Raw genomic sequence first — 72089 nt, 5'->3', positions numbered from 1 at the left:
AGCTGACCCTTAGAGTCAATTCCATCCTGGGTTGAAGGATGCAAGTCCACTCTTCCTATGCAGCAAGAAGGGCAGGCCTCAAGCATCAGGGCAACAGGGTGTCCTTCTATAGTATCCACAGGCCCGGGAGTGCCCTGAAGAGTTGGATCTCACTGTCCAATATTTATACTTGGCGCCAGCTTTGAAGTAGAAGACGTTTCCAGAGGTTTCAATCTCCAGAAGTGTTTAGAATTTCCTGCCTCCCTGAACCCGTCAGTGAGGGTGCTGAGGCAGAGTCTTTGTTATTTGTAAATATGGTAAGTACAGCTTCTCCCTCCTAACAAGTCAGAGATGGCCAATCCTGCTGACATCAATTCCCCCTTTTCCCATTGTCTTGGAGGAATACAATAGACCACCTTCCAGCTACCCCTGGTGTTGTGATCCAGGAAACAAACCACAGGCACCAAATGGTTAGGACAAGAAAGTGGCAACTTTCTGAAAGTGGCATTTTCAGAGTTGTGACTGAAAATCTGACTTTACTATTAAAGAGAATGTTTTCAATTACAATTATTTAGACACCAAACTCAACTTCCTTACCTCTTTCCAATTGAAAGTTATCACTCATTAAATGTAGTAAGGTAACCCAATGTTATCACTTAGGAGTAGTAGGCCTCAGACTAGTAAAAAAACAAATGTAAGGGTATTTCACTTCCAGGACATGTAAACGTTCAAAGAGCATTTCCAACTTTTTAAAAGCAATGCACTGCACTGCACCCTGCCCTCCAGGCTGTGTAGGGCCTATCCTTAGTGTAATTTCCATGTATTACAAATTAAGGTTTAGGCATGTCAAGAGGTAAATTTTGCCACGTCCAAATGGCAGTTTATAACTGTAATCACTGGCTGCAATGACCGCCCTGTGACATGCGTAAAGGGCTACTTAAGTTGGTGTCTTATACAGGTGACTGGTTGACACCTGTTCGGTATAAGTCAATAAGGATGCTCAATGAAGGACCACACGCCAATTATGAATACAATTTAGCTTTACTAGAATTTCAGGTAAATGTATACATTTAGCACATCAACAATGGTAGAATAAAAATAGCAATGAAGAGCATCTATTTATATATGAGTACACTACAAAGAGCATCTATGTACATATAAGAGCAAAGAGTTCATTAACAGATATATGCTTTAATTAACTGTATACCAAAATGCATCACACTATGATGTTCAGGAAGCAAAATATAAACGAGCTGAATACTTCAGATTATAAACACAGTGCAAGCATAATAATCAATCATAACAATAATAGAGCAGAGAAACAAAGGCCTTTCATCCCTGTGTGGAACTTAAATTAGTCCACGAAATGCTGGGAAGCTCTCTACCGCCCGCTTGGACCGCTCTCCCCTCAACGTCACGGTCTTTGAACAGCAAACAGGAAGGCAGCGCTGGGCCTGGAAATTGCAGCTTTCACAACCCAATCTGCGAGCTTCAAATCCCTCACCCGCACTTCAGTGCTTAAATAACTCGAAGCTTGGATTCTTTCCCTTTCTGGCATTTTCTAGCTATGTTATCAGCACTTGTCTCTTGGCTGCTCTACCCTTCCCCAGCCATTGTTTTCATTCCATCTTCTCCCTGTACTCTCGTTCTCAAGGTTGAGACGGAGTCTCCTACACAAACAAGCTTGAAAATAACATTGTGAACTTTTCCACGTTGTTCGGGTTTCATCCGGAATCACGCTCATCTACACTGCTCAAGCTAATTAACCCTTCGCGTCACAATGTCTTCCACACGTTTCCCTATACTGATCAGTTGGTGATACCATGAGTGCTGCAGGCCCACTAGTGTATTTAAAACAAATGTAGCCAACAGTAAGACAAAACTGATCTTAGGTTCCTTATGTTCCAGTTTAGGGAAGACCTGGCCTGGCAGTGGGTCTCGACTGTTCCTATGAGGAGTAGGGTCAAAACTGATTTGCAACTGACTGGGTCCAAACTGAGGTGGCATAGTGGTAAAAAAAATGATAGAATTGGATACGGCCCAGAGCGATTGCCAGTAGCTGGCATCACATTGTTGTTTTGCAGGCCCAGTAGTAGTATTTAATTTAAAGCAATAGCTACATAAAGCACCCCTTTACTAGGGACGTAAAGTACATTAAATGTGCCACTTGTGTGTATGCCAACGTCACCATGCTTAAATGAGTGAGCACAAGCCCTTTAGCACTGGTTAGCAGTGGTAAAGTGTGCAGAGATCTAAGAGCTAATAAGAACAGATGCTGAAAACAGAAGGGTGAAGGCAACCTGAATCCTGGGGTTACCATTCAGATATTCAGATTTTCATCCATCTGAGGTTAAAAAAATGAGAGCCATTAATTATATGTTACCAGCACTAAGATGTAATTTTATAGGTGAATGTGGGCTAAATAAAGTGACTATTATGCTCATATTATGTAATGCACCTTTTAAGCACTGCACCACTGTATGAAAGCTTATTTTATTAGAAAGAAAAATATATTAACATCACTTTTATATTATTACATTTGTCCCTTGGTCCATCACTAAACAAGAGTTTACTAAAGTGCTCTTATGAAGAAGATAAAGAGAACTTTTATGCATAGGGTTTTGCACAAAGAAATTCGACGTTTCGACCACCTTGAACAGCAATTACATATTCTGTGTTAAAGTGTGCGGAAACTGAAAGAAAAAGGCATAACAAAGCACATATGTATTTTAAGCACATTTAACCAACATGACTTCCTTATATACTACTAGCTAAAGTTTAGATTTGTTGCACCAAAACGAATACATTATCTTCTAACTGTTTACTTATTCTCGCCAATATTCAATCAGACTGTGGAGTTTATGTTCCCACCTCTTTTTATTCACCTCTTGTGCTTTTGACTGTACATTTAGTTTGTGGGCGTCCTCTTCTCCTATTGACGGTTATCAGCGGGTTCAATGTTAGTTGAATGTAGATAAAATTTTTTGAGTAATACATTAAAATCATGTCACAGAATATGACCATGGCACATAAACTTCTTGTTAGACCTGTTTCTAAATTAGCTCAACGTGGAAGTGCAGTAAGGGAAATCCGAAACCCTGCGTGGCACCTTCGCTGTACAGTATTTTAGTCGAGTGACGATAGATGAATGCAATGTGTCCTTTTAGTGCATAAAAAGTGAAAACAGATGTGCCTTCAACTGACTTGCATGAGGCCCGTTACTTTAGCTATCGGGATTTTCAGATGTATATTTAGAATGAAAAAGGTAAAGCAGTCTTTTGTGCACCCCGGGAAATTCTCTGTTACAGTATGAAGACAGTAAAAACAAACTGCAGCCATGTTGCAAAAAAGATATAATATGTTGCCTGTTTTCTTGGCAAAATGAGACACTTTTGCCCTGGCAGTTCCTACCGTTTGCATTGCCCACTTGCCACTTTTGGGGAAATGGCATGCCAGAATTGTTTCCGTCTTGTTCTTCAATTACAACAAAGTGGATTGGCGTTGGGGCAGATTATGGGGTACTGAGCTCATGGGAATCAAATTCCCTTGATATGGAGGTTTATGGTTCTGCTTTCCTTGGAAGGAAAGCTATTTTGTGAAACCACAGAAAGGAAGTCGAGCTTGATAATTCATTTCAGTTTCAAAGATCTAAGGAACAGATTCTTCGATCTATCCGACCAGAAAGCATTAGCACAATTTTATGAAAGCTCATCCTTTATGATCCATGGCCCAATCCAACATGAAGCACTCAACGGTATAATAGTTCAGGTTTATAATTAAATTCATTTGTTGGGCATTTTGGAATATTTGTTTTGAGCGTACAGCTGTAAAAGTGCATATGGGGCTAAAAGGCAATGAACAAAACGGTGCTATGAGTGGGTCGGGGTCTGCCAGGGTTTACCGAGGGGCAAGGCAAAAAATTCGAACCTGAACGGGGAGTTCCATGGGAACCTCCGTATCTGTCCTTTTTCAACCGAAGAAATGAAGCATTGGCAAAACAAAAAGTTCTCACTGTGCATCATCAGCAAAAAAAGAGAGAAAAAAAGGAAAGGTGCATTATTTTGTGCATGCACATGTTTAATTGATATACTGTGCGTGCATATAGAATTATGGAAATGCCACTGAAATCAGTAAATACAAAATTACATCTTTTAGTATTAGTCACCTTGCTGCGCTGCACTGCATGACAGGGAAAGGGCAGCAATGTGCCATATTTAAGTCAATATGGAGAACTCCTGGCTTTTCTTCTGCTGTGGAGCCGTTTTGGCAGCCTATTGCGAATACAGGCAACCTTGCACCATGGTGCAAGGGTACCTCTGTTGCATGCAGGATTGTTTTTGTGCAGGAAGGGGCACTTTCCTGAACAAAACCAATATCCAGAGGTTTTCCTTCTTCTTTCTATGTGTGCTGCAAAATGCACCAAACATAAAAAGAGAAATAAAGAAGAAGAAATAAAGATATTTAGCCTTATTAGACCGCAGATGGGGAGACGTGGGTATCTAAGGGCAACCACTTCTGGTACATCTGGGATTGCGTCAAAATCCATGGATATTGCATGGGAACACACACACAACACCCATGTAAATGCCTCCCTGGCGCTGAGTAATGCAACACAGCGATTTGTGCTGCATGGCATTACTCAAGATTTATGAAGCCACTCAGAGCCTTGCAAGATGGCCCTGCTTGGATTCATAAACCTCATCCTTCTGTTGTGTTGCTCTTACACCACATTGCCTGGTGCAAGAGCGACACAAAGGGGCTCGTAAATATGCCCCTTGATATTTATTTGTTGAAGAAGAGTTATATATCTGCAATATGATGCTCCAAGTTAACCAGTCAAGCAAGCACCTTTCCCACTTGGCCACCCTCTGAGAGCAATGTAGCCACATACTCTTTGGAGGTGAGCAAGCCTTGCCGATCTATTACCTCAGAGTGCTTGTCCCAAAGCCTGAGAAATTCTGAGGTACATGACGGGTCAGCTATTCCTTGATCTTCCAATGTGTGGAGTGAGTCCTCTAACTGTACAGATCTCTCTAGAGAGACTTACGGACTACAACATGTTCACCCAAACTGTGGCCACTAACTACCACCTTGAATGGCTTTCATTCTTTGTGTACATGTGCTGTGGTGTTCCCATTGTGGAGAAAATATTCTCTTACAGTGTCTGCCAGCGATTCTCAGAAATTGGGGCTATACATCAGCTTAAGGCAAAATCACAAGTTTGGAATTGCTGCTAGTTTCATGCCCGAACCATGCACATTAAAAGGGGGTTATGATAAAGAAATGCAGGCTAAGTACTCCATATGGGTAACCATCCCTGATAACCATAGAGAGAGGGAGACCAAGGTTTATTCAAATGGACGTTAAGATTCTAAGCCACGGAATATTATGAATATTCCCTGACTACACCATTATTGTACCTCCACATAAGGTCCCAAGGAGCCAACCAGTCTCTAAAATGACGTTCTTCCCTAGGAGTTGGGGAGTCTAACAGTAGAGAGGTAGTGCGATTGAGGGGTACATCTGCAACACAATTAAATTCCCTACCAAATATTTGTGCATTAAAGGTATTGTTCCTTAAATGAGGCATTAAGGAGCCCAGAAATGTAACATTGGGGACATATATACTGCTTATAATTAATGGTGAACCATAAAGAACCCCCTTTACATGGGTGCACCTCTCCTTCTGCGTATAACTTGCGAGGAGCACACACAATGGACTCCCATTTGTACACAAAGCAATTAATACAAGGCAACGTCCCCCAAGCATATGATGAGTAGTTTGTGCAAAACACTTGTCCCTTCTACCTCTTAGGTGATCTGGCAACCTTAATTTCCACCAAATGTTTCTCCTCAGGGGTGCCACGTGCACTCCTCTACAGTTTCAGGTATGTGTAAATCTAATGCTTCTTGTTAGTGGAGTTCATACCCATCATATTGCATGTGAGGATGGTAAAGTTAGTAGTTGAGAGAGGCATTGTAAAATCTGGCAGATCCCAATGTATGGGTGTTAGACTTTTGAGTTTATGCAGGATCATCCCCAATCTTTTTGCCTCCTGCCTTTTATTTTTCTGACCTGTTTCTGTTGGCTTTTGAACTCTGAGCACTTTACCACTGCTAACCAGTGCTAAAGTGCATATGCTCTCTGTGTAATTTGTGTGGTTGATTGGCTTATCCATGGTTGGCATATTTGATTTACAAGTTAATCCCTAGTAAAGTGCACTAGAGGTGCCAGGGCCTGTAAATCAAATGCTACTAGTGGGCCTGCAGCACTGGTTGTATCACCCACATTAGTAGCTCTGTAATCATATCTCAGACCTGCCATTGCAGTGTCTGTGTGTGCAATTTTAACTGTAAAATCGACTTGGCAAGTGTACCCACTTGCCAGGACTAAACCTTCCCTTTTCTTATATGTAAGACACCCCTAAGGTAGGCCCTAGGTAGCCCCAAGGGCAGGGTGCAGTGTATGGTTAAGGTAGGACATATAGTAATGTGTTTTATATGTCCTGAGAGTGAAATATTGCTAAATTAGTTTTTCACTGTTGCAAGGCCTGACCCACTCATAGGTTAACATCGGGGCTACCTTTAAATATGATTAAAGTGCAGATTCCCTTTGGGAGAGGATAGACATGTGGAGTTTGGGGTCCCTGAGCTCACAATTCAAAAATACATCTTTTAGTAAAGTTGATTTTGAGATTGAATGTTTGAAAATGCCACTTTTAGAAAGTGAGCATTTTCCTGCCTATACCATTTCTGTGACTCTGCCTGTTTGTGGATTCCCTGGCTGGGTCAGTTTGACAGTTGGGCTGGTTGCACCCCACACTAGACAGTGATACAAAGGGAGCTGGGGTGTAGTCCGCATTTCCTGATGAGCCATCTGTGCTAGGAGGGAGGGGAGGAGTGGTCACTTACACCTGAAAGGGCTGTGCCTGCCCTCACACAATGCAGTCTCCAACTCCCTGGTGAGTGTCTGGGGCCTGGCCTGGGCAAGGCAGGATTTCACATTCAAAAGAAACTTTACTTTGAAGTAGGCCTAATTCAAAGGAGAAATTGGGTACAAGAAGGGCACCCAAAACCACAGACTTTAGAACACTTCTAGAAACCAAGAGGAACTTCTTCCTGGAGAAGAGCTGAGGAAGAAGAGCTGCCCTGCCTGTGACTGTGCTAGAGGACAAAGACTGGACTTTGTATTGCCTTCCTTCTTGCAAAGATCTCCAAGGGCTTCATTTAGTGCTTGCCTCCTGTTGTTTGAAGTCTCAGGGACAGCAAAGACTTCTCTCGGCCAGCACCTGGAGTCTCTGGAGAGACTCCTACTCTTCCCTGTGGTGCCCATCCAGTTCCTGGGACCCTGAAAGGAGAAGCTGGCAGCCTAAGAGTAAGAAATCCACGCACAGAACGCCGTGCGGGGAAAACATTGACGCAACTCCGATCTGTGGCTGAAGAAATGACGCACTGCCTACAACGCAACCGAAGATTCGACGCACGGAGCTGGAGATGCGACGTGCAGCATCGCTGACAGAGGCTGTGAGATCACAACCTGTGCTGCGTGGTTTTCGGATCATCGTGCGGCTGGATTTCTGACGCAACCACCACTCGGTGTGTAAAAACAACGCAAAGCCTGCCCGGACCCAAGAGTGCTGACAGGATCGACGCATCGATCTCCTGTGGAGAGAAAAACGATGCGCCCTGACCCGACGAAAGGAAAAACAACGCAAGGTCTCACTCATGAGTGAAATCGGTGCATCGCAAGCCCTTTTTGATGCACACTCGCCCGTGCGGGGTTATTTTTGATGCACCCAAGGAACATTTTCACGCTAACAGTGTTAGTGTGTGTTTAAAACTACATGAAGACTCTTTTTGCTTTTTAATTGATAACTTGACTTGTGTATTGTGGATTATTGTCGTTTTGGTCTTGTTTTGTTTAGATAAATATTTCCTATTTTTCTAAACCTGTGTGGTGTCATTTTGTAGTGTTTTCATTAAGTTACTGTGTGTGTTGGTACAAATACTTTACACCTAGCACTCTGAAGTTAAGCCTACTGCTCTGCCAAGCTACCAAGGGGGTAAGCAGGGGTTAGCTGAGGGTGATTCTCTTTTACCCTGACTAGAGTGAGGGTCCTTGCTTGAACAGGGGGTAACCTGACTGTCAACCAAAGACCCCATTTCTAACAATGGGCACCTATGGTGTACCTGCAGTAAGAAACATATTGCCTCGCCCATTCATCCCACACCGATTGTACAGCCACCCTTTGAAAGCCACAGACAGCTGAATGTAATGTATAAAGATAATGTCCAGTAAACTGATTTAAACAACCTCCAACTCTCTCTACCCAGTACATCCTGACAATGGTTTGGTGTCCACAACTCAGAAAACAAAGAGTGAAGTGCAAATCATGCTTATTGTCCTTGATGAACTGAGAAGCTCAAGGAGGGGGCACAGAATTACCACTGGACCAGCAGTGAAAATCTCCAATGTAAGAGCCCAAGAGCTCAAATAGCCAAGGTTGGCCATTGGCCTGATTCCATCATGACCCAGTCCTATCCTGAACATCCTAATGTCTAATCTGACACATATCCACTTAACTCCAAAAAATGACGTAAATGTGGCGCTAAAAAAGTATAAATATGGGCCTATGTTGTTGGGGCAGAGGCCCTCCGAAATTATCTCTGTGGTGTCATCTGCTCCTGTTATTATTAAGTAGTTGGGGATGAACTTTACCTCTTTAGCCAATCCCACACACTTGTGTGGTCCTTAAAAAATAGCAAGCAAACATTAAACGAAGTTTCACTCACACTGGAAATGAAATTTTGAGAACCTGGGTTGTTGGTTGACTGGGGGGTGAGCCATGGTCAAGCAGCAACTACAATTCTTGTAAGGGTAAGGCACAAGCAAATCCCAAATTAACTTGTGCTCATCCTCTGGTAGCTTGGGACAATCATTCAGGCTTAACTTGAATGCAATGTGTAAAGTATTTGGGCAGGATTTCAAATAGTAAAACAGTGGAAACACCACACAAAAAGGGTACAAGAATAACAAAGCTTGATTTAATAAATAAAACAAGACCAAAACAGCAGAAATCCAATTAATAGACCTTGGGTTATGAACTTTCAAAGAACAAACTGTAGAATAGCACCTAAAAGCATAAAGCAGCATCTGAGGATATCTGATCGCGCCAGACTGGGAAAAATCTAAAGCACAGACAGACCGAATGAGATGGAGCTCAGGCCGGCTACAGAGACCCATGTTATACAGTTCCTACTAAGTTAATAGGACTGCATATTAGGACAACAGAATTTCCGAATGTGAGGTACTAAGAGTCTGATTTAGGGTTTGGCGGAGGCATTACTCTGTCACAAATGTGACGGACATCCCATCCACCGTATTACGATCCCATTATATTTTAGGGGAATCTTAATCCATCTGCCAAACTCCAAATCAGGCTGTAAGTCTGTCTGCATCATCAGGTGCTGTAGGCCCAACTTCTGCCTAGCTCAGAGTGCCCCTCCTACATCCCTAACCCTGCTGGGCCGAATGGTGATTGAGCCACCCTAAACATGACACTCTGATTCCCAAGGAAGTTGTGGGAACAGATCTCACCTTTTTGTTGTATTACTTATGCATGCACTTAAATCCTTCTGTGCCTTACAATCCACATCCGGCTAGGTTAGTTGACAGCTCCCTTGTGCATTTCACTCAGACAACCCCAAAACACAGGATGCTCGGTCACACCTGCACACATCTGCATACTGAATGGGTCTTCCTGGGCTGGGAGGGTGGAGGGCCTGACTCTTACATTTGAAAGGACAGTGGCCTGCCCTCACACAATGGACTGCCAAACCCCCTACTGGGACCTTGGCAGACAGGATGGAACTGAAAGGAGACCTGGTGTACTTCTAAGCCACTCTTTGAAGTCTCCCCCACTTCAAAGGCACATTTGGGTATATAAACAGGGCCTCTGACCCTACCAATTCAGACACTTTTGGACATGATAACCTTGGTGAAGAAACTCTGAACCAGACCCTGCAACCTACCAAGAAGAACTGCCTGGCTGCCCAAAGGATTCACCTGACTGCTTTTCTGCAAAGGACTGCTGCCCTGCTGTTGCCCTGCTGCCTTGCAGCCCTCTGGCTCTGCTGAGAAGTGCTCTCCAAGAGCTTGGATAGAGCTTGCCTCATGTCCCTTGAAGTCTCAGGACCAAAAAGACTTCATCCTGCAAAGCACTCCTTCTGCGGCAAAAGTTCAATGCACTGCCTGCCAGAAACGACGCACAGCCTGCATCGCGGTGAGAAAGTCACTGCGTGCCAAAGCAGAATGACGCAGCCCGACTCCCCGAGAGGAGATCAGCACAGCACCAGCATTGCGACCGGAACTTTGACGCATGGCCCACTGGATCGATGCACAGCCAAGCCGGAACGACGCAGCCCAATCTTGATCGTTTTGACCTGCATCTATCCAGATAAATATTCTATATTTTTCTAAACACTGTGTGGTGTATTTTTGTAGTGTTCTACTGTGTTATTGCATGATTTATTGCACAAATACTTTACACATTGCCTTCTCAGTTAAGGCTGACTGCTCAGTGCCAAGCTACCAGAGGGTGGGCACAGGATAATTTGGATTGTGTGTGACTTACCCTGACTAGAGTGAGGGACCTTACTTGGACAGGGGGTAACCTGACTGCCAACCAAAGACCCCATTTCTAACACCAATGTTTCCATGTTTTAGGGAAGGAGCAGGGGCACTTTAGATCTGGTTGGCAGTGGTAAAGTGTACAGAATCCTAAAGCCAGCAAAATGAGGTCAGCAAAAACAGGGTGTCTGAAGAAAAAGTTAGGGAGAAACCACAACAAGGAGGCCAGGTATAAAAAAACATATATTGGAGGGCCATTTTTCTGAGTGTTTTTTAATGTCCATGAACGAGCCTCTCTTTTGTTGAACTATTGAAGTATAAAACAACTAAATAGCTACAGGGCTATTTTCCTCTTCTAGATGATTCATAGTATGTGCTTTTGTCAAGACTGCATCCCCGCCCCTATGATTCAATAGCAAAAACAACAAGGTGATGAATGGAATGCTTGGATTAACCTCAGCCACTGGGAATCGTATGGGACATATCCCAAGCCATCGTTTCTGACCCAACTTGCCACCTCACTTTGAACCCAGCCATATGCAAATCAGTCTTGACCCTGTTCCTCATGGGAACAGTCCATTCCAAACTTTCAGGCCAGGCCCTCCCTGAAAAGGAACTTAAGCAACCCAGGACCAATTTCACCCAGGTATAACCTGGTTCTAGTGACACAGTGAGCCTGGGACCCGTGTCTGGGCATACCTGGTGCACTTAGGGTGCCTCCCCCTACCCAGCACATCTCAAGCTACTGAGCTGAGAAACTGATCCTTTGATGCTCCTTCACCAGGGGCCCCAGAGCAGCCCTCAAGCTCCTTCGAGATGTCAAGGGATGCACTAGAAGTGACTGGAGAGTTTTAAAGAGAGGCCATCTTTCCATTCGGCTTGGTCACACCCACGCGTCATGTTTCATGGAACAGTTATGAGTGCATTTCTAGTAACTTCAGAGGCAAATTTCTATAAGGGGGTTAAGGGAACCTACTATTGTGTCGTTCCTATCACAGTTGTATCATCCACATTCCATTTAATATCTTCAGTATATTCACAATCTAATCCTGCTCTGGAATGACATTGACAAGAAAGTTTAGCCATTGTTGGCCTTATCAAATTTTATCCTTTATGAGCTTAAAAGTTCCCTATATGGTTAAGAAGGATTCTATTGGGTATTTAGACCACCTGATTGATACAGTGATAGCTAAGCAAAATAATTGTTCGTAAAATACTGCGGTATTTATCATATGACAGAGTGCCCCAGGAAGTACTTTGTTTAAAAACCATAGGAATTTATTTTAGCTCAGAACAAACATACATCAACCATTTTATATTTGTTGTCACATGTATGAATTCAAAATGGTCACTGTTCTTCAAGATTCTTTGAACACGTCCTTAAGTGGTGCAAACAAGATTACTGGCCATGGCGTGATTGGATTACAGAAATGTAGTCTACCCTGGATTGTGTAAGTGCTTACTCTTAAATTTGCGGTATTATTTGGTTTAAATATGTAAGCATTAGCACAAGTGGGATCTCTCATAAGTAAGCAGGCTGCACCCCCTCAATGAGGACCAACCAGTCTGACACTCTTTTGGGACCCCTTAGATGACAATGCTTGTGCTCTCATTCAGAGAGAATGTGAACTTGCAGTTTTTAATATAATATCCCTTTGGTGATACGTCTGTCTAGTTCGTCCCTGTTTATAATGACATAGACATACTAACAACAATAGATTGGAATGTGTCTAGTGTATTCATTGGTGGTTCAGATTGGATCAGGCACTTGAAACCAGAATTTTTTTAATGTTTTTTGTACCCGAGCTTTCCTAATGTGTCCACGATTGCTGTGTTACAATGATTCACCTTGCTTATGTTGCCAGATAGAGTAAAACAATCACCAGTGCCTCCGTTACCATTCAGAGGACATGTGCCTTCTCAGGGATAGAATTTCACTTTTCAGGAGGGGACAATACCAATATTCAGATAGTTAGTTTTATCTCTCATAAAACAGATAATGGAATTGAATATGTGTAATTAATAAATTAAGGGGCAGATTTATGAAAAGTGGCGCTGCACCTAGTGCAGCGCCACTTTTCTTGCACCCCTTACTGCCCCCCCAACACCATCATGTGTGCGCCGTATTTACAATACTTCAATGTAGGCACCCTTGCATCGTGGTGCAAGGGTTCCTGCCTTCCATACAGGATTGTTTTTGTGCAGGAATGTAGCACACATAGCAGAAGGAAAAAAAGAGGCGAAATAAAGATATTTCTCCTCCTTGCTCCTGCCTTTGGGAGGCACAAGATTTTGGCGGAGTTACATTGCTGTGTAACTCTGGGAATGTATCAAAACCTATGGGTGTTGCATGCGAAAAACCACCATAATGCCCGTGGAACGCCCTCCTGGTACAGTGTTTGCGATGCAGTGACTTGCGCTGTATTGCCTTATACAATATCTACGAGGCCATGAAAAGCCATGCAAAATGTCTTTGTGTGGCCCCGTAGAGATGGGTCTGCACTATGCACCGCCTGAGCATCAAAAAAAGTGACACACCAGTACTTTTGATACATTCTATATAAAAGCTAGAAGGCTTATCAAAAGCAATGCACACAGAGATGAGATCACCCCTCAGTCTACAAATGTAGGCATGTTCCAATGTCTGATATGTATGTATGTTTTTTTTTAAACATTGCTTTTGTTTACATTATGTGCTGAATCTGGTTCCAGAGATGCCACAGGTCATTGCAGCACACAATCATTTTACGGATAAAAGTTGCTGAGACCAGGAATAATATATCTTAGAATGATAGTGTGGCGTAAATTTAATATAAATAAAAAATGCAGCATGTCAAAAAGAAGGGAAAGCTAGCAACATAAAAAATGCATTTAAGGATGGTAGCTGTAGTAGAATGTTTTGGGGTAATATGAAGGACGAAAGATTATGGGTGAGTTGATATCCTTCTCAGTTTTTGCTTCAACTGTCCAAAGCCAACAGAGGATAATCGTTTGTGATTGCTTGAGTTGACTTGTGGTAAGCCAGAGTCTAAACTGAAGCAGGGACATTAGAAATTGACTTTGCTTGCGGAAGTGCAAAACAAAGGTACAACAATCATATCATTTCCATGCCTTTGTGAGGGTGGGAAGTATGGCTTGCTCTTGGCAAAATAACTGTCAAGAAATTCTGCTTTATTGTGCTAAAGCAAACACTTGTAGAAATACACAAAGGCTGTCTACATGTGTTAGAAAGAGAATCTGCCAATGCTTGCTGTCCTGAGTAAATAAGTCAGTCTAATAGTCATAGTTTTACCCAGATGTGGATCCTGGGGTTTGCTATGCAACATGGACTCAAGATGCACCCCATCAATGAAGCCCAACACTGCCAAAATGTTCCTGCTTAGCGATGCCATGATAGAGAATTTTGGAATGAACGTGCTTATGGTTGGTCACCATGTCAGTACTGTCCAAGGTCTCCAGTTCTCTTTCTATCGTATGTCAAGCAGTTCCGCACTTATGATGTCCAGTAATAATGAAACACATTCAGAGTCGCTTGTATCTCTCTTCTAATGAGACAAAGCCATTCACTTTTGGGTGGAGTATTGATTTTGGGCAGGACCAAAACTATTTGGCATAGGGTCGCCCCCTATCTATAATGACACACATGAAGTAAAATTAACTAAATGGAAGGCACCCAACGAAAGTTTAAGTGGATGACATTAATTGAAATATTTGAAACCATTGGTCATGATTAATCTTTTAAAGTCAATAATACACTATCAAAGTTGGTCATGGACACAACACAATAGATGCATAATCAGCAACGCTGGCCTCTGTGTGGAGGAAATACAATCACAATAAATCCACCTGACAGCACTGCCTTTCAGTTGAAACCATGATACAATTAAAGGTGTTACAAGCGAGGCGCAAAGCTATCTGGAACAGTATTATGGATGCTTGCAGAAACTGGCCACACAATGTCTTCCAACAAAGACGTTCCTATTAGAGAACCTACACATCATTTCCAAACAGTTGAAATCTAATGACAGAGCAACAGATCCCTGTAAACACAGGTTTCAAATATATGAAATGCCGTTTCCCCAGTCTTGAGATTGGAACTGAACTGGCATTTGGTCACGAAACCACGGGAAATGCACCAATTCAGATAATATTATTACTACGATTCCTCACTTCACTTAGAGCAACATGTAACATTAGTTAGCTGGTTTCCACCCATAGCACATATGAATTACTACAACTTTGTAAGAGTCTGAGCTTTACACCCATCCCACTACTATTTTTTTTATAATTCCCTCTGACGAATGACGATAGGATTAGAAGTATTAAACATCAACTGAATATTACTCAAACTCTGTAACACATTTACTTCTAACATGCTTGAAATAATGGGTAATGGAGTTTCTCTCTGTTAGTAAAACACTATGTCATACTACAATATTGCATAAATATGGCACCTCAGTCCCAGAACCGAATGGCAAGCTACCTTACAAGGAAGTTATTTATGAAAAACACAGATTGTGGTTTGCATGCTGGCGAGTACATGCCCTAGGCTCTATGATGGAAATCACATGAGGAAAAGGGAAAATCCTAGACTAGATCTATTGTTAAAGAAAAACTGACTTTATAGTGTAGATTCAAGCTTTCAGGACATCCTCTAGAATGACCCTATGCATGTCTTGTTTAGTGCTAATATTGCTGTAAAATATAACGAATAAGGTGGTGATAAGGTTGGAACATAGAAAATCATACGAGACCTTCTGAAGCAGGCCAACTTGGGAAACAAAACCGAGTACTGAACTGTGTTTGTCTCCATGATAAACTATTCATATTATGCTCATATTATTTTATTTGTATATATACATTTTAGGTTGATTGTACCACTGTAGCTGCAATGAGAATTGAAGCTTTTTTGCGTTCCCATTATCAGAATGCTGGAAAAAGCTCCATCTCCCGCCCAGAGTCAACAATACCATGAACATCGGTAGCTCTGTAGGACAAGGAGAAGTGGAATTACTCCTAATTCGTTTTTGGAAATATGTTGTGAGAACAGCATTTAAGATCCATGTGCCTTCTGGTTACCATGTGCAATAGCAAACTTACAAAAGAGAATTACAAAAATCACTTGAAGAAAATTTCCAATCTGTATATTTCAGAAATCAGGTTGTTGGTTGAGAGGGTGAAACTCTACTCAAGTATCAGCCACAATTCTTGTCAGAGTGAACTACAAAAGGTCACTAAATTACCCTGTGCTTAACCCTCTGGTAACTTGGGACAAAAGCAATCGGCTCAAGTTAGAGGCAATTTGCAAAATATTTATGTAGCACTTAAACAATTTTGAAGTGAAAACACAAGACAAGATAAATCCCACAATAAGCTAAAAAATAGAGCACATTTAAATAAATTATTAGACACCAAAATTTCAAAAATCTGATCAGTCGAAGTGGAGTTTTTAAATTTTAAAGGTTTTAGTAAAATCAAGCACCTAAAAAATTAAAGTGCCAACAGCGGACATTCAGGGGCATATTTATACCTGTTTTGCGCTGAATTTGCATAATTTTTTTACGCAAATTCGGTGCAAAACTAACTCCATATTTATACTTTGGCGCTAGACCCATCTAGCCCGAAAGTTACGAGTTAAAGTAATTTTTTGGACATGGAAACCTACCTTGCATCAATGAGAAGCAAGGTAGGCATTCCCGTGCAAAAAATAACTCCATGGCCTTAGCGCCATATTTATCCCACATACTAAAATCACGCATGGGGGGAGGAAGGGTCAAATAATGATGCAAAGCTTGCTTTGCACCATTAGTTAACGCCTGCGTCAGGGCAGGCGTTAGGGGACATGTGGGCCTATTTCTATGGTGGAACACCTTGAAATAAGCCCACAGTTGCCATCTCCGTGCCCCAGGAACACCCCCACCCACACCAGAGGGACAGCGGAGAATGGGGGGCCCCATCCCAGGTACGTATAGGTAAGTACAGGTAGGTATTTTTTAAAGTGCCATTGGGGGACCTGAAATGGCCCCCCTACATGGTAGTGGGTGCAATGGCCATGCCCAGGGGACTCTGGTCCCCTGTGCTGGCCATTGGGGTGGTGGGTATGACTCCTGTCAGGAGTCATGTGGTATGGATAGTTTTGCATCAGAAAATAATGCTAGGCTGGTTAGAGTCACTTTGTTTTAATCTAACCTGCCTAACGTCATTTTTTTGGTGCAAAGCCCCTTTCACCCATACCCCCACCGGCTAACGTCATTTCTTTTTTACGCTAGCCTACCCTTTGCGCCGGCTTGCACCATTACATAAATATGGTGCCCTGCTGGCACTCAGGAATGGTGCAAGCAGGTGCAAAACCTTTTGATGCAAAACTGGGTCAGTGCAGTTTTGAACCTAAAAGTAGAAATATGCCCCTTAGTCACACATGACTGGGGCAAAGTCGAAAGTGATGTCCAACTATGATGGAGCGTAGTTCGGCTACACAAAGTGGATTGGACCCGATCTCCCGTTACCTTCGAAGTTAGTAGAAGTTTAATGAAAAAACAATTCCGACAGTAAAGTTCAACATAACAAGGCAGCCGGCGATGTCTGAGGAGGAGGTTCAAGACTCTCTACACTGGGTCCAGGTGCTTGTTAAAGATGGTTGGAGCGTTTTCTGTCCCTAAGGCTCTGATCAGAAGACCAGCCACCTGGCCCTTTGGGTCACTTGGATGCCAACAGAAGTGCAGGTATCAAGCAATCAAGCAGTGGGGCAGTCCTCTGCGGACACAGTGCAGGCTTTGAGCAGCAAGACAGTTCTCTTGGTGCAGCAGGACAGTCCACTGAAGTAGCTAGAAGGACACAGGCAGCATGGCAGATCTCTAAGAGGCCTTCCACAGGAACAGAAGAGAACTGAAGAGTTGGTCTCACTGCCCTTTTTTCTTCCTGGCATTAGCATTGAAGGGGAAAAAATGTCTGGAGTACCCCCCACTCCAAGTGAAGTGTCTGGAATTTGCTGCCTCCCTGCCAGGATGTCTGGAGTCACATTAGCCAAGTTATTTGAGTGTGTGTGCTGACACAGTGTCTATGAAGTGCAAGGAGGGTTGTGCACAGCTCTCCCCCCATTCTTGTCTTAGATGGTCTATTCTGTCAACATTCAGTCCCTGTAATGTGTGGCTGTCTAGGAGACATTCACAAATGCCAACTGCATCTAGTGATGTGACTCAGGAACTGGCTAAAGACACCAAATGGTTAGAACAAGGATATGTCAACTTTCTAAAGGTATATAAGATAGAGAGCTAACAAGGGGATTATTTATGAAGTTGTTTGAACCTAAATTTTTTAGTTGGCAAAGAGAATTAATCAAAAATCAAAATTCATAAGTAAAGGAAAATGGAGAGAAAAAAGAGAAAAGAAGAAAGAACAAGTTTACAAAACAGAATATGAACAAATCATGTATTTAGTCAATGTTCAAAGATATCAAAGTTAGAGGATATAAATAGATAGGTAAACCACAGCACACATTAATCTTGTATCGCAGCACAAAACTCCTATTGGAAGTTCATAGATTAATAAATGCAATGTCCACTCTCTTGATAAAGGAGAACAGTCCTTAATCCAAATCCATCTTCTCTGGCTTCATAAATCTCTTCTTGAGTTGTGTTGCACATGAACCACATTACATGGTTGCGTCGCACATGAACCATGCTACATCATGTAAGTAGATTGCGACTGGGGTCATAAACATGCCCCAAAGTATCTCTGAGCAAACGGCAATACTGACAGAGAGAAATTTCCAATATTTGGGACGTATCATTGAAAAAGGAATGAGAAAGGTGTGGCAGGAAAAAATAGAGACAATTTTCAGAACAAACATATCCAAAACACAGTGAGAAGTCAGAATGTTCCTTGGAAAAATTGGCTACTGTAGACAGTGTCTACCAAACTTTTCCCTAGTGACTAAGGTGGTCATTACAACCATGGTGGTCGGAGTTAAAGCGGGGGTAAGACTGCCAACAAGCCAGTTCATAGATTAATAAATGCAATGTCCACTCTCTTGATAAAGGAGAACAGTCCTTAATCCAAATCCATCTTCTCTGGCTTCATAAATCTCTTCTTGAGTTGTGTTGCACATGAACCACATTATATGGTTGCGTCACACATGAACCATGCTACATCATGTAAGTAGATTGCGACTGGGGTCATAAACATGCCCCAAAGTATCTCTGAGCAAACTGCAATACTGACAGAGAGAAATTTCCAATATTTGGGACGTATCATTGAAAAAGGAATGAGAAAGGTGTGGCAGGAAAGAATAGAGACAATTTTCAGAATAAACACATCCAAAACACAGTGAGAAGTCAGAATGTTCCTGGGAAAAATTGGCTACTGTAGACAGTGTCTACCAAACTTTTCCCTAGTGACTAAGGTGGTCATTACAACCATGGTGGTCGGTGTTAAAGCGGGGGTAAGACTGCCAACAAGCCAGCGGTCACCGCGGATAAAAACAAGGCGGAAACAGGATTCCGAAGGGAAAACGCTCCCCTCTACACACCCCAAGCGAACTAGGACACCATTGACCCGGAACTTCAAATTCTCCCTGCAATAGTCTTCCTGCTCCTCTACCAGGAGCACGAACACCGGCGGGGAAGACCACAGTGAGTACTGCACCTATGACACAGGAGAGGGGGGAGGGAAAAAACAGGGACGCACACATGCAACATGCAACACCCCCACCCCCACCCTCACCCACAACACCATACACACTAATACATATTGATACATCACAGTTACACCACCCAACCCCCCGGAAGAATGCATAGACAATAGAAAATGAGTGTAACCATTGTAATACATTAAAATCAAGTACACAAAAAAAAATATATATATATACACCATTAACAAAATATACACCAAGCATAGTAGTCCAGGTAGTGCTCCAATTAAGTCCGTGGAACACTGGGCCCACACGGTATGGGCGAGGCCCACACAAGATCCCCGACCATGACAGAGAGAACACTGCAGGGGCATCAGAGAGCAAGAAAACAGGCACCTCAGGGGGAGGGAAAGGGGAGCACCTCAGTCGGTTGAGTGCACAACGCCAAATCCACGAGAGGGCCACATGCCCAATGTTCAATCCTGGGGAGTGCAAAGCCACAGTCTCTCAAGTCTCTACAGTGGGTGAGTTGCCCACTGTTCCATCCTGGGGAGTGCAAAGCCACAGTCTCTCAAGTCTCTACAGTGGGTGGGTTGCCCACTGTTCCATCCTGGGGAGTGCAAAGCCACAGTCTCTCAATTCTCTACAGTGGGTGGGTTGCCCACTGTTCCATCCTGGGGAGTGCAAAGCCAGAGTCTCTCAAGTCTCTACAGCGGGTTGGTTGCCCACTGCTGCATCCTGGGGAGTGCAAAGCCACAGTCTCTCAAGTCTCTACAGTGGGTGGGTTGCCCACTGTTCCATCCTGGGGAGTGCAAAGCCACAGTCTCTCAAGTCTCTACAGTGGGTAGGTTGCCCACTGTTACATCCTGGGGAGTGCAAAGCCACAGTTTCTCAAGTGGATAACAGTCTCCACTGGTTCTGGAGGGGGCATGGTGCCCAGAGTGTTTCATCCTGCTAAGGACAGAGGTAGTGGGTGGATCTCTCCACTGGTTCTGGAGGGGCATGGTGCCCAAAGTGCTTCATCCTGCTAAGGACAGAGGTAGTGGGTGGATCTCTCCACTGGTTCTGGAGGGGCATGGTGCCCAAAGTGATTCATTCTGCCCGTGACGTACTCAGTAGCGTCAGTGCCCTTGGCGCTCATGGGCCAGCAGTGCTTGAGATGGCGGTGCCCTGTTCAGTGGTGCTTGAGACGGCGGTGCCCTGTTTAGTGGTGCTTGAGACGGCGGTGCCCTGTTGAGCGGTGCTTGAGACGGCGGTGCTTGGAGCAGTGGGCTCCTTGGCAGTAAATCAGCTGCTGGCGGTCCTTCATGGCCCAGAGGGCGTGTGCTGGTGCTCCTCTCTAACCCAGCAGGGCTTGTGCTGGTGGTCCTCTCTGTCCCAGCTGGGCTTGTCCTGGCGGTCCTCTCTAGCCCAGCGGGGCTTGTGCTAGTGGTCCTCTCTAGCCCAGCGGGGCTTGTGCTGGCGGTCTTCTCTGTCCCCGCGGGGATGACGACTTTGGCCTCCTGGGCAGCAGGGCTGGTGCTGGCGGTGGCCTCCTGGGCAGCTGTGCTGGTGCTGGCCTCCTGGGCAGCAGGGCTGGTGCTGGCGGTGGCCTCCTGGGCAGCAGGGTTGGTGCTGGCGGTGGCCTCCTGGGCAGCAGGGCTGGTTGTGGCATCCTGGGCAGCTGGGCTGGTGCTGGCGGTGGCCTCCTGGGCAGCAGGTAGTCTCCTGGGCAGCAGGGCTGGTGCTGGCGGTGGCCTCCTGGGCAGCAGGGCTGGTGGCGGTGGCCTCCTGGGCAGTGGGGATGATGGCGGTCATCTCCGCCGTGCTGCTCTTCCCAGACTTGCTGAGTTTCTTGTGCCCCTTCCCCACCTTGGAAGGTGTTGCAGCTGACTCCACACTCCCACCTGTACCCCTGGGAGCGGCTTTGGTGACTGGAGTCTTCCCCCTCTCCCGCCGGGCACTGGCCAACTTCTGATGCTCGACAGGTAGGGGAGTGTCTGTGCTGTGGCTCCGTGCCACACTGGCTGCCCTGGTGGCCTGTGCACTCCAGATTCCGGTGACTACAGGCACCACTGGCCCCGGAGATGTTGTGGCTGAGGTGCTAGTTTGGGACCTAGGAGACGGACGAGGTGGGGAAGGTGTGGGAAAGAGGTCAAGGTTCGACAGGAAAAGTTTTTGGGAGACACTGGGACGGGTAGCTGGAGGGGGTTTGGGAGTGGAGGAAGAGGTTGTGGTTGTAGGAGGTGTTCGTCTGCTGACTTTGGGTGAAGGTGCATACGCTGAAGGCTGTTGTGAGGTGGGTGGCTGTTGGGTGGGTGTGTGCCTGCGTTTGTGTATCTTGGGAGGTGGCGTCACAGACACACTGGTAGAGGACACAGGGGACGTGTGAATGGTGGTGGGGGTGGTGACTGCACATGAGCGGGTGTGGTGGTGGGTGTGCTGGTGATGGTAGTAGTGGCTGTAGAGGTAGTGCATGCAGGTGTGAGTGTAGACGAGACTGGGAGGGAGGAGGGAGACTAGGAGGAGGGGGACACAGTGGAGGCAGAGGATGTTGGTGTGTCTGGATGGGTGTGATGCTTGTGTGAGTGCCTGTGGGATGTGTGGTGCTTCTGTTTGTCTGAGCTTCCCTTGTGTGTTGACATGTGTGCATGCTGGTCTAGAGGTGTGCTTGGGATAGGCTGGGGTACAGGGGATTGTGTCTGGGTGGAGGAAGTTGGAGGGGGGAGGCTAGAGACAGGGACAATGGCTGACATCAGTGCTGAGGCCAGAGTCTGAAAAGATCCCTGAAGGGCCGCCTGACCAGAATGAATACCCTCCAGGAATGCATTGGTTTGTTGCAACTGCCTTTCTACACCCTGGATGGCATTCAAAATGGTAGACTGCCCAACAGTGAGGGACCTGAGGAGGTCAATGGCCTCCTCACGGAGGGCAGCAGGGGTGACTAGGGCAGGGCCTGAGGTGCCTTGGGCAAAGGTGATGCCCACCTTCCCGAGTGAGCGGGCACAGGGCAAAGGCTGAGGAGCTGCTGGGAGGGCGGTGCTGGAAGGGGGGGTGGCAGCTGTACCTGTAGATGGGGGTGGCACAGATGTTGCTGCCACCACAAGGGAGCTCCCATCAGAGGATGAGTTCGTGTCACTGGTCTCAGCTCCTGTCCCCGCCGTGGAGCTCCCCTCGCCGTCCGTCGCACTGGTGAAGACCGATTCCGTAGTGAGGCCCTCCATGGCCATGTGGGATGCAGCCCCCTCGTGCTCCGGTGCCACTGCTCCTCCACCTGATGATGCTAATGCACACAAGAACAGGGAGACCACAAAAAAGGGGAGGGAAGACAGAAGAAAGACATGTTGAGTGCATGTATTAGCGCTACTGTTGGCGGACACGAGAGACACAGAAGCCCCCTGCACTACGCCGCGCTCTTGGGCTCCTATGTTCAATTCCTGGGAAATGGCCTACTAGGGTATGGACAACATCTGCACACATGGATGACACAGGGGCATGACTAGGTGTAGTTGGCACTCTACAGAGGTGCAGTGGGGTGCCACATGGCCTGCCTTATGAAGGGACCTTGCCTACGGAATTTGCCCTTGCCTCGAGAAACCCACAGCCCACCTCCCCCACCCAGACCCCTCCACTGCACGTTACATCAGCAGAATGAGAGTGTACTCACCCCCTTGTGGCTGCTGTGATGCCCTCAAGCGCCCATCCAACTCTGGGTACACCACTGCCAGGATCCTGAACATCAGGGGGGTCATGGTGCGACGGGCACCCCTCCCACGTTGGGAGGCCATCCCCGGCTGAGCCTCCGCCGTCTTCTTGTTCCAGCGGCGAATGTCCTCCCATCTTTTCCGGCAGTGGGTGCTCCGTCTGTGGTAGACCCCCAGGGTCCGGACGTACTTGGCGATGGCACGCCAAATATCTTTTTTCTAGTGGGCGCTGACCTACATAAGTTGTACATGGGGAAGAGAAACTTATTACCAACTGCACCGTCAAAGTGATTGGCCCCCATCCCTACCTTTGCCATGTGGCACATGCACTCACCGTTGTTTCATGCACACCGCACTCTCCCCCCTTCCTTCTTACATCCACCCCTCTCCACACAGGCATAGCCCATACAGCATGCTCCCAGTGTACTTACCTGTTTGTCTGGAGGACCGTAGAGTAGCGTGTACTGGGGGAGGACCCCATCCACGAGTTTCTCCAACTCCCCTGATGTAAAGGCAGGGGCCTTTTCCCCAGAGACTCGAGCCATTGTATCTTCCAGACCGAGGTCACAGCAGCACTTGCAGTGTAGGTCCTCTCCTGTCGAAGATCAGGTATCGAGTGATTGAACAGATAGAAAATGGTGGTCATGTCCGCAGCGGTGCGTACCGTCACCGCCGGCGTACATCGTCATTGGCTCCTGGGACCCATAGGGTCCAATGTTAACCAATGCAGCATTGCGCTGCGGTCTTAGACCGCCTACAGCGATGGTGTACAACGCCAGCGCAGTTACCTCACATCCCATTGTCCCACTTTACAGGTCAGGTAGCTGCCATTTCAGGGGCCCACATGGCTTCATTTTCAACTGCGTCTCATATACCTAGGCCTAGACTCAACACACATACAGGCCACTTTTTAGATTATGATTGGTGTTCTGTGTAAGCTGGGGGTATGTACCTCTGAGTTGTTTGACTCTGGTCTTGCTGTTGTCCTTCATAGGCATCGTCCGCTGGGACATGTGAGGAGATGGCGGCATCCTCCCAAGTACTGACCGTTGGTGGACCTGTCGACAATGGAGGAAAGACATGTGATAATCACATACAGGCTTGACTGTGCCACAATCTAGGAACTGTGTACCCAGTTGGAACCAGACCTGATGTCAGCTATCCGCCATCCCACAGGAATCCCCCTTCAAGTGCAGGTGCTGTCAGTACTCCATTTCCTTCCAAGTGGGTCATTTCAAACAACAGTGGCCATAGCATCAGGGATGTCCCAGCCCATGTTTTCCAGAGTGTTGTCTGCCCTGCTGAAAACATGTGGAGCTACATCGTTTTCCCTCAAGTGGATGATTTGCCCACAGTGAAAGGTGATTTCTATGCCCTGGGACATATCCTCAACATCATAGGTGCCATTGATGGGACACATGTGGCATTGGTACCCCCCCACAGGAGTGAACAGGTGTACAGAAACCGGAAGAGTTATCATTCGATGAATGTGCAGATGGTATGTTTGGCCGACCAGTACATCTCCCAAGTGAATGCCAAGTTCCCTGGCTCAGTGCATGACGCCTACATCCTGTGGAATAGCAGCATCCCTTATGTGATGGGTGAAGTCCAGAGGCACTGTGTGTGGCTATTAGGTGAGCACCTGGAAGCTAGTCAGTGGGAATGGTTGTCTGGGTCTGGGGATATCCCTCCAGGTTAGTGTGTGTCCCAATTGCAGGTGACTCTGGTTACCCCAACCTGTCATGGCTACTGACCCCAGTGAGGAATCCCAGGACAAGGGCAGAGGAATGACACAACGAGGCCCATGGGCGAACTAGGAGGGTAATCGAGCGGACCTTCGGCCTCCTGAAGGCCAGGTTCAGGTGCCTCCATATGACAGGTGGATCCCTATTCTACTCACCAAAGAAGGGGTGCCAGATCATTGTGGCCTGCTGTATGCTTCACAACTTGGCTTTGCAATGACAGGTGCCTTTTCTGCAGGACTATGGTCCAGATGGCGGTGTTGTGGCAGCTGTGGAGCCTGTGGACAGTGATGAGGAGGAAGCAGAGGAAGAAGACATGGACAACAGGGACGCAGTCATCCAGCAATATTTCCAGTGAAACACAGGTGAGATTACATTCCTGCCTACTGCATGTACTTTGACACTTCTACCTCTAACCTGTCTGTCAACTTCACCCAGTGTATGGTCACTGAGTTGTCACTTTCCCTTACGGTTTCACAGGTGTGGGTCCCAACGTGTGTCATCTGCTTAGATTCCTCATGGACTAGAGCTGTGTGACATAGGTATGTTGATATTACTATTTCAAGAACATTTTGTCACTGTAATTGCAAATACACTATTTCAAAATCACAGACAGACTCCAGATCTTTTGGTGCTTTACATGTGTTTATTTGAATACAAAATATTGGAGGGGGAAGTTAAATGGTGAGGGGTGATGGCGGAGGAGTGTCCATGGCAGAATCCAGTCTATTAGTCTCACAGGTGCATTGGCCATATGGACATAGGAAGTGGAGCTGGGGCAGTTTAATTATGGACAGGGTGACAAAGTGGGACAGTGGGATGACAATCAGGGTGGTCTCATTTCTTGGCGGGGTCTTGGCATTGTTCTCTGTCTTGTTCCTGGATCTCAGGGACCGTTTGCGAGGTGGTTCTCCCTCTGCAGGGGGTGGGGTGCTGGTGTGGTGGTCCTGTGGTGGTGCCTCCTGTCCACTAGCGCCGGCGGAGGTGGTGGGCAGTTCATCGTCCAGACTAGTGTCAGGGGCCCCTTGTAGTGCCACAGTGTCCCTCCTGGTGTTGAGTACTTCCTTCAGCACCCCTACGATGGTGCCCAGGGTGGAATTGATGGTTCTGAGTTCCTCCCTGAAGCCCATATACTGTTCCTCCTGCAGGCGCTGGGTCTCCTGAAACTTGGCCAGTACCGTTGCCATCGTCTCCTGGGAGTGGTAGTAGGCTCCCATGATGAATGAGAGGGCCTTGTGGAGAGTGGGTTCCTGGGCCTGTCCGCCCCCTGTCGCACAGCAGCCCTCCCAGTTCCCCTGTGTTCCTGGGCCTCCGTCCACAGGACCGTGTGCCCACTACCACTGCCCCCAGGTCCCTGTTGGGGTGGTGGGTTAGCCTGGGTTCCCTGTAGTGGTGGACACACTGCTGATTGACGTGTCCTGGGGACGGAGATATGGGCCCGCTGGGTGGGTGCTCTGCTGGTGTTTCCAGAGGGGGGAAGCTCTGTGGTGGCCTGTGACTGGGTGTGGGGATGCACTGGTCTACCAAACATAACATCTGTACATTCATGGAATGATAACTCTTACGGTTCCTGTACACCTGTTCACTCCTGCGGGGGGTACCAATGCCACATGTGTCCCATCAATGGCACCTATGATGTTGGGGATATGTCCAAGGGCATAGAAGTCACCTTTCACTGTAGGCAAATCCTCCACCTGAGGGAAAACGATGTAGCTCCGCATGTGTTTCAGAAGGGCAGACAACACTCTAGACAATACGTTGGAAAACATAGGCTGGGACATCCCTGATGCCATGGCCACTGTTGTTTGAAATGACCCACTTGCAAGGAAATGGAGCACTGATAGCACCTGCACTTGAGGGGGGATTCCTGTGGGATGGCGGATTGCTGACATCAGGTCTGGCTCCAACTGGGTACAGAGTTCCTGGATTGTGTCTCGGTCAAACCTGTAGGTGATTATCAAATTTCTTTCCTCCATTGTCGACAGGTCCACCAGCGGTCGGTACACCGGAGGATTCCGCCATCTCCTCACATGTCCAAGCGGACAGTGCCTATGAAGGACAACAGCGAGTACAGAGTCAAACAACTCAGAGGTATGTACCCACAGCTTACACAGAACACGAATCCTAATCCGAAATTTGCACTGTATGAGTGTTGAGGCAAGGCCTAGGTATGTGTGACGCAGTTAAAAATAGAGCCATGTGGGCCTCTGAAATGGCGGCTGCCTGACCTGTAAAGTGGGACAATGGGATATGAGGTAACTGCGCTGGCGTTGTACACCGTCGCGGTAGGCGGTCTAGGACCGCGGCGCAATGCTGCATTGGTTAACATTGGGCCCTATGGGTCCCAGAAGCCAATGACGATATACGCCGGCGCAGATGGTACGCACTGCTGCGGACGTGACTGCCATTTTCTATCTGTTGAATCACTCGATACCTGATCTTCGACAGGAGAGGACCTACACTGCAAGTGCTGCTGTGACCTCAGTCTGGAAGAGACAATGGCTTGTGCGTCTGGAGAAAGGGCCCCTGCCTTCTCATCGGAGGAGTTGGAGAAGCTGGTCGATGTGGTCCTCCCCCAGTACACGCTACTCTACAGTCATCCATACCAACAGGTAAGTACACAGTGAGCATGCTGTATGGGCTATGCCTGTGTGGAGAGGGCTGGTTGTAAGAAGGAAGGGGGCAGAGTGCTGAGTGCACAAAAGACGGTGGGTGCATGTGCCACATGGCAAGGGTAGGGATGGGGGCCACTCACTTTGACGGTGCAGTGGGTAATGACTTCTCTTCTTCCCCTGTACAGTTCATGTAGGTCAGCGCCCACCAGAAGAAGGATATTTGGCGTGCCATCGCCAAGGACGTCCGGACCCTGGGTGTCCACCACAGACGGAGCACCCACTGCCGGAAAAGATGGGAGGACATTCGCCGCTGGAGCAAGAAGATGGCGGAGGCTCAGCTGGGGATGGCCTCCCAACGTGGGAGGGGTGCCCGTCGAACCATGACCCCCCTGATGTACTGGATCCTGGCGGTGGCCTACCCGGAGTTGGATGGGAGCTTGAGGGCATCACAGAAGGGGTGACTACACTCTCATTCAGCTGACAGCGCGCAGTGGAGGGGTCTGGGTGGGGGAGGAGGGCTGTGGGTTTCCCTAGGCCAGGGCGAGTCCCGTAGCCTAGGCCCCTTCATAAGGCATGGCCCTGTGGCCCCCCACCCCACCTCTGTAGAGTGCCAAGTACAGCTATTCATGCACCTGTGTCATCTATGTGTGCAGATGTCGTCCATAGCCTTGTAGGCCATTTCCCAGGAATTCCACTGTAGAGCCCAACAGTGCGACGTAGTGCAGGGGGCTGCAGTGTCGGTCTTGTCCGCCAACGGTAGCGGTAAGCCATGCCCTCAACATGTCTTTCTTCTGTTTCCCCCCCTTTTTTTGTGGTCTCCTTGTTCTTGTGTGCATTAGCATCATCAGGCGGAGGTTGCAGTGGCACCGGAGGATGAGGGAGCTGCATCCTACGTGGTCATGGAGCTGAAACCAGCGACACGGACTTGTCCTCCGATGGGAGCTCCCTTGTGGTGGCGGCAACATCTGTGCCCCCCACTACTACAGGTACAGCCACCACCCCCCCTAAAAGCACCACCCTCCCAGCAGCCCCTCAGCGTGTGCCCCGTGCCCACTCACCCAGGAGGGTGGGCATCACCTTTGCCCCAGGCACCTCAGCCCCTGCCCCTGTCCCCTCTGCTGCCCTCAGTGCGGAGGCCATTGACCTCCTCAGGTCCCTCACTGTTGGGCAGTCTACCATTTTGAATGCCATCCAGGGTGTAGAAAGGGAGTTGCAACAAACAAATGCATTCCTGGAGGGCATTCATTCTGGTCAGGCTGCCATTCATCGAACCTTTCAAACTCTGGCCTCAGCACTGATGGCAGCCATTGTCCCTGTGTCTAGCCTCCCCCCTCCAACTTCCTCCACCCAGACCCAATCCCCTGTAACTCTGCCTATCCCAAGCAGACCATCAGACCAGCCTGCACACACCTCACCACACAAGGGAAGCTCAGGCAAACATAAGCACCACACATCCCACAGGCACTCACGCAAGCATCACACACATACAGACACACCAACATCCACTGCCTCCACTGTGTCCCCCTCGTCTCCCTCCTCCCTCCCAGTCTCGTCTACACTCACACCTGCATGCACTAACACTACAGCCACTACGTCCCGCACCAGCACACCCACCAGCACCCCCGCTCACGTGCAGTCACCACCCCCACTACCATTTACATGTCCCCTGTGTCCTCTCCGAGTGTGTCTGTGATGCCCCCTCCCAAGATACACAAACGCAGGCACACACCCACCCAACAGCCATCCACCTCATGACAACCTCCAGCGCATGCACCTGCACCCAAATCCACGAAACCTACACCTCCTAAAACCACCACCTCTTCCTCCACTCCCAAACCCCCTCCAGCTACCCGTCCCAGTGTCTCCAAACAACTTTTCCTGTCTACTCTTAACCTATTTCCCACCACCCCCCGTCCAACTCATAGGTCCCGATCTAGCACCTCAGCCACAAAATCAACGGGACCAGTGGTACCTGTTGCCACAGGTATGTGGAGTGCACCAGCCACCAGGACAGCCAGAGTGACACGGAGCAACAGCACAGCCAGTCCCCCCCCCCCTGTGAAGCACCGGAAGATGGCCAGTGCCCGGCGGGAGAGGGGGAAGACTCCAGCCACCCAAGCCACCCACAGGGGTCCCGGGGGAAGTGTGGACTCAGCTGTGACTCCTCCCAAGGTGGGGATGGGGCAGAAGAAACCCATAAAGTCTGGGAGGAGCAGCACGGCAGAGAGGACCGCCATCATCCACGCTGGCCAGGAGGGCACCGCCAGCCCCATCTTCGCGGCCCAAGAGGGCACCGCCAGCCCCATCGTCGCTGCCCAGGAGGGCTCCGCCAGCCCCATCGTCGCACCCAGGAGGGCACCGCCAGCCCCGTCGCGGCCCAGGAGGGCCCCGCAAGCCCCATCATCTCGGCCCAGGAGGGCCCCACCAGCCACAGCCCAGCTACCCAGGAGGGCCCACCAGCCACAGCCCAGCTGCACAATGAAGGACCGCCAGCCCCTGCCCAGCTGGGCAATGAAGGACCGCCAAGTCAAGCACCGCTGAACAGGGCAAGGACCGCTGAACAGGGCAAGGACCGCCAAGTCAAGCACCGCTGAACATGGCAAGGACCACCAAGTCAAGCACCGCTGAACAGGGCAAGCACCGCTGAACAGGACAAGGACCGCCAAGTCACGCACCACTGAACAGGGCAAGGACCGCCAAGTCAAGCACTTCTGCACAGGGCAAGCACCGCTGAACAGGGAAGGACCGCTGAACAGGGCAAGGACCGCCAAGTCAAGCACCGCTGAACAGGGCAAGGACCGCCAAGTCGAGCACCGCTGAACGGGGCAAGCACCGCTGAACAGGGCAAGCACCGCCAAGTCAAGCACCGCTGAACAGGGCACGGACCGCCAAGTCAAGCACCGCTGAACAGGGCAAGCACTGCTGAACAGGGCAATGACCTCCAAGTCAAGCACCGCTGAGCAGGGCAAGGACCGCCAAGTCAAGCACCGCTGAACAGGGCAAGCACCGCTGAACAGGGCAAGGACCGCTGAGCAGGGCAAGGACCGCCAAGTCAAGCACCGCTGAACAGGGCAAGGACCGCCAAGTCAAGCACCGCTGAACAGGGCAAGGACCGCCAAGTCAAGCACCGCTGAACAGGGCAAGGACCGCCAAGTCAAGCACTGCTGAACAGGGCAAGCACCGCTGAACAGGGCAAGGACCGCTAAGTCAAGCACCGCTGAACAGGGCAAGGACCGCCAAGTCAAGCGCCGCTGAACAGGGCAAGGACCGCCAAGTCAAGCACCGCTGAACAGGGCAAGGACTGCCAAGTCTAGCACCACTGAACAGGGCAAGCACCGCTGAACAGGGCAAGGACCGCTGAACAGGGCAAGGACCGCCAAGTCAAGCACCGCTAGCCCATGAGCGGCAGGAGCACTGACGCAACAGGGACCGTCACGGGTGAGTGATGCACTCTGGGCACCAGTCCCCCTCCAGAACCAGTGGAGACATGTATCCACTACCTCTGTCCTGCACAGGATGAAGCACTCTGGGCACCAGTCCTCCTCCAGAACCAGTGGAGACATGCATCCACTACCTCTGTCCTGCACAGGATGAAGCACTCTGGGCACCAGTCCCCCTCCAGAACCAGTGGAGACATGCATCCACTACCTCTGTCCTGCTCAGGATGAAGCACTCTGGGCACCAGTCCCCCTCCAGAACCAGTGGAGACATGCATCCACTACTTCTGCCCTGCACAGGATGAAGCACTCTGGGCACCAGTCCCCCTACAGAACCAGTGGAGACATGCATCCACTACCTCTGTCCTGCACAGGATGAAGCACTCTGGGCACCAGTCCCCCTCCAGAACCAGTGGAGACTGTTATCCACTTGAGAGACTGTGGCTTTGCACTCCCCAGGATTGAACAGTGGGCAACCCACCCACTGTAGAGACTTGAGAGACTGTGGCTTTGCACTCCCCAGGATTGAACAGTGGGCAAACCACCCACTGTAGAGACTTGAGAGACTGTGGCTTTGCACTCCCCAGGATGGTACAGTGGGCAACCCACCCACTGTAGAGACTTGTGAGACTGTGGCTTTGCACTCCCCAGGATTGAACAGTGGGCAAATCACCCACTGTAGAGACTTGAGAGACTGTGGCTTTGCACTCCCCAGGATTGAACAGTGGGCAACCCACCCACTGTAGAGACTTGAGAGACTGTGGCTTTGCAGTCCCCAGGATTGAACAGTGGGCAAACCACCCACTGTAGAGACTTGAGAGACTGTGGCTTTGCACTCCCCAGGATTGAACAGTGGGCAAACCACCCACTGTAGAGACTTGAGAGACTGTGGCTTTGCACTCCCCAGGATTGAACAGTGGGCAACCCACCCACTGTAGAGACTTGAGAGACTGTGGCTTTGCACTCCCCAGGATTGAACAGTGGGCAAACTACCCGCTGTAGAGACTTGAGAGACTGTAGCTTTGCACTCCCCAGGATGTAACAGTGGGCATGCAGCCCCCTCGTGGATCTGGCGTCATGCAGTCATCCGGCTGAGGTGCCCCCCTTCCCTTCCCCCTGAGGTGCCTGTTGTATTTCTATCTGATGCCCCAGCAGTGTTCTCTCTGTTTTGATCTGGTATCGTGTGTGGGCCTCGCCCATGCATTTTGGGCCCAGTGGTCCACGGACTATGAATGGTGCAATACCTGGACTACTAATCGTGGTGTATATTTTGTTAATAGTGTATATATGTATATTTTTGCATTCTGAATTTTGATATATTACAATGGTTACACTCATTTCCTTTTGTCTTTGCATTCTTCTGGGGGGTTTGGGGGGGTGTAACTGTGATGTATAGATATGCATTGGTGTATGTATTTTAGTGGGTGTGGGTGGGGGTGGGGGTGTTGCGTGTGTGTCCCCCTGTTTTTTGCCTCCCTCCTCCACTGTGTCGTAGGTGCTATACTCACCGTGGTCTTCGACACCGCCGTTGGTGCTCCTGGTACAGGAGCAGGAAGACTATTGCAGGAAAAATATGTAGTTCCGGCTCTATGGTGTCCTCCTTCCTCGTGGAGTGGGTAGAGGTGAGCGTTTTTCCTTCGAAATGCCTGTTTCCACCGTGTTTTTATCCGCAGTGAATCCGCCCCGGAAAAGGTGGCGGATTTGCCTGTCATAATAGTGTGGGCGGTACATTGTCCTCCACCTGTCTGTTGGCGGTGACCACCGAGCTGTTTGTTTGTACCGCCGTGGCGGTAGGAGTGTTAAAGTGGCTGACTTTGTTGGCAGTTTCCGCCACAGTCGTAATTGCAAAATCTTTACCGCCGGCCTGTTAGCGGTCTTACCGCCGCTTCAACACCGTCCGCCAGGGTTGTAATGACCACCTTAGTGTGTGTAAAGGTAATGTTCCCAGGAGCTAACAATGAATGCACTGACTGGAGTAAAGGCTGATACAATTTTGTTACCTGATGAGCCCAACGACGGGAACAGGAGAAGAGGAGCCAATCATCGACATGTGAGCAACGGTTTAGTAAATTCTTACTTTTAAGTTCTACTTTCATTGGACTAAACATAAATGTACGGTTCTTTGACCAATAGCAACATGGGAGGTAGTAGCTATTATTCTTTCCTAACTGCATCAAGGGGCATTTCTATCTTGAACTTTAATGCTGAATTCCGATGTTCTGCCGACCAAACAGATATCCAATTGACGAAGACAGCCACAGCTTGCTGAAGCTTACTGAGGCAAGGCATAAGACAATGTTACTGATTGCTATCTCTATTTGCTTTTGTCTTTAGGTACCAACCGTTAATTTCATAGAGCCATAGTTAGATGTTTTTCCAAATTTGTGGTGACTAAATTGTTTTGCATGAATCCCAAACATGCTATTCTAATCAGAAGGATATGCTGCAAATTAACAACATTTGATGTCTTTTCTTTGCTGAATTCAAATGTATGCCATTTCTATTATAGAGTTACTCTTGATATTGATTTGTACCATAACTCTAGAATTCAAGCTTTGATTACATTTAGATTCTTTAGAAGAAGTGGTCATCCAGTATTGTTTGTGAATCATTTGATTTTGAGACTAATGGGGTCATTTTCACCTCGGCGGTCTTTTTTCAAGACCGCCAAGGGACCGCTGTGCTGAAGACTGCCAGTGGTGGCGGTTTTCCGCTCGGCGTATTATGACTGTTGCCAGTTCTCTGTCCTTTCTCGGATGGAGAGCTGCCAACAGCCATACTGTCGGTCGGCGGGGAAGTGGAGGTTGCCCCACCTCCACGGCCACCTCCACGGCCACGTCAACAGAACACCGCCCCCAGAATCACGTCCTGTGATTCAGCGTGGCGGTGTTCTGTTGACGGTGTGGTGTTGGCGGAGCAGCCCCCATTGATCCCGTCCCCTCCCGGAGGATCGACGGACCAGGTAAGTCGATCGTCCGTTAGGGGAGGGGGTGGGAAGTGTTGTGTGCGTGCATGGGGGTGTGCATGTGTGTATGTAGAGGGGGTGTGTGAGTGCGTGGATGCTTGCGGGGGTGTTGTGTGTTTGGTAATGAGTGCGTCTATGTCTGTAGGTATGTCTATATGGATGTGTGCATGTATGTTTGAATGTGGGTGTGCGTGTCTGACTGTGTGTGTGTATGTTGGCATTTTTGTCAGACTGTGTGCGTGTTTGTGTGTTGGTGGTGCCTGGGTGCATGTCGTGTGTGAATGAGTGATGTGATGTTGGGGGTCGGGGTGGGGAGGGGGGTCCTGCCACCTTTGGGGGGTGGCAGGGGTGGTGGGGGTGTAGGGGAGGGAGTCGGGGTGGGGGTGGGTGGTGGGGGAGACCCCTATCAGTGCCAGGGAAGGAATTCCCTGGCACTGATAGTGCTTATCGCCATGGATTTGATGGCGGTTCCAAACCGCATGAAATCCATGGCGGTTAGCCGGGTCCAAATACCGCCGGCGGTATAGTGACGACCGCCGGGCTGGAGACCCAGGTCTCAAGCCCAGCGGTCATCTCCGCCCTGACAGGCGGAATGGAGAAGCAGCGGATGACCACGGTGGTAACCGCCATGGTCATAATTGCAAAAAATAGACCGCCAGCCTGTTGGTGGTCTTACTGCTGCTTCTCTGCCATCCGCCAAGGTCGTAATGACCCCCTAAGTTACGTGATATTAGGATTGTTAATATAGGGAAATAAACATTTTAACTTTTACATAAAGGTGTGGTTATTCATGGCCAGTGGGTAATGGGGTGTGGAAATTATTGACTCCCAAGATTAATGTCATTGTTTAGTATTGCTAATGATTGTATAGGAATTGAGTCTTATGGTGGGAACTATTCTAAGCGCAGTCAAAAGGTCCATCAAAGCTCTAACACGTCCCCTTATAAACTAATGATAAGAAATAAAATAAGGTTAGACGTGGTAACAGGGAAATTAATACCCAGGTATGGAATGACAGTTTCTCTGGAGTAACATAGAGGAACCTATTTAAAAAATGATGTCCTTAGGATGTTATGTGCAGCATTACAAATGGAGCAGAAGCGACATTGTAGCTATTGCCCAGAGGCTTCTGAGATTGTCAAGTAGCTTAAAGGAACTCTGATGTCATGGTTAGTGAAAGTCTGTACACCCACTTCACTGAAATGGCTTGATGCATTCCTCCTGGTATTTATGACACTCAGGTAGAGGAGTGTGAGGGCTGCAGGTCTTTCTTGGTCAAGGACCCACTTAAGGTCTTCTGTTGCCCTCAGTAAAGCTGTTTCAGTACTGTGGTCTACCCGGAAACCTGTCTGGGTTGTTTGGAGGATATTATTAATTTCTAAAAATGTTGATGTTAATTATGTTCACGGTGATCTTACTAGGGCCAGGAGGTAGGGAGACTGGCCTGTAGTTCTCCACTGCCACAGGATATAATGAGGGTTTCTTTAGTAGGGGTAGAATGATTGCATGCTTCCAATCTAAAGGCACCTGACCAATATCATATTTGCTTAATTTGAGTAAAGAGCTGACCGAATAACGATGATGACATATTGCGTTTGTAATTGGAAAAGCTGCTGAAAAGATTCTTAAAGAAACAAAAGGTTGCCTGAAGAACTTAATAGAATAGACTGAGATAAACTGATAAATTGCTATACAAAAAGAATTAAAACTTCCCTAGGCCCGAGGCTGCAGTAGAAGAGTAGGGATAGCATTTTAGAAGACCGAGTAGGGTTAAGGGTAACTATATGAAGATTGCTGTATACAAAGCTGAAATAACTAACTGAATGAAAAAGAAAAAAGATGTTTTTTGGAAAGCTGTTTGTGCAATAATCAACTTTGAAAACAAACATTAACAATTTGCTGTTACACTTTCCATTTGCAAAGATATGACTTTAGACAAACGTGTGTTTCCTACCCAGAGCTTGAAGCAAGATTATTATGGAAGTTACACATTTTAGTACTAAAATTAGTAACTGCAGCATTATTGTTAGTGATACAATTTACACCAGAGAAAGCGAAATCTGTATTTTCATTTACTAAGATGACATCTACACAAGGCATAGATGAGGATAATTTGAAAGCCTCATTTGTAGATTACATGAAAGAATATTACACAACAAATGTTTATTTAGATTAGTTCAAGAATATACACTTGCTATAGACACAAAGGATAGTTACATGTGTGTGCACTTGCCTCCATCTGCTATGGAGGAAGTGACATACCATCACATATGCTATTACATACATTATTTTACTTTGCTTCTTTTATAGGCAGCAACACTGAATATTATTATTCTAACTTTGACATGATTCTTTCAAAAGAACCTTTCCTGAAGGGCATGAATTTGCATCCACAAGCAAAAGAAAAAGCTTGTCATTACTTTAGACCTTTCCTCCCTAGGGAATCTAGAGGTACCCAGACTTTGTGGGTTGCCCAGAAGGAGACCAAGAAATTAGCCAAAATACAGCGAACATTTTGTTTTATTCCAAAAAATGGGAAAGAAGGGCTGCAGAAGGCAGCTTGTGAATTTTCCCCCGAAAATGACATCAACAAAGGGTTTACCATCTTCCCAGCTTTCTGGAACAGGCAGACTTGAATCAGAAAACCCAATTTTTCAACACAATTTTGGCATTTTACTGGGACATACCACATTTTTACTATTTTATATGCTTTCATCCTCCTTCCAGTTAGTGACAGAAATGGATGTGAAAACCAATGCTGGATCCCAGAAGGCAAAACATCCATTTATCTCCACGTTTTACTCTGTAACTTTTTACTGCAATGTCAGATTTTTGAAAGCAATATATCATTACGTCTGCTGGACTCTTCTGGTTGGGGGCTATATAGGGCTTGTAGGTTCATCAAGAACCCCAGGTACCCAGACCCAATAAATGAGCTGCACCTTGCAATGGGTTTTCATTCTATACCTGGTATACAGCAATTCAGTTGCTGAATTATAAAGAGTGAAAAATAGGTATCAAGAAAACCTTTGTATTTAGAAAATGGGCACAGAACAAGGTGTTGAGAAGCAGTGGTTATTTGCACAACTCTGAATTCCGGGGACCCCATACTAGCATGTGAATTACAGGGCATTTCTCAAATAGACGTCTTTTTTACACACTGTCTTACATTTGGAAGGAAAAAATGTAGAGAAAGACAAGGGGGAACAACATTTGTTTTCCTATTCTGTGTTCCCCCAAGTCTCCCGATAAAAATGGTACCTCACTTGCGTGGGCAGGCCTAATGCTCGCGACAGGAAACACAACATGGACACATCACATTTTTACATTGAAATCTGACATGTTTTTTGCAAAGTCCCTAGCTGTAGATTTTGGCCTCTAGCTCAGCCTGCACCTGGGGAAACCTACCAAACCTATGCATTTTTAACAACTAGAGATCTAGGGGAATCCAGGATGGGGTGAATTGTTGGGCTCTCACCAGGTTCTGTTACCCAGAATCCTTTGCAAACCTCATAATTTGGCCCAACAAACACTTTTTCCTCACATTTTGGTCACAGAAAGTTCTGGAATCTGAGAGGAGCCAGAAATGTCCTTCTACCCAGTGTTTCCCTGAGTCTCCTAATGAAAATGGTACCTCACTTGCGTGGGTAGGCCTAGCGCCTGTGACAGGAAATGCCCCAAAACACAACGTGGACACATTACATTTTCCCAAAGAAAACAGAGCTGTTTTTTTGCAAAGTGCCAAGCTGTGGATTTTGGCCTCTAGCTCAGCCTGCACCTAGGGAAACCTACCAAACCTGTAAATTTTTGAAAACTAGACACCTAGGGGAATCCAGGATGGGGTGACTTGTGGGGCTTTCACCAGGTCCTGTTACCCAGAATCCTTTGCAAACCTTAACATTTGGCCAAAAAAACACTTTTTCCTCACATTTCGGTGACAGAAAGTTGTGAAATCTGAGAGGAGCCAAAAATGTTCTTCCACCCAGCGTCCCCCCAAGTCTCCCGATAAAAATGGTACCTTACTTTTGTGGGTAGGCCTAGTGCCCATGAAAGGAAACGCCCCAAAACACTGTGTGGACACATCAAAATTATCAAATATTAAACTGCCTGTTATTGCAGGGGAGGCTGTGTTTTTGGTCCTAGGCTCAGCAGCTATATAGGGAAACCTACCAAACCCAAACATTTCTGAAAACTAGACACCCAAAGGGAATATAGGGAGGTGTGACTTGCATGGATCCCCCAATATTTTCTTACCCAGAATCCTTAGGAAACCTCAAATGTAGCTAAAAAAACAAATTTTCCCTCATTTCTGTGGTAACATTTCCTACCACCCAACGTTCCCCTCAGTCTCCTGGTAAAAATGATACCTCACTTGTGTAGGTGGGCCAAGTGCCTGTGACAGGGAAGAGCCAAAAATATGTCGAAATTGAGGGGGAAACAAAGCGGGTCCAAAAGGGTAGTTTGAAAAAAAAAAAATTTCGGCTGACAAGTGGGGCAAAATTTGTATCGGTATAGATGAGACAATGCTGGTTGGTAGGATTTTTGTGGATTCCTGCAGATTCCAGAAGGTTCCATCACAAAAATGTGGAAAAAATGTGTGATTTCCAGCAAAGTTGGAGGTTTGCAGGACATTGTGGGTAAGAAAATGGTGCGGGGTGCATGTGAAGCACACCACCCTGTACTCACCCAGTTGTTTAGTTTTAAGATGTGTCTAGGTCTTGTGGATTTTTCTACATGGCAGTGTCCCAAAGTCCAAAAAGTGCAGCCCTCACCTGTCCAAGTGGGACGATTTTGAGAGTTAGCCAAGCTCTCATGTCCCAAATGTAAAACCAAAACCCAAAATAATCAAATGTCCTCCTGCTTGCCATGGGGTAAGATGTTTAAATGTGCAGGGGGAGAACTGAAAGACTGTTACCCCTTCAGTTGAGGTGGGGGATAACCAGGCCCATACTGGTTGGTAGCCACCACCCCAATATATTTTTTTTTATTCCCTGGTATCTAGAAGACTTTCTGCTCCACCCCGGGGTGTGGATCGGGGGTAATTGCCCTATCTGCCCACTGGTAGGCAGAACAACTTTGGCCCCATTAATTTGCAGTGGGTGTATGGCCATACCTCCACCCTCCTATTTTGGAAAAACAATCTTCCCTGGTCTCTGGTGGGCTTTCAGCCCCCCTTGGGGGCCTTGCCCAAGAGGCAGCTCCCCTCATGTCCATAAAAAAAAAACAAAAAAAACCTCCCTGGTGTCTAGTGGACATTTCTGTTGCCTGATTGCATCAGGAGCTGGCAGCAGAAATGCTGAGAAAGACATCAAAGGAAAGGAAATGCCTTTCCTTTCCTCTGATGCCTTTCTCGGCCCCTCCACATGACTGGAGGAGAAATGGAAAAGCATTTATCCTCCGATCTGCGATGGAAGCTGGGCTTCCACCGCGGAGGGGTGCGCTGACGTCATAAGATTCCACGGTAGCGGGGGTGAAAGGAGAAGCGATTCCCCTTCCATCCCTGCAGTGGGGGCGCCGAGGCAAGGCTCATGGGGAGAGCACTAGCACTCCCCCCATGAGCCAGTCCCAGGATGGAACCGTTACTTCCTTGGTGCCTCAGTGCCGCAGCCAAGGACATAACCGTTACGTCCTTGGCTGCGAAGCCATGAAGGCATATGAAAACAATTTAATGAGACCTCTAGAAAAGGCATTTATCATGATGTCAGAATAAAGGAAATCACAATATACACACAGTTAAAGCAGAGATAAAGATGTTGTGAAAATGTTTGGGAAAAAGAGGAAGACAAATATAGAAGAAAATGATTTATCCAAAATTTAAATTAGTCAAGAGACAAAAGGGAACATTTTCTGTTTTCAGAAGAAGAAAGCAACTTAGCAAAAGAACTGAAGGGAATAGTAATTGTGAACATACAGGAGGTACATGGCAACGTTTACAGGGAGATGAACCAGTTATTTCATTTGTGGACAAAACGCCTATTTCAAACTACTTTATGATTGCAAAGGTATTTGCTATTTAGCTTTGCTTTTTCTGAAGATGCATCATGATTACCGTATAGATGCTTGTTAGAAATGGGGTCTTTGGTTGGCAGTCAGGTTACCCTCTGTCCAAGCAAGGACCCTCACTCTAGTCAGGGTAAAAGGGAATTACCCTTAGCTAACCCCTGCTTACCCCCTTGGTAGTTTGGCACGAGCAGTAGGCTTAACCTCAGAGTGCTAGGTGTAAAGTATTTGTACCAACACACACAGTAACTTAGTGAAAACACTACAAAATGACACAACACAGGTTTAGAAAAATAGAAAATATTTATCTAAACAAAACAAGTCCAAAACGACAAAAATCCACAATACACAAGTCAAGTTAGCAATTAAAAAGAAAAAAGTGTCTTTATGTAGTTTAAAACACCCACTAACACTGTTAGAGTGAAAATGTACCTTGGGTGCGTCAAAAATAACCCCACTCGGGCGAGTGTGGTCAAAAAGGGCTTGCAATGCGTTGATTTCACTCACAAGCGAGACCTTGTGTTGTTTCTCCTTTCGTTGGGTCAGGGAGCATTGTTTCTTCTCTCCGCAGGAGAGCGATGCGTCGATCCGGCGAGCACTCTCGGGTCCGGGCAGGCCTTGCGTTGTTTTTACATGCCCAGCGGTGCTTGTGTTGGAAATCCAGCCGCACGATGATCTGAAGCATACGCATCCTGGGTTACGATCTCCCAGCCTCTGTCAGCGATGCTGTTGTTTCTCCAGCTCCGTGCATCGATTCTTTGGTCGCGTTTCTGGCGATCGTTGATTTTCAGCCGCGGAGCCAGCGGTGCGTCGTTTCTTTAGCCGCAGATCGGAGTTGCGTCGATCTTTTCCCCGCACGGCGTTCTGTGCGTGGATTTCTACCTCTTAGGCTGCCATCTTCTCCTTTCAGGGTCCCAGGAACTGGATGGGCACCACTCGGCAGAGTAGGAGTCTCTCTGGAGACTCCAGGTGCTGGCAGAGAGAAGTCTTTGCTGTCTCAGAGATTTCAAACAATAGGAGACAAGCTCTAAATCAAGCCCTTGGGGATCTTCACAAGATGGAAGGCACACAAAGTCCAGTCATTGGCCTCTTACTCTGGCAGAAGCAGCAACTGCAGGATAGCTCCACAAAGCACCGTCACAGGCAGGGCCGCTCTTCTTCCTCAGCTCTTCTCCAGGCAGAGGTTCCTCTTGGTTTCCAGAAGTGTTCTAAAGTCTGTGGTTTTGGGTGCCCTTATTATACCCGCTTTCTCCTTTGAAGTAGGCCTACTTCAAAGCAAAGTCTCTCATGATTGTGAAATCCTGCCTTGCCCAGGCCAGGCCTGTAGGAGGCTGGCCTGGCTTGTAGTGGGTACCAGAGGTACTTACACCTTGTGCCAGGTCCAGTTATCCCTTATTAGTGTAGAAGAGGTGTTTCTAGCAGCTTGGGCTGATAGAAGGTAGTTATGGCAAAGCAGCTTAGGCTGAACTAGGAGACATAAAGCTCCTACTATACCACTGTTGTCATATGCACAATATCATAAGAAAACACAATACACAGAAGTACTAAAACTAAAGGTACTTTATTTTTATGACAATATGCCAAAAGTATCTCAGTGAGTACCCTCAGTATGAGGATAAGATATATATACACAAGATATATGTACACAAACCAAAATTATGCAGGTAATAGCAAGAAAAGTAATGCAAGCAGTGTAAAGTTACATTAGATTGCAATAGGAGCACATAGGTATAGGGGCAACACAAACCATATACTCCAAAAGTGGAATGCGAACCACGAATGGACCCCAAACCTATGTGAGCTTGTAGAGGGTCGCTGGGACTGTAAGAAAGCAGTGAGGGTTAGAACAATAGCCCACCCCAAGACCCTGAAAGGTAGGTGTAAAGTGCACCTACTACGCCCAGAGAGCACAGAAGTCGTGATAGGGGGATTCTGCAGGAAGAACAAACACCAGCAATGCAACAACAGTGGATTTCCGGACCTGAGTACCTGTAAGACAAGGTGACCAAGTCCAATAGTCACGACAGTGTCGAGAGTGGGCAGGAGCCCAGGAAATGCCAGCGGAGGGTGCAAGGAAGCTGCCACCTGTTGGAAGAAGCTTGGAGTTCTGCAAGAAAGAAGAGGACTAGGAACTTCTCCTGGGGAGAATGGATGTCCCACGTCGTGATGAAGCTTGCAGAGGTGTTCCCACGCAGAAAGACAGCAAAAAAAGCCTTGCCAGCTGCAAGGGTCGTGGTTAGGGTTTTTGGGTGCTGCTGTGGCCCAGGAGGGACGAGGATGTCGCCACTTGGATGAGGAGACAGAGGGTACACCCAGCAGGCCAGGGAGCCCTCACAGAAGCAGGCAGCACCCGCAGAAGTACCTGAACAGGCACTTGGAAGAAGAGTGAACTGGAGTCCACCCGAAGCCACAAAAGGGAGTCCCACGACGCCGGAGGACAACTCAGAAGGTTGTGCACTGCAGGTTAGAGTGTCGGGGACCCAGGCTTGGCTGTGCATGAAGGAAATCCTGGAAGAGTCCACAGGAGCCGGAGCAGCTGGAAATCACGCGATACCCAGCAATGCAGTCTAGCGTGGGGAGGCAAGGACTTACCTCCACCAAACTTGGACTGAAGAGTCACTGGACTGTGGGAGTCACTTGGACAGAGTTGCTAAGTTCCAGGGACCACGCTCGTCGTGCTGAGAAGGGGACCCAGTGGACCGGTGATGCAGTCTTTTGTTGCCTGCGGTTACAGGGGGAAGATTCTGTCGACCCGCAGAGAGGAGGCAGGCTACCTCCAGAGCATGCACCACCTGGAAACAGTCAAGAAAGCCGGCAGGATGAAGCAATACAAGGTTGCTAGTTGTCGTCTTGCTACTTTGTTGCGGTTTTTCAGGCGTCCTGAGCAGTCATCGGTCGATCCTTTGGTAGCAGGTGAAGAGGGAGATGCAGAGGAACTCTGATGAGCTCTTGCATTCGTTATCTGGCGAGATCCCCGAAGCAGAGACCCTAAATAGCCAGAAAAGGAGGTTTGGCTACCAAGGAAGGAGGATTGGCTACCAAGAGAGGTAAAAGCCTATCAGAAGGAGCCTCTGACGTCACCTGCTGGCACTGGCCACTCAGAGCAGTCCAGTGTGCCACAGACACCTCTGTTTCCAAGATGGCAGAGGTCTGGGACACACTGGGGGAGCTCTGGGCACCTCCCCTGGGTGGTGCTGGTCAGGGGAGTGGTCACTCCCCTTTCCTTTGTCCAGTTTTGTGCCAAAGCAGGGCTGGGGGATCCCTGAACCGGTGTAGACTGGCTTATGCAGAGATGGGCACCATCTGTGCCCATCAAAGCATTTCCAGAGGCTGGGGTAGGCTACTCCTCCCCAGCCCCCACACCTATTTCCAAAGGGAGAGGGTGTTACACCCTCTCTCAGAGGAAGTCCTTTGTTCTGCCTTCCTGGGCCAGGGCTGCCTGGACCCCAGGAGGGCAGAAATCTGTCTGAGGGGTTGGAAGCAGCAGCAGCTGCAGTCGAGACCCCGGAAAGGCAGTTTGGCAGTACCTGGGTACTATGCTAGAGACCCGGGGGATCATGGAATTGTCCCCCCAATGCCAGAATGGCATTGGGGGGACAATTCCATGATCTTAGACATGTTACATGGCCATGTTCGGAGTTACCATTGTGACGCTGTACATAGGTAGTGACCTATGTACAGTGCACACGTGTAATGGTGTCCCTGTACTCACAAAGTCTGGGGAATTTGCCCTGAACGATGTGGGGGCACCTTGGCTAGTGCCAGGGTGCCCACACACTAAGTAACTTTGCACCGAAACCTTCACTAGGTGAAGGTTAGAAATATAGGTGACTTATAAGTTACTTAAGTGCAGTGGTAAATGGCTGTGAAATAACGTGGACATTATTTCACTCAGGCTGCACTGGTAGGCCTGTGTAAGAATTGTCAGATCTCCCTATGGGTGGCAAAAGAAATGCTGCAGCCCATAGGGGTCTCCAGGAACCCCAATACCCTGTGTACCTCAGTACCATATACTAGGGAATTATATGGATCTACCAGTATGCCAATGTGAATTGGTAAATTTAGTCACTAGCCTGTTAGTGACAAATTTGGAAAGCAGAGAGAGCATAACCACTGAGGTTCTGGTTAGCAGAGCCTCAGTGAGACAGTTAGGCATCACACAGGGAACACATAGATATAGGCCACAAACTTATGAGCACTGGGGCCCTGGCTAGCAGGATCCCAGTGACACTTAACAAACATACTGACAACATAGGGTTTTCACTATGAGCACTGGGCCCTGGCTAGCAGGATCCTAGTGAGACAGTGAAAACACCCTGACATATACTCACAAAAAGGCCAGAAGAGAACGGAGAGAACACTGCAGGGGCATCAGATAGCAAAACTACAGGCACCTCAGCGGGAAGGGAAGGGGGGGCACCTCAGCCAGATGAGTCCACGACGCCAGATCCACGAGGGGCCTCCATGGCCACTGTTCCATCCTGGGGAGTGCAAAGCCACAGTCTCTCAAGTCTCTACAGTGGGTGGCTTGCCCACTGTTCCATCCTGGGGAGTGCAAAGCCAGAGTCTCTCAAGTCTCTACAGTGGGTGGCTTGCCCACTGTTCCTTCCTGGGGAGTGCAAAGCCAGAGTCTCTCAAGTCTCTACGGTGGGTGGCTTGCCCACTGTTACATCCTGGGGAGTGCAAAGCAAAGCCACAGTCTCTCAAGTCTCACAAGTGGGTGGCTTGCCTACTGTTACATCCTGGGGAGTGCAAAGCCACAGCCTCTCAAGTCTATACAATGGGTGGCTTGCCCACTGTTACATCCTGGGGAGTGCAAAGCCAAAGTCTCACAAGTGGATAACAGTCTCCACTGGTTCTGGAGGGGGACTGGTGCCCAGAGTGCTTCGTGCAGCCCTGCCCGACACAGATGCGGCTCTGCCCCTTCTGCCAATGGACCAGCGGTGCTTGAGACGGTGGTGCCCAGTTCAGCGGTGCTTGAGACGGCGGTGCCCAGTGCAGCGGTGCTTGAGATGAAGGGCCCAGTGCAGCGGTGCTTGAGACGGCGGTGCCCGGTGCAGCGGTGCTTGAGATGAAGGGTCCAGTTCAGAGGTGCTTGAGACGGCGGTGCCCAGTTCAGCGGTGCTTGAGATGAAGGGCCCAGTTCAGCGGTGCTTGAGACGGCGGTGCCCAGTTCAGCGGTGCTTGAGACGAAGGGCCCAGTGCAGCGGTGCTTGAGACGGCGGTGCCCAGTGCAGCGGTGCTTGAGATGAAGGGCCCAGTGCAGCAGTACTTGAGACGGCGGTGCCCAGTGCAGCGGTGCTTGAGACGGCGGTGCCCAGTGCAGCGGTGCTTGAGACGGCGGGGCCCAGTGCAGTGGTGCTTGAGATGAAGGGCCCAGTTCAGCGGTGCTTGAGATGAAGGGCCCAGTGCAGCGGTGCTTGAGATGAAGGGCCCAGTTCAGCGGTGCTTGAGATGAAGGCCCAGTTCAGCGGTGCTTGAGATGAAGGGCCCAGTGCAGCGGTGCTTGAGATGAAGGGCCCAGTTCAGCGGTGCTTGAGATGAAGGGCCCAGTGCAGCGGTGCTTGAGACGGCGGTGCCCAGTGCAGCGGTGCTTGAGATGAAGGGCCCAGTTCAGCGGTGCTTGAGACGGCGGTGCCCAGTTCAGCGGTGCTTGAGACGGCGGTGCCCAGTGCAGCGGTGCTTGAGATGAAGGGCCCAGTTCAGCAGTGCTTGATATGAAGGGACCAGTTCAGCGGTGCTTGAGATGAAGGGCCCAGTGCAGCGGTGCTTGAGATGAAGGGCCCAGTTCAGCGGTGCTTGAGACGGCGATGCCCAGTGCAGCAGTGCATCGGATGAGTGCCCAGCTCAGCGGATCCGGCCATGGCATGGAGGTCATTCGCCACCTGACCTGTGGCTGGCGGTGCCTTCCTGCCCATCTGTCGTGTGGCTGGCGGGGCCCTCCTGGGCTGCAGTACCAGGCCTGTTGGTGTCCTCCTGCCCACCTGGGATGGGGCTTGCGGGGCCCTCCTGGGCTGCAGTACCGGGCCTGTTGGTGTCCTCCTGCCCACCTGAGATGGGGCTGGCGGGGCCCTCCTGGCCAGCTGGGCTGCTGGCGGTCTTGTCGGGCATGCTGCCCTTCCCAGCCTTCCCTGTTCGCCTGTGGCCCTTCCCCACCTTTGGCGGTGTGCCAGGTGACACCACACTTCCTGCCGGAGTCATGGTAGGGATTTTGGTCCCTGGTGTCTTCGGCCTCTCGCGCCGGCCACTGCCAATCTTCTGATGTTTTACCGGGGGTGGGCTGGCCGTGCCTTGGCTTCTTACTGAACTGGCTGCCCTTGAGGGTGGGGGACTCCACAGTCCATGGCAGACTGTCATTACAGGTCCCGCTTTTGTGGTGGCTGAGGTGCTGACTGGAGTCCTATGAGATGGACGGGGTGGGGGAGTTGTTGGAAAGAGGTCAAGTTTGGAAAGGAAAAGCATTTTAGGAACAGAGGGACGGGTAGGTGTAGTGGGTATGGTAGTGGAGGAAGAGGTTGTGGTTGTAGGAGTTTTCAGTCTGGTGTCTTTTGGTGCAGGTGCTTGGGCTGGAGGTGGATGGCTGTTGGGTGGGTGGCTGCCTGCGTTTGTGTAGCTTGGAAGAGGGGGTGACAGACACAGTGGGAGAGGACACAGGGGACGTGTGAATGGTAGTGGGGGTGGTGACTGCACGTGTGTGGGGGGTTCTGGTGGGTGTGCTGGTGATGGACGTAGTGGCTGAAGATGTTGTGCATGCAGGTGTGAGTGGAGACGTGACAGGGAGGGAGAAGGGAGACGAGGAGGAGGGGGACACAGTGGAGGCAGTGGGTGTCGGTATATCTGCATGTGGATGTTGCTTGTGTGAATGCCTGTGGGATGTGTGGTGCTTATGTTTGCCTGAGCTTCCCTTGGGTGTTGAGGTGTGTGCAGGCTGGTTTGATGGTGTGTCCGGGATAGGCAGAGGTACAGGGGATTGGGTATGGGTGGAGGAAGTTGGAGGGGGGAGGCTAGACACAGGGACAGTGGCTGCCATCAGTGCTGAGGCCAGAGTGTTAAACGATCGCTGAAGGGCAGCCTGACCAGAATGAATGCCCTCCAGGTATGCATTACTCTGGTGCACCTCCCTTTCTACACCCTGGATGGCATTCAAAACGGTAGACTGCCCAACAGTGAGCTTCCTCAGGAGGTCAATGACCTCCTCACTGAGGGCAGCAGGGGTGACAGGGGCAGGGCCTGAGGTGCCTGGGGCGAAGGAGATGCCCACCTTCCTGGGTGAGCGGGCACAGGGCTGCTGGGAGGGCGGTGCTGGTGCGCTGGGTGGCGGCTGTACCTGTTGTTGCGGGGGGCACAGATGTTGCCGCCACCACAAGAGAGCTCCCTTTAGAGGACGAGTCGCTGTCACTGACATCAGCACAAGTCCCTGCTGTGGAGCTCCCCTCGCCCTCCGTCTCACTGGTGAATTCCGAATCCGTTGCATGGCCCGCCATGGCCATGTGAGATGCAGCTCCCTCGTGCTCCGATGCCACTTCTCCTCCGCCTGATGATGCTAATGCACATATGAACAGGAAGACAATAAAAAAGGGGGGTGGGGAAAAATAAAGAAATGTTGAGTGCATGCATTGGCGACACCGTTGGCGGACAGGACAGACACAGAAGCCCCCTGCACTACGCCGCGCACTTGGGGTCGACTACTCAATCCGTGGGACATGGCCTACAAGCCTATGGGCGACATCTGCACACATAGATGACACAGGGCAATGAATAGCTGTACTTGGCACCCTACAGAGGTGGGGGGCGGGGGCACAGGGCCATGCCTTACGGAGGGGCGTAGCCTACAGAAATCGCCCTGGCCTAGGGATACCCACAGCCCTCCTCCCCCACCCAGACACCTCCACTGCGCGCAAAGTCACCAGGATTGGAGTGTACTCACCACCTTGTGTCTGCTGTGATGTCCTCACGCGCCCATCCAAATCGGGGTAGGCCACCGCCAGGATCCGGGACATCAGGGGGGTCAAAGTCTGACTGGCACCCCTCTCACGTTGGGAGGCCATCCCCAGCTGAGCCTCCGCCGTCTTCCTGCTCCAGCGTCGGATGTCCTTCCATCTCTTCCGGCAGTGGGTGCCCCGTCTGTGGTGGACCCCCAGGGTCCGGACGTCCTTGGCGATGGCACGCCAAATATCGATTTTCTGGTGGGCGCTGACCTATGTGACATGTACAGGGAGAGAAAAATATTCATCACCTTCTGCATGCTCGATGTGAGTGGCCCCCCATCCCCACCCTTGCCATGTGGCACATGCTCTCATCTGTCGTTTGATGCATGCCTCAATCGCTCCCCTCCCCACCATCTTTCATCCACCCCACTCAACACAGGCATTGCCCACAAAGCATGGTCCCAGTTTACTTACCTGTTGGTCTGGAGGACCGTAGAGTAGCGCATACTGGGGGAGGACCCCATCCACAAGTTTCTCCAATTCCTGAGCAGTGAAGGCAGGGGCCCTTTCCCCAGTCGCATGAACCATTGTCTCTTCCAGACCAAGGTCACAGCAGCACTTTCAGTGTAGGTCCTCTCCTGTGGAAGATCAGGTATCGAGTGATTAAGCAGATAGAAAATGGCGGTCACGCCCGCGGCGGTGCATACCGCGACCGACGGCACACATTGTCATTGGCTCCTGAGACCCATAGGGTTCAATGTTAACCAATGCTGCTTTGCGCCGCGGTCTTCGACCGCCTACCACCACGGTGTGCCACGCCAGCGCATTGACCTCACATCCCATTGTCGCACTTCACAGGTCAGGCAGCCGCCATTTCAAGGGCCTACATGGCTTACTTTCTACTGCGTCACACATACCTAGGCCTTGCATCGACACTCATACAAGCCATTCAATGCATTGGGAATCGTGTTATGTGCAAGCTGTGGGAACGTACCTGTGGGTTGATTGACTCTGTGCTCGCTGTTGTCCTTCATAGGCACCGTCCGCTGGGACATGTGAGGAGATGGAGAAATCTTCCCGTGTACAGACCGCTGGTGGACCTGTCGACAATGGAGGAAAGACATGTCATACTGACATACAGGCTTGACCGAGCCACTATTCATGAACTGTGTGCCCACTTGGAGGCAGACCTGATGTCACCAATCCGCCAACCCACAGGGATACCCCCTCTAGTGCAGGTTCTGTCAGTACTCCATTTCTTAGCAAGTGGGTCATTTCTAACAACAGTGGCCATATCATCAGGGATGTCCCACCCTATGTTTTCCAAGGTGTTGTCCAGAGTGTTGTCTGCCCTGCTGAAACACATGCGCAGCTACATCATTTTCCCTGAGGTGGGGGATTTGCCTACAGTGAAGGGTGATTTCTATGCCCTTGGACATATCCCCAACATCATAGGTGCCATTGATGGGACCCATGTTGCTTTGGTCCCCCCCAGCAGGAGTGAACAGGTGTACAGGAACAGGAAGAGTTATCATTCCATGAATGTACAGATGGTGTGTTTGGCTGACCAGTACATCTCCCATGTGAATGCCAAGTTCCCTGGCTCAGTGCATGACGCCTACATCCTGCGGAATAGCAGCATCCCTTACGTGATGGGTCAACTCCAGAGGCATCAGGTGTGGCTATTAGGGGACTCTGGTTATCCCAACCTGTCATGGCTACTGACCCCAGTGAGGAATCCCAGGACAAGGACAGAGGAACGGTACAATGAGGCACATGGGCGGACTAGGAGGGTGATCGAGCGAACCTTCGGCCTCCTGAAGGCCAGGTTCAGGTGCCTCCATATGACAGGTGGTTCTCTGTGCTACTCACCAAATAAGGTGTGCCAGATCATCGTGGCCTGCTGTATCTTCACAACCTGACTTTGCGACGCCAGGTGCCTTTTCTGCAGGAGGATGGTCCAGATGGTGGTGTTGTAGCAGCTGTGGAACCTGTGGAGAGTGAAGACGAGGAATCCGAAGAGGATGACATAGAGAACAGGAACACAGTAATACAGCAGTATTTTCATTGACACACAGGTAAGAATCCCCACCGGCATATTACATTTACTTAAAGACTACTCCCTCTCTACTGTCTGACCTTTTCCCCCAGTGTATGGTAACTGAGTTGTGACTTTCCCTTCCGATTTCAGAGCTGTGGGCCCCACTGCGTGACATCTGCTTTGTTTCCCCATGGACTACAGCTGTGTGACATTGGTATGTTGTCATCACAATGTAAATCAGCATTTTGGCACGGTCATGTCTAATACATTTGTTCCAAATCACAGCCAGACTCCTGATTGTTTTGTGCAATAACTGTGTCTATTACAGTGCTCTATATTGGTGGGTGGTTGCAAATTGGTGAGGGGTGATGGTGGAGGAATGTCCATGGCAGAGTCCAGAGTATTAGTATCACAGGTGCATTGTCCATACGCCTTTGGAAAGTGGAGCAGGGGCAGTTTAAGGGTGGACAGGGTGACAATGTGGGACAGTGGGATGACAATCAGGGAGGTATCCTTTGCTGGTGGGGGTCTTGGCATCTTACTCTGTCTTCTTCCTGGATCTCAGGGCCCGCTTGCGGGGTGGTTCTCCTTCTGCAGGGGGTGGGGTGGTGGTGGCCTGTTGGTCCTGTGGCGGGGCCTCCTGTCCACTAGCGCCGGCAGAGGTGGTAGGCAGTTCTTGGTCCATGCTAGTGTGAGGGGCCCTTTGTGGTGCCACAGTGTCCCACAATGTGGTGACTACCTGATTCAGAGCCCCTACGATGGTGGCCAGGGCGGAACTGATGTTTCGTAGTTCCTCCCTGAACCCCATATACTGTTGCTCCTGCAGGAGCTGGATCTCCTGAAACCTAGCCAGTACCGTAGCCATCGTCTCCTGGGAGTGGTGGTATGCTCCCATGATGGAGGAGAGGGCCTCGTGGAGAGTGGGTTCCCTTGGCCTGTCCTCCCTCTGTCGCACAACAGCCCTCCCAGTTCCCCTGTTTCCCTGTGCCTCCGTCCCCTGGACCTTGTGCCCACTACCACTGCCCCCAGCTCCCTGTTGTTGTTGGGGTGGTGGGTTAACCTGGGTGCCCTGTAGTGGTGGACACACCGCTGATTGACGTGTCCTGGGGACAGAGGTATGGGCCCAATAGGTGGGTGCTGTGCTGGTGTTTCCAGAGGGGGGAAGGTCTGTGGAGGCCTGTGACTGGGTGAGGGGAACCGACTGTCCCGAGGTCCCCGATGGGCCGGGCTGGTCATCTAGATCCAGGTCGACAGAGTTGCTGTCATCACTGTGGGCCTCTTCTGGGGGTAGAGTGGACATTTGTGGACCCTCCTGCGCGGTGACGTGGCGTTCGGGTCCTGTAGGGGTATAAAAGTATGGTTATTGCATCTGTGTGTGCCATAGCGTGCAATGGGTGGGTGCCCGTGTACCCCAGTGCTGGCATTCCCGTGTTGGGGCTTTAGTGACGATGGTTTGGGGGGGTGTATGGGTATGTGCAGTGGGCATGCTTTGGTGATGGGTGTCCATGGTTTGTGGTCGCATGCAGGGTTTGGTGTTGGGATGGGTGGGTTGTGATGGTGAGACATTTGCAGGGAGTAGGTGTGATGGGGGTGAGGGTGGGGGTATGAGTTGGCATGCAGGTGGGGTGGGGGGGATGAAGTAGTGAAATTTTGACTTAGCAGAATCCATTCCTCCAGCTACTCTGCGAGGCCCTCAGGATGCAGGATCGCCAAGACCTGCTCCTCCCATGTTGTGAATTCTGGGGGAGGAGGTGGGGGTCCGCCGCCAGTCCGCTGCACCGCGATGTTGTGCTTGGATACCATTGAACGCACCTTCCCCCGTAGGTCGTTCCACTGCTTCCTGATGTCGTCCCTATTTCTTGGGTGCTGTCCCACAGCGTTGACCCTGTCGACTATTCTGCTCCATAGCTCCATCTTCCTGGCAATGGTGGTGTGCTGCACCTGTGTCCCGAAGAGCTGTGGCTCTACCCGTACAATTTCCTCCACCATGACCCTGAGTTCATCTTCAGAAAACCTGGGGTGTCTTTGCGGTGCCATGGGGTGGTGTGGGTGATGTGTGGGGTGGATTGTGTGGTGCTAAGTGTGGTGATGTGTATTGTTGTGTTGTGTGAAATGCGTGCTAATATTGCTGGGTGACAGTAAAATGCGCGTCTGGGTGCTCGGATGTCTTTTCTCTGTGCGTGTTCACGATTCTGTTGGCGTGGAGGTTTGAGGGTGATGTGGGTGTGTGTTTTATATTGTATTGTGTGTGTGGGAGTAGTGTGTGTATGTGTTTCAGGTGTGTGTATTTGTAATTGTCCAATGTGGTGGTGTTTTGTTGATGTGTGTGTATTTTGAGCGCGGCGGTGTGTACTGCCAATAGAATACTGCGGTTGAAAGACCGCCAAGAGGATTCGTGTGTCGTGATAGTGTGGGCGTATTTCTGTTGGCGTGACAGTGGAGGTTTGGTCATCGCCAGTTTCTCACTGACCTTTGGTGTGGCGGACTTTTGTGGATGTCTGTATTTTGGCGGTTTGCCTGTTGTGGGTCAGAATGACCGTGGCGGTTTACCGCGCCCGCGGCGGTGTTCTGGCGGTCTTCTGCACGGCGGTAAGCGCCTTTTACTGCCAAGGTTGGAATGACCCCCTATATGTCCTACCTTAACCATACACTGCACCATGCCCTTGGGGCTACCTAGGGCCTACCTTAGGGGTGTCTTCCATGTAAGAAAAGGGAAGGTTTAGGCCTGGCAAGTGGGTACACTTGCCAAGTCGAATTTACAGTTAAAACTACACATACAGACACTGCAGTGGCAGGTCTGAGACATGATTACAGAGCTTCTAATGTGGGTGGCACAACCAGTGCTGCAGGCCCACTAGTAGCATTTTATTTACAGGCCCTGGCACCTCTAGTGCACTTTACTAGGTACTTATTAGTAAATCAAATATGCCAATCATAGATAAACCAATCAACAATACAATTTACACAGAGAGAATATGCACTTTTAGCACTGATTAGCAGTGGTAAGGTGCTCAGAGTTCAAAAGCCAACAGGAACAGGTCAGGAAAAATAGGAGGCAGGAGGCAAAAAGATTGGGGATGACCCTGCATAAACTCAAAAGTCTAACAATGCTTTAAAAATGCTTTAACAATGAAACCAGCACACAGACTCCCAAATAGTATTAGTGATGTCCACAATTAGTGGGATATATTTTTGATGTAATCGTTCCACCAGTAGGAGTGATTTTATATCTGCAGCACTCATAGAAAGAGGAAAAGGCCTGATGGATTGTTTTTGTGCAGGCAGGTGCCCCTTCCTGCACAAAAACAATCCTACTTGCAACGGAGGTACTATTGCACCATAGTGCAAGGGTGCCTGCATTGGTGCTAGGCAGCTAATTGTGCGCTGTCCTGCAGAAAGGACAAGAACACACCATATTTGGATACATATGGCACATTCCTACCCTTTTTCTGTGATGCAGCGCAGCAAGTTGACTTGCTGTGCTATACCACTTGCCCATTAATATGGCCCTTTATTTCCATTCTCAACAAGGTGAAGCAAAACAATGGTATCCCAATTGCAATCTTCTCTAGTGTTCGATGCCACAAGTAGGCCATCAATGTATTGCACCAGAACTGAAACACAACACATTTGCAGAGACTCAAGATTTTTCTTTAAAATTTGATTAAAAATAGAAGGACTTTCATTATACCCTTATGGAACTCTGCACCAAAACTCTCCCTTGGAACACACAGAAGAAAAAGAATTGGCTACCTCTAGCAATGGTAAAGGAGGAAATGCCTTGGCAAAGGTCCACAACTGCGAACCATTCTGTAGAGCATGGAATTCGGAAAAGAATTGTGGCTTGATTTGGTATCACAGAACAACATGGAACAACAATATAATTTTTTTGTAGATCTTTGAAAATCCTGTACTTGCTATTGGATTTCTGCAACCAAGTGATTGGCAAATTGCAAGCACTCCCAACGGTCTCACTCAGGATCTCTTTCTTCAACATATCCTCAATTACTGGTGTTATTCCGGCCACCGTCTCATGGGTCAGATTATATGGTGGTGTTCTTGGAAAAACAGCATTGAGCTTCACTGTAATATGGATCAGTTCTACATCTTTGATTAGTCCGATGTCTTTCCCTGCAAAATCACTTACATCTGCGTTCACCATCTCTCTTGAATCAGGGGACAGTTCTTCTTCTTTCATTGGGTACAATCCCACAGTATCTTCTTGGACAGACTTAAATCCCACGACCTCATCATGTGTCTGGAATTTGACTCCATTTGGTGTACAACAGATTGTGCAATTTAGGGGCATATTTATTCTCCGTTTGCGCCGAATTTGCGTCGTTTTTTGCAAAACTAACTCCATATTTATACTTTGGCGTTAGACGCGTCTAGCGCCAAAGTTCATGGAGTTAGCGTCATTTTTTTGCGTGAACACCTTCCTTGCGTTAATTATATGCAAGGTAGGCGTTCCCGTCTTTAAAAATGACTCCGATGCATATGCGTTGTATTTATACTCCCGGGCAAAAATGACGCCCGGGAGTGGGCGGGTCTAAAAAACCCGCATTTGCGCCGGATTTTAGCGCCTGGGTCAGGGCAGGCGTTAAGTGACCTGTGGGCTCAAAATGAGCCCAGAGGTGCCCTCCCCTGCCCCCAGGGACACCCCCTGCCACCCTTGCCCACCCCAGGAGGACCCCCAAGGATGGAGGGACCCACTCCAGGGACATTAAGGTAAGTTCAGGTAAGTATTTTTTTTTATTTTTTTTTGTGGCATAGGGGGGCCTGATTTGTGCCCCCCTACATGCCACTATGCCCAATGACCATGCCCAGGGGACAGATGTCCCCTGGGCATGGCCATTGGGCAAGGGGGCATGACTCCTGTCTTTGCTAAGACAGGAGTCATTTCAATGGGGGATGGGCATCGTAAAAAAATGGCGCAAATCGGGTTAAGGTGATTTTTTTGCCTCAGCCTGACTTGCACCATTTGTGGACGCCCATACGCCATTTTCCCCCTACGCCGGCGCTGCCTGGTGTACGTCGTTTTTTTTAACGCACACCAGACAGCGCCGGCGGCTAACGCCGGCTAACGTCATTCAATAAATACGGCGCCCGCATGGCGCTTCAGAATGGCGTTAGCCGGCGCTAATTTTTTTGGCGCAAAACTGCATTACCGCAGTTTTGCGTCAAAAAGTATAAATATGGGCCTTAATTTGCACAACAGATTTCTTCCTACAGGTCTCAAGTCACATGCAACTTTTTGGGAACTTGTTAGACCTGATACGCTTAGGGTGGTCACCCCTAACTTTTTGCCTGCCTCCCTCCACTTTTGAGATACTGTTTTTGCTGGTTTTTAGACTCTGCGCATTTTACCACTGCCAACCAGCGCTAAAGTGCATATGCTCTCTTCCTATAAACATGGTAACATTGGATCATACCCAATCAGGCTAGTTAATTTACTTATATGTCCCTAGTAGAGTGTGCCCAGGGCCTGTAGATTAAATGCTACTGGTGGGCCTGCAGCAGTGATTGTGCCACCCACATCAGTAGCTCCTTAATCTTGTCTCAGGCCTGCCATTGCAAGGCCTGGGTGTGCAGTTTCACTGCCAATTCGACTTGGCATTTTAAAAGTACTTGCCAAGCCTAAAACTCCCCTTTTTCTACCTATAAGTCAGCCCTAAGGTGTTCCCTGGGTAACCCCAAGGGCAGGATTTTGTGTAGGCAAAAGGCAGGACATGAACCTATGTAGTTGACATGTCCTGGTAGTGTAAAACTCCTAGATTTGTTTTTACACTGCTGTGAGGCCTGCTCCCTTCATATGCTAACATTGGGGCTACCCCCATGCATTGTTTGAGTGTTAACTGCTGATCTGAAAGGAGTAGGAAGGTCATATTTGGTATGGCCAGAATGGTAATACAAAATGCTGACTGGTCAAGTTGTATTTAATATTACTATTTTAGAAATGCCACTTTTAGAAAGTGAGAATGTTTCTGCACTTAAATCTTTCTGTGACTTACAATCCACCTCTGGCTGGGGTTAGTTGTCAGCTCCTTGTGCATTCACTCAGTCACACCCCGAACACAGGCTACTCAGCCTCACTTGCATACATCTGCATTTTGAATGGGTCTTCCTCGGCTGAGAGGGTGGAGGGCCTGCCCTCACACAAAGGACTACCACACCCCCTACTTGGACCCTGGCAGACAGGATTGAACTGAAAGGGGACCTTGTGCACTTGTAAGCCACTCTTTGAAGTCTCCCCCACTTCAAAGGCACATTTGGGTATGTAAACAGGGCCTTTGGCCCTACCAACTCAGACACTTCCTGGAGAAGAGAACCCGAACCAGAACCTACTTCCTGCCAAGAAGACCTGCCTGCCTGCTCAAAGGACTCACCTGTCTGCTTTCTGTGACGGACTGCTGCCTTGCTATTGCCCTGCTGCCTTGCTGCTCTCTAGATCTGGTGAAGAAGTGCTCTCCAAGGACTTGGATAGAGCTTGCCTCTGTTCCCTGAAGTCTCAGGACCAAAAAGACTTCACCTCTGCAAGAAGGACTCCTTGTGCAGCGAAATTCGACGCACAGCCTTCCAGAAACGATGCACAGTCTGCACCGCGGTGAAAATTTCACTGCACGCCGAACCAGAATGATGCAGCCTGACTTCGCAACGAGAAGATCGACACAGCGCCATCATAGCGACCGGAAATTCGATGCACGGCCTCACCGGATCGACGCACAGCCAAGCCGGAACGACACAGCCCGACTTCCAGAGAGGAATCGACGTAGTGCCTCCCCCCATGTGGTAGAAAATTAGATGCAACGCCTACCGGATCGACGCAGCTCCTGTGACTTCGTCCCAGCAGCGCCGGAAATCCACGATTTGTACCCAGGGCGTCTGAAAACCCCGCAACCCAAAGAGGATCCTCGACTGAGTGGCAGAAATCAATGCACAGCCATCCCTGCGTGAAAACTAAACAACGCATCGCCGTGTGTGGCCCGAGAAATCGGCACACACCCCTTTGTTTCCAAGCATCTCCTCCTCTGCAATTCTTTGCGAAGATTTTTCACGCAAACCAAGTACTTTGTGCTTGAAAGAGACTTTGTTTGCTTTAAAAAGACTTAAGACACTTTATATCACTTTCCAGTGATATCCCTACATTTACTTATTGCACCTTTAATAGTTTTGACCTGCATTTATCCAGATAAATATTATATATTTTTCTAAACACTGTGTGGTGTATTTTTGTGGTGCTATATTGTGTTATTGTATGATTTATTGCTCAAATACTTTACACATTGCCTTCTAAGTTAAGCCTGACTGCTCAGTGCCAAGCTACCAGAGGGTGGGCACAGGATAATTTGGATTGTGTGTGACTTACCCTGACTAGAGTGAGGGTTCTTGCTTGGACAGAGGGTAACCTGACATGTCTCAAGCAGGAGATTTTGGCCTGGCCCTGTTGGAGGCATATACTATCAAACAGCTGAAAAGGTTCTGCAGGGAGATGGGAGTACCCTCCCAAGGTGCCTCCAGAAAAGAGGAATTTCAAGTGGCGCTGAGGGCCTGGGCAGAAGCCCATTCAGAGGAGGATGCTGAGGAGGAGGAGCCAGGAAATGGCTCCCCAGAGGATTTCTTGCCATCAGTGGATGATGCTACCACTGCAATTGTGCCCCCTGCAAACCAGGGAGCAGTGTCTCTGATCACGTCCTGACCGCAGAGGAAAGGAGAGAGGAGAGAGAGTTTCAATTGCATTATGGCAAGGCTCAAAATTGAGGCTCAACAGGAACAAAAGAGGGCAGAGAGAGCTTTAGCTGAGAAGAAACTTTTTGTTGGCTTGTGAACTGGGTCTCAAGGAGCTGGATTTTAAGGCGGAGCAGTCTGAATCCAGCAGTAATGGTGGCAGCATGCAGGCAGAACCTGTTAGAGAAAAGAAGGTTCGTATACCCTGGTGGTGCCCTGTTTTGTGGTGGGAGATGACATTGATAAAGGTCTAGCTGCTTATGAAGTTGCACTAAGGGCTCACGGTGTTCCTGAAGAGCAATGGGGTACAGCTATGTGGGGGTAAGTGTCAGCAATTGGGTCAGAGGTTCAGGGACAGCTTATGCTCAGTACTTGCTCAGTACTTGTTTTACAGAGTTGCCCCAGCACCTAGTAGACAGTAAGCTGACTGATCCCAGGAAGCTTGCTGAGGAGGCGGACCTCCGGACTAGCACCAGAGTGTCCAGAAAGGTATCTGTGGGGACACCCACAATGGTGGTCAGGGTTCCCATCAGAAGAAAGAGGGGGGAGAAAAACTTAAAAACAAGTAGTTCTCAAAAGGCCCCCAAAATAGTTCCCAAGGGAATAGTAGTAACCAGTCCCGGTCTGATTCCAAAAGACAGGTGTTCATTGACCATAAAACAGGGAGGTTTGTACCCCAATGTGCAGAGTGCAGTAAGTATGGGCACTCTGAGGGCGACTCCAAGTGTCCCAAGAAGGCACAGCCCCCCCAAAGGAGGGCAGACACCTTTGGCTAGTGTAGCGCTCGGGGAGTAGGTGGTCCCAGATAGTTTTGGGGAGCAGATAGAGGTAACCCCAGTGTCCCTGGGGGATGCAGAGACGGTGCAAAAAACCCACATGCCTGCCAATTCTTCCAAGTATAGGCAGTGGGTCACCATCAGTGGGCAAAGGGTGGAGGCTCTGCGTGACACAGGAGCCAGCATGACCACTGTCAGGGGTCAGCTGGTGTCAGCAGAGCAGGTCCTCCCAAATACATTCCACCAAGTCATAGTCGCCAACAATCATGAGAGCCACCTACCGATAGCTCTGGGTCCCTTTGAGTGGGGGGGTCTCGGGTACTCTAAAAGTAGTTGTGAGTCCTGCCATGCCTGTAGATTGTCTGTTAGGTAACGACCTTGAGCACACTACCTGAAAGGAGGCAGATCTAAGGTCTCACTTGGAGATGTTGGGATTGCCTGAGTGGGTCTTAATGACCACACGGTCCATGGCTGCCCCGGAGGGAAGTCAAGGGAGTCTGGAGCCTGGAACAATGGCCCAGACAACTGCCAAGAGGAGGGGCAAGGGGGGTGGGAAACCAGTCCCAGAAGTTCCTGCGGTGGTTGACGGGGTTACCGAGGAGCTTGCTAGCTGGCAAGTTGAGTGTGGGCCCACCAGGGAGGAATTCTGCTAGGCACAGAAAGAATGTCCCACTCTGGAGGGCATGAGGCAACAGGCCTCAACCCTGGCAGCAGGTGAAGACTCTGGCGATCACTATATATATTGAGAGAATGATCTCCTTTACAGTGAGCCTAAGGTTCCTACCACTGGGGCAGCGCATGTGCTGGTGGTCCCCCAGTGTTACCGGACCTTCCTACTGGGTCTGGCTCACGACATCCCCCTGGTAGGTCATTTTGGGCAGGACAAGACCTTTGCCAGGCTTGTCACCCACTTCTATTGGTCCCGGGTGAGGACAAACTCAGATGCGTTCTGTAGGTCCTGTCCTACCTGCCAGGCCAGTGGGAAAACAGGAAAAGGCTAAAAGCCCCCTGATCCCACTCCCTGTCCTTGGCACCCCCTTTGAAAGGGTGGGCATCAACATTGTTGGTCCATTGGGCCCCAAAACTACCCTAGGCAACAGGTTCATCCTGGTTTTGTAGACCATGCCACCCGTTACCCAGAAGCAATCCCTCTGAGGACCATAACTGCACCGGTGGTGACCAGAACTCTAATGGGGATATATACTCGTGTGGGATTTCCAAAGGAGATTGTGTCTGACAGAGGCACTAACTTCATGTCTGCATTAAGGAAGTCCATGTGGGATGCATGTGGTGTAATCTACAAGTTCACCGCACCCTATCACCCCCAATCTAATGGTCTTGTGGAGAGATTCAACAAGACCTTGCAAGGCATGATCACAGGCCTCCCTGAGGCCCTGAGGCGTAAGTGGGACGTCCTCTTACCATGCCTTCTCTTTGCTTACAGAGAGATACCCCAGAAGTGGGTGGGATTCAGTCCCTTTGAGCTTCTATATGGGTACCCTGTCAGGGGACCCTTAAGCATTGTCATGGAGGGATGGGAGAAAGCTCCCAAGGTACCCCCTCAGGATGTGGTCAGCTACATGCTGACCCTCCGCAACCAGATGCACTGCTTCTGGAAAATGGCCAAAAGTAACCCGGAGGTCAATCAAGAGGTAATGAAACACTGGTATGACTAGAAAGCCACCCTGGTGGAGTTTCAACCTGGAGACAAAGTATGGGTAATGGAGCCTTGAGCTCTCAAGGACCGCTGGTTTGGCCCATTTAGAGTGAAGGAGCGGGAAAGGGGAGGCCACTTACCTAGAGGACCTCCAATCCCGTAGGAACCCCCTAAGGGTGCTCCATGTCAACCAACTGAAGCCTCACTTTGATAGGACAGAGGTCAACATGCTTCTGATGACAGATGAGGGTATGGAGGAGGAGAGTGAACCTATCCCGACCTCCTTTCTGCCAAGGAAGGTGATGGGTCAGTGGAGGGTGTCATTCTCTCTGACTCCCTGACCCTAGACCAGAGAGAGGACTTCTACCAGTTACTGGAACAGTACTCCTTCCTGTTTTCCCTCCCCTTGACTCACACACCTGTGTGTCCATGATATTGACACAGGAGACAGTCCCCCTGTAAAGAACAAAATCTACAGGTTGTCAGATAAGGTGAAGACCAGCATTAAGGAGGAAGTCTCCAAAATGATGGATCTAGGGGTTATTGAGAAGTCTAGTAGTCCCTGGGCCAGCCCTGTGGTACTGGTACCCAAGGCTGCTGCACTCGTTGCCAAGCCAGAACTCTGGTTCTGCGTGGACTACCGGGGTCTCAACTCAGTCATACGGACTGACGCTCATACCATCCCCCGAGCTGATGAGCTCAAAGACAGGCTAGGCGCTGACATATTTCTTAGTACTTTTGATCCTACATCAGGGTACTGGCAAATCGCCTTGACCGAGGGTCCATAGAGAGATCGGCATTTTCCACACCTGTGGGCCATTACCAATTCCAGGTGATGCCCTTTGGGTTGAAAAATGCCCCTGCTACCTTCCAACGGTTGGTAAACGGGGTCCTAGCTGGCAAGGATGTCTTCTGTGCAGCCTACCTGGACGACATTGCTGTCTGCAGTGACAGCTGGGAAGAACACCTGCTCGACCTCATAGAGGTACTTCAGGCCCTGCAACAGGCAGACCTGACCATCAAGGCCAGTAAGTGCCAGATTGGACAGGGTGCTGTGGTGTACTTAGGACACCTAGTAGGTGGTGGCAAGGTGCGGCCCCTCCAGGCCCAGATTGAATCTATCAAGGCATGGCAACCACCTAGAACACAAACCGAGGTGAGGGCCTTCCTGGGTCTACTGGTTATTACTGCATATTTGTCAAGGGCTATGGAACCATAGTGACACCCTTGAAAGAACTTACATCCAAAAAGCAACCTAGGTCCTGCTCATTCAACTTAAAAGTCAATTTACTCTGAAATAAAAACACATTCTTGCATTCACTCGTACCCACAAATAAAGTGTCAGTGCGTGATTTAGGCCTATATATACAAAGCTTCCCTATGTATAGTGCATCTAAAGCTAATTTCCCTTGCATTTTAACTGCACTATAAGCATAATCAAGTCCTTTTCTCTAAGCCTTTTTCTAATTTCTCTTTCAGCACCTTTCTCCTGTCATCAGTATTATCTAAGAAGCTCTTCTCTAAAGGTGTAAGCAAACATGTCAGATTACTCTTGGGCACATATGATGTGCCAAATGTCACTGTAGGTTCAAAGACTCCTCTAACTAATACTTTATCATTATCCTTAGCTACATTACTCAAATACCTAATGATAGGAACATCATGGTTAGAGTAGAAGTATTGAATATACTTCTGGTTATAAAACCTTGTTAGTAACAGAATAAAAATTATCCCATAAGTTAAGGGCAAACTATGATAGGTGACTCCTTCCTCGACTGATGAAGCAATCTGTGTACACACAAAACAATTCTTCGCATCCATTGCCTCAACATACTCACTCAATAAGCGATAGAAAACATTAGAAGAAAGTTCTTCCTGCACATTAGTATAATCATGCAAATATTTCTCATCTAACTTAAACTTCTTTAAAGCTGTTAGTGCAGTAGTCGTCTCAGAAGCAGAAGTATGGTTGGCTCCTTTCGCATCAAGAACAGACAAACCCACAATCAATACCATAAACAATATCCCACAGATAATTGCCAAACCAATGCTCATATATTTACAGCGCCTAGCATCTCTAACCTGATTATCAAAGTCAGCCATGATCTGTAAAGAATCAGAAAGCAGAAGTAACTTAGAAAACTTGCAGCAAAAATAAACATAGCCAACTCTTCTTTCAGCAGTTCAGTTTTACTTCCAGGAACCCTTCTTCCTTGTCAAAATCAGTTAGCAGCTTGTCAAAATCAGGTTCAAAGGTCAAATCAGGTTATCAATGTATTTTCCGGTTAATAGTAAATATTTCTCAGCTTGTTTCAGATTGTTGTTGTCATTCGTTTGTAGTTGCATACGCCCATTCAGGACCTGCGTATCTTTGACTTGCTATTCCTTTTCTGTTAAATTTTGGATCACCATTCATCTCTCCTTCAATTCATTCTTCTTTTCTTATAGTATCTACTTCTTCCTCTATTGTTGGTTCGACAACTACCTCTTTCCTTTTCTCCACTTGCGATTTCGGCCACTTATCTCCTTTCATTGAACCTTCTGTCAGTATTCTCTTCAAGATTGAACTTGAACCCTTTTCTTTCTATATGTTGTTTTCTCTTGACGGACCTGCAGCCGGTTCAGGAGGAGTCAGATCACTTTCACTTTGATCCACCTCAACTCCTTCCCTTTCTCATTCTGGCAATTGCTCTGTTTTTTCTGCTTCTGGGGAAGCCCTCGCTTGACTAGGCTCTCCTGTTGCTTCAGTTGTGATAGGTTCTCCTATACTCTCCTGGAGGTCTCCACCCTCGTCTTTCACAGGAGTAACTGAACCGTCCTCCAAGAGCTCAGATCCAGTCTCAGCTCCTCTTTGTTCTTCTTCTGGCCCTGAGATTTGTCTCATTGTTGTTGGTACTCTGAACAACGCTTCTTCATGATCCAGTGGATATGCCACTTTCTTTGTGTGACTCGCGTGAATCCAGTTCGGGATCCCAGCGCACTTCACAGCTGTCGTAGTTGTCAGGACCATTGATACAGTCTCTTCCAATGAGGCTCCAAACACGTCTGTCTCACATGCTTTCGGACAAGAACCCAGTCTCCAGCTCCCAGGTTGTGCCCTGGGTCATGGATCGGTAGCAGTGTGGTGGCCTCCTCCTGCTGAGAAAAAGAGCGGTATTCCAATCCTTGCAGCAATCCAACACCATGTCATCTGTAATGTTAACAAGGGCATTTGCTGGTACTGCTGGCAATCTCATTGCTCTGCCCATGTGGATCTCATGAGGCGACAGTCCTGTCTTCCTGTCAGGTGTATTTCTCATTGACATCAACACCAAAGGCAATAGATCGGGCCATTTCAAATTAGTAGCTGCACACATTTTTGCAATTCTTGACTTCAAAGTACCATTCGTCTGCTCCACTAGTCCTGATGCTTCAGGGCACTAACTATAATGCAACTTCTGCTCACTTTTCAATGCTGCACGTAATAATTTAATCACTTCGCTATTGAAGTGACTTCCCCTATCTGATTCTAAAGAGATCGGAAACCTGAAGTGCGGTATCGGTTCCCTAAGCAGCAGTTTCGATACTGTGAGACTATCATTTCTTCGTGTAGTGGATGCCTCAATCCAGTGACTAAAAACGCAAACAAACAACAAAACTTATTTCAAACCTCCACACACAGGCATCTCAATAAAATTCATTTGCATTCTGCTGAATGGTCCTCCTGCTCTTCCAATGTGGCTCAAGTTAACAACTGTCCCTTTCCCCGCATTTAACTGCTGGCAAATGACACAATGATGGCAAACTGCTTCAGCAACTTGTCTAAACTTCGGGTTAAACCAATCAATTTTGAACAGGTGAACCATGGCATCCCTCCCAATGTGTGCCTGACCATGATAGTACATCGTCATTTGTGACAATAGGCTATTTGGCAAAACCAATTGACCCTCCTCAGAAACCAACAATTCATCTTGTCTTTGAACACATTTCAATTTGCTGCATGAACGTTTCTCCTCTTTGTCAACATTATTCTGCAAAGATTTGAATTCTTCCAATGTGTCAATTACTTTCAATGCATAACTCGTACATGTTGTGTCTTCTTCAGGTAACAGTTCCCACTCGTCTTTGAACAATATACAGTTCAATGCGCAAAACCTTGCGACTTGATTTGCATATCCATTTCCAAATGACACATAGTCCTGCGACTTTAGATGTGTACTGCATTTCACCACGGCAATCTTTTCAGGCAATTGAATTGCATATAACAGCTCCTTTATTCTCTCACTATTTCTCACTGGTGAACCAGAAGAGTTCAGGAAACCTCTCTGTGACCACAATTGACCAAAATCATGAACTATTCCAAATCCATATTGCTTATCCGTATAGATAGTAACTCTCAAATGAGCAGAAACATGACACATTCTAGTAAGAGCGACCAATTACGCTACCTGGGCGGAATACACTCCTCGTAGCCAGGAGGCTTCCAAAGTACCTGTAATTGTGCACACAGCGTATCCTGCTCTCAGTGTCCTTTTACTGTCTCCCAGACAAGAGCCATAAAAAAAATAATGGTATCATTTTCTTCCAATCTGGTATCTCTAATGTCAGGTCTCTGTTTTGTGCACAACTCAGTCACTTCGAAACAGTCATGTTCAACATCTTCCTCTTTTTAAATTTCAATAGTTTCACTCAGAAGTAAAGTTGCCGGGTTCAGCACTGTACATCTATTCAGTGTCATGTTTGGTGAGCCCAAAATACTCGTGTCATACCTAGTCAACCTAGTACCAGTCAAGTATTGGGTTTTCATCCTTGTCAGTTAAAAAATCAATCGAGTGAGGGACCATTACAGTTAGGGGATATCCCATCACCAAGCCTTCACACTGTGAAAGACTCTGACCAAGTGCAACTGCACACAAACAACCTGTTAAGGCTGCTACAACTGGGTCCAAAGTAGCTGAAAAATATTCTACTAGGCAATGAGCACCTCCATGGACCTGAGTCAAGACAGACAATGAACAGGCATCACGCTTATGACAAAACAATGTGAAAGGCTTTGTGTAGTCAGGCATACCCAACACTGGAGCTCTGCACAAACTCTCAACTCAGTGAACGCTCATTTCATCCTGGTCCAGTACTATGGGATCGGTGACTTCCTTATGAGTCAGTTTCTGCAATGGTTTTGAAATGACTGAATAATTTGGGATCCACTGCAACAATAACTCACCATTCCCAGGAACATCCTAACATCTCTCTGTGAAGTCGGGGGACTTATCTGCAGTATCATTGTAATCCTTTCTCTCAATATTTTCCTCTACCCTTTCTCAGTTTGGTGACTCAAATACTTCACTACCTTCTGACAGTACTGCAATTTCAGCAGTGACACTTTATGACCATATTTTTCCAAATGATTCAACAGGGTAATTGAGTCATACTTACTCTCGTCCCTAGTCTTGGACGCAATCAATGAGTCATTAATGTACTGCACCAAAGTCGATTGGAATGGCAATTCTAATGATTCCAAATAATTTTTCAAGATCTGGTTAAACAAGGATGGTGACTCCATATACCCTTGAGGAAGTCTACACCAGCAATAAACTTGGTCCAGGAATTTGAAACAAAGGAGAAATTGACTATCCTCATGAAGAGGCACAGAAAGGGAAACTTGACTAATCAATGAACGTAAACCACTCTGCATCACTTGGAATTTAGAACATTATCACGGCTGGTTTGGGCATTACGGAATAACACTTGACCACAATCTCATTTAATTTTCTCAAATCCTGAACAATCTGAACCTTTCCACAGGGCTTATTCAAACCCATTTTCCGTGAGTTACATGGACTCCTCAACACCTCCTTCAAAACTCCCTGCTTCACAAAATCTACAATTATCTGAGGCACTTTTATCAGGATATCTTGTGTCATTTTGTACTTTGGAAGTTAAGGAAAGAGTGCATTTGGCTTTAAGGTAACCTTGATTGGCTCCACTCCTTTGATCAGACATACTTCCTTTCCAGTCAAATCCCACACATTCTCTTGTACTGCTACCTGCAAATCAGAATGGAGCTCCTTCACTGTGAACATCAGGAAAAAATCAAAGGGTACTCCTCATTTGTGGTATCACACTCAGTTACTGGAGCCTGGTCTTCCTCATCATCGCTATTTTGTCTGATTCTCGATTCCATAATTTGAGCAATTAATCAAACACTTCGTCTTACACAGCAAGTCCCTTCCCAGTACGGATACCGGACTCGAATCGCAGACTACAAATTTATGCCATAGAAGCTCCTGTGTCCACCAAGAATGAAACTCTGTGACCCATTACCTTTCCCCTCACATAGGGTCCTCTCTTATCTATCTCTAAGGAAGTCGCAAGCACACATGGCTCCTCACCTGAACTGTCACTCGTCCATTCAACATTTACTTCATTCTCACTGTGTAACGGGAATTGGTGCACTGTGTTACTACTTCTGTCTTGTCTCTGACCTGTGACGTGTTGAGTAAGCGTCATCTGTTGCTGGTCCATCGGGGCTTGAGGTATCTGCATTTGCTATCTAGGTACCATGGAAACCTGCTGATGGAACTGGCCGCAATTGTGACAATTGTGACACTTGTGCACTGGGCATTTGCAGCTGTTGCATAGGCTGAAAATTCTGTATCTGATTCACGTTCTTCTGTAAATTTGGATTAGGACCCCTTAATCTCGGTCCCCTCACATTCTGAAATAAATTGGTGTCATTACCTTACTGAACAACACCTTCCTGCACCATCATCTGACACTTAGCTTCTTCATGCCCTGCACATCATTCTGAACCACTACAGTATTCAAATCTGGACCACGATTCATATTACCTCCACGACCTCTCCCTCTCATCTGTGGCTGAAATATGACATTTCCCTGCTCCTGCGGCATCTGTTGCACAACATTTCCTTGCACTCCAGTTTGACCTGCTTTAATCTGCATCATCATTGCTTTCTCTTTTAACTTCTTCTGCTTCAACTCATTCTCAACACTACAGTATTTCGCATACTGCAACACCTCGTCAATCGGCTTTGCTTGCCAGAAAATCAAATGAATCTTAATCATCTGACCAATTTAAGGCCTCAATGCTTTCCCAAATCTGAACACAAAATGCAGCATGTCTTTCGGCTCAATTGCTTCCTTACTACTGTACTCCTTGAACGCATTCAACAATCTCTCATAGTACGCATGTATCGACTCCTTTGCTTCCTGCACTGTCCTATCAATCCTCTGACAATCGATATTTTTAGGCGAAATCCTTGTTTTCAGAAACGTAATCACCTTATAGTAATATTTCATTACCTCAGGAGGTGGTGCACCTGTATTCGCATCTCTCTCCGTTTTACTTGATGGACAATCTACAGTCCTCCTACACTCGACCCATAAGTCAGCTGGAACCACTATCTCCAGTAATGTGTTCAAGTCCTCCCACAAACACTTCGCAAGTTTCACAAACCTGTCTGACTGCTGATACCACTCTAATGGCTTCTCCCTCAATTTCAGATAATAATTCGTAAATGATAGAATGTCACTCGTACTCCAAGAGTCATGAACAAAATTTCCCCCTGGGATTTCCCTCATTGGTAAAATATTTACTGGATCGTTGCCCTATTGTACATTCTCAGTCAATTCCAGAGAATCTCTTTTCTCCCTGTCTCCTTTCTTTACCCATTTGCCTTCCCACTTCTATAATGCTTCCCAGACCTCAGCACTCTGCAATAATTCTTTAAGATGCAACTTAATTCCGGCTGACCTCATGTATTCAAAATTCTTTGCCTCGAAATCTAATCTGTAACTCCTCTTCAAATGTTTAGTTTTCTCAATTTCTATGCCATGTTTCTCTGCCAAATCTGCTAATCTCTGATGTACCTTGCCACTTCTCTTGTAATCCTTGGGCACAAGTATCTCAACTCTGCCTCTGTGTAGGACTCTGATCTATTCACCTCCATTGTTCCATCAACTAGTTCACCCGCTTCCATGCTTAATCTAACACAGTTCAATAGCTTCTCACCTTTAGAGGCATTCTGTGGGGTATTCAGCTTGTCTAACAATTCAGTTAACTGCTGAGCTGTCAGTCCCTGTAACGAAATGTTACTCGCTTGGACCGGTGGCACCTGCTGCACCACTGCATTTGGAGACTGCAGTGTCAATAATTTCAGGCTCTGACCTGCATTTGGTCCAGTCACAGCATCTGGAAGTGCAACAAGTGGACTAAGATCTAACAATGATCTTGATCCATCAAAAGTCTGACCCACGGAAGAGACCACCTGAACTTGTTCATTATGTCCTCTCCTCATTAAACTCTGAGCTATTGCTCCCTGTTCATTCACAGCTGGTTTCTTTTGTGCAAATAATGGTACAGCTGGACTAACAGTAATCGGAAGCGATTTTGCATCCGGGGCTGCTCTGGCACCTATACTCTGTGGGAGAGTAACTCCCATACTCTGATTCATCACCGGAGTCAAGTCTGACTGTGTCCCTGTCATTGGCGTAAATCTCGGCATTACCTGTGGCTGCACTTGGGGCAACAAAATCGGAGTCGGCTCAGTATGGACCAGTATTGGTCTCGGAACCACTTGCTCCGTAGGCATCACTAATTTCGAAGTCGTCTCCAAAATAGGCACATCAGGATAAATTCTCTGCATCTGTGTCTGTCCTACAGGAGTAGTCAGCACATTAGGACTACTTTGCTCCGCATTCTGTGTCAGGTTAGCATTAACCTGTACCAGACTCACAGTCCCCATTACCTGTGCCGGGGCTGTCCGGTCAGCACTAGTACTCAGACTACTCTCATGCACTGCATAGGTTGGTGATCGATCTCTCAATATTTGTGTAACAAGATCCTTAGCATCTGATTCCTCCTCTACTATGGAAGACCTTCTAGCTTCCTTACTATCAGACAAACTTCTATTAGTCTTCCTAGTCACCTTCTTTCCTTCCTTCTCATCCTCCTGCGTAATAGCTGGAAACAACTTTACTCCCTGCAAAGTCTCTGACCTCCATTTCTTCTGCTCCCAATCCCATCTCGCTTCCGCTAAAGTATTTTCTACCCTTCTCATTCTTTTCTCAAATTTCAATTGCTGTCGCTGTCTACCTACCAGCTCCCAAACTGCTAATGCCTCAAACTGTGCTGGTCTTGGAAGGGGCTTCGATTCACATAGTGCCATCCCGCGCAATTGCGCTAAAATTCTGAAATTGAACGTCCCATTCTCAGGAAACGCTAAACTCCCATTTTCTCTGTCAACTTGCACCATTACTTTAACCAAAGACATGGGGCAACACCTCTCTCCTCCATTACAATGTCAGCTGGTGTATTCTCTGGCAGTGCAGGCTCTCCTACACTCGCTTTAATGTACGTATCTCCACTTAGGGCACTTTTAAATGCCTTGAAAAACTTCACCTTTTCTACTTTTTGTTTATTCAAAATCAAACCAGGAAATTACTTTTAATCCCAAGATTCCTTTCACCCACGTCCTCAAGCAATTGCCTCTAATGGACGGCTGCCAATCCATGCACGACTCTTCTCACTAACCAACCTATCCCAGCGCGGCTCCAAGGACGCCACACTCACACGTACTGCGGCTGACAAAGTCTTGCGGCTCGTCCTCCTAAACTTCGATTCACACAAAACTAATGAAAAATATTGCGAGCACTAACCAAAACCCAAAAATCAAAAAACAAATCTGCTGGTTTACTACAGGAAAGGTAACACAGTCTCTTCAGAAACCTTACGGATTTTCACTGATGGCTCTTTTCACGCATGCAGATATTCCTCTTTTCCAGTCTCCCAGATTCGCAAGCAAAATTCGACCCGCAAATTTTACTCTAAACTGATCAATGGGTCTGTCCTGGTGCACATAGGACTTGCCACATCTCATTCGAAATTTCCTCTTGCCCACTTTAACTCACACACTGACTTGTTAACCACACCCAATCAACGTACTAAACCAGAAAAATTACAGCACATAAGCTCATACACTTTTCAATATCCTTCTGAGTCTTAGACCACGCAGGGTCCGTACATCAACAACCATGTGGACAAATTTTGAGCACAAAGCACCACACACATGTGAAGTTCGACGACTTCCCTACTCTCACACTGCAGAGTACGCACACTCCTACTACAACTTCATTTGGAGTACTGAAACTCCCTAAAATCCTCACAAACCTCACAATTCACCTGCGATTTGCATAAGCTGTGCATGCACAACCTATTTCACCCACTCTATCCAAATATCATCATTGAAAAAACAAAATGCAAATCTCAATAATACAGAATTTTCCAAAAGGCCAACTTCAAACAGCTACCATCCCTGGCAACACTTGTCACTGTATACTGTACTTCTATGATATGCTCCTAAGGAGACGAATCATCAACACCTGTCACTCTGCACCGGACACCTATAGCAAGCTCCTAAAGAGACAAACCTTTTGAACCTTTTGACTCGTATTAAGATGTTCTTACCATAGCTCCAGTGCATAAACAATAACCAATACACAATAATCAATAAACATTAGTAATCAATAAATCAGTAATCAATGGAGTCAGTAAATGTCACGCACCTGACCTTTCAACCATGGATAACCACACTTTTAGTAAAAGTTTAGTAAGTTTATTTCCCTTATAATAACAATGTTAAGGTCATGTAGATTAATCTCAAAATCAAATGAAACACATATAAGAACAATTATGGCTGTCCAAAGCGAGGGAAGAAACGCAATCTAATCAAAGCTTGAATCATGACACATTCTAAAGTTACGGTGCAAATCAATAGCAGAGTTAGCTGCAACAAGGATATTTTGTACATAGAATTCAGCAAGAAAACTCGTGAATCATTAGTCCCTATAATTTGTGAGTAATTTTGTGAGTACCCTCAACTTACCTCAGATTAGCATCAGCATGTTGGGCTTCATGCAAAACAATTTAGAACACAAATTTAGGAGAAACATAGCTATGTATCTGTCAAAACAGTGCAGTTGGTCCCTAGGAAGAAAAGGCATAAAATGTATAACATTCACATATTCATATCTACCTATCCACGGTATGGGTCAGCAAGCAGATTCAGTCTTCGTCCTCAGGTCATCAATCGATCAGCAAGCATCAGGCTCTCAGTCAGAGCGTATGAGCCCAATGACAGAATCTTAAATCTCTTCTAAAGTCTCTTCTTCTCTCAAAGTCACATCTAGATCTCCCCTAAAGTATCTCATCTTCTGAATAATTCTCCTCTGTTGCGTACTTATATGAAAGTCACCTAACTATCCCCTAACTCTCTATTGGTCAGTTAATCGCATGGTTATACTCTACCCAAAAATATTTCTATACCAAATCTATGAATTCTAATATTTCATTCTTCTCATGAAGATGATTGGTTCACTTTATGATGTTCTCATCAACAGGTAACAATATTGTTGCATTTTCAACTCCAGTCAGTCTCTTCATTGTTCTTGTCCTAGGAAAGTACATCTCACACACATTAAACATAATCTGTTGCACTGGCAGGAACATCATCTCCTGTTAGTCGGTTCTCACGAAAAGCTTTTGTTATGCACTTTTAACAAGACAATGGACTTTTCACACTTTAGTTCACTCTGTCAGCATTTTATTAAACTGCTAATAAATATAGCTTCTGCATGAGGCCTGGCAAACTAGACCAAGGCACTCGCCAAGTTAAGGCCTACAATTAATAAGCTAAAGCATACTTCATAACCCTAAATATGAAATATTTACTCCTTTAATCTAATACATTTTCAACATTTCATAAGTATTAATCATTAATTAGTACACGTCATAAACACTGGTGGCCATTCTACAAGGTCACATTTCCAAATGTGTGCATTATTCTTCTACGTTATTAATGTTCTACATAATTCAATTACCGGAAATTCATAACACTCATTTATAATTTCTAGTTAAAATATCTGCTTTAGAAAAAAAGCCCCTGGCATCGTAAACAACATGCACATTGATGCAGTGTGCCTGTTGCAGAAACGGTGTTCCCCTTCGTGATGTTGCTGAAGTGCTACATAGGTCCAATCAATGACACCTAATACAAGAGGGAGGTGAGCAAAGCTATAGAATTCCCCTAAACCGTTTGCCTTTCTGCTAGTCACTGTTGCATGGTGATAAATTGTTTTTCTCTGCCAGTGATCCATCACAGTACCTGTTGCAATCATTGACAATGGTTTACTTGTGAGATAATTATGTTGTCTGAATTGACCTTCTAGAAAGACCCAGTGGCCACAAATGGAATGCAGCTAGTATTTCAAAATGGGCAGGCAGCA

Source organism: Pleurodeles waltl, chromosome 4_2 (assembly GCF_031143425.1).
Source record: "Pleurodeles waltl isolate 20211129_DDA chromosome 4_2, aPleWal1.hap1.20221129, whole genome shotgun sequence".
Lineage (NCBI taxonomy): Eukaryota > Metazoa > Chordata > Amphibia > Caudata > Salamandridae > Pleurodeles > Pleurodeles waltl.
Note: the sequence above shows the minus strand (reverse complement) of the source record.